This window comes from Ambystoma mexicanum, chromosome 3q, assembly GCF_040938575.1.
Source record: "Ambystoma mexicanum isolate Mex_15411 chromosome 3q, UKY_AmexF1_1, whole genome shotgun sequence".
In the NCBI taxonomy this organism is placed as follows: Eukaryota; Metazoa; Chordata; class Amphibia; order Caudata; family Ambystomatidae; genus Ambystoma; species Ambystoma mexicanum.
In genome coordinates, this window is record NC_090926.1 from 272,991,348 (window position 1) to 273,063,436 (window position 72,089).

Sequence of the window (72,089 nt, forward strand, 5' to 3'; positions counted from 1 at the left end):
GCATTTTAACCATATCCTCTTCCATACTCACATTATATAAACACTGCACCCTGTGGCTACACTGCACACCTTCTCACTGCACCATCTCTTGCTGCACACCAAATACTGTAGCATGTTGCCACCATCACCACAATCATGGAATGCACAATAAATGCTTTTCAACTCTCTTGTGCTGCTGTAGCATGTCTACAATCTGCTCCACACCCATTCTCCAAAGATCACCACCCTGTGCCTCATGCACTGTCAGACCTGCATTGCTGCAGTGGGTGTGCTCCTTGCAAACATTCCCTGCACCGTAATGCATGCATGCATGCTTGTCACCAACTACTACTGTGCACATACGCACCGCTGGCACCAGCACTCCTACCCAACCTCTGTACCGCAATGGAGCTATACAGCGTTAAATGCAGCAGTTACCATATTCTACAAAGATTACACTGTCTCTGGCACCCCTACTCCCTTTCATTCACATACTATGTCCTAACCCACTGCCACTCGGAAAGTATTGTGTGACTGCCAACCTAACCACAAACTGTTCACAACATTGCTCCTACTCCAAGAAATCTGCACACTGCGCACTATCCAAGCACATATAAGATACACTTCAACCATACCATCTTCCATACTGACATATTGCAAACACTGCATCCAGTGCCCCCACTGCGTGACATTTCACTGCACCGTCTCCAACCACATATGAAAAACTTAACCATGTTCTAACAGTGAACCCCGCCTGCAAGACCAAACGTACACGCATGGCAGCTCACTTCTGCTGCCCTATTGCATCTGAAATGTGCTCCACAACCATTCAGTACACCACCCTCTAACTGATGTAGTCACAAATACATCACTGCCATGGGTGTGCTAAAGCCCTAGGCTCTTGGGTGCATGGCCTTCGGCTATGCACCCAATTGTCTAGGCCTTAAACACACCTACCACAACATAATGCCACCATGCATGTCACCAAGTACAACAATCCACATTCACACCACTGCCACCAGTTCTCCTACCCAACCTGTGCACCACCATGGAGCTATGCAGCAAAAAAGTGGAACTGTTACCATAGTGCAGAAAGAAACCACTATCTCCTGCACCCGTGTACATTCATTCACATACTATGGCCTTACCCACTTCCATTCACAAAGTATTCTGTCACCGCCAACCTACCCACATACTGTTTGCAATATTGGCACTACTCCAACCTATCTGCACACACACCACACTATGGAAGCACCACCCTCTACCGAATGCAGAGTCTAGGCTCTTGCCTGCACTGCCTAGGGCATTGCACCCAATGTTCTAACCCTTCAACAGACCCACTGCAACTTCACACACCTGTGCATGCCACCATGTGCCCAACTACTGCAATCCATTCGCACAGCACAGCCACCCACGCTCCCACCCAACCTTTGTCACGGGCAAATCACTCCTTCTGACAATCACCTGCCACCACTCACCACGGAAAGAGGTTGGCGCAAAAGGGTTGTGGCACAAGCTATTGGCCGGTTACAACAGCTGCCTCCAATCACCACAAAGTAGTCGCCTGTCTAGATACCCGTGATTTGGTGCAATACGCACAAATACTGCAGCCACTCCTCCGTCTTCTTCCACCTATTCACATATCTCACCACTTCTCACTCCCCGCCCTTTCCCTCCCTTCTTGCCGCCAACACATGGCGTACGGTATATTTTCAAGACCCTTCTACCAGTGCCCTCTCCTCCGATACACTATGGTGGCATTTCTCAAAACCTTTGACGCACAGCACGCTTCCCTTCAGCCACCCACCGGCCGCGTTCAATGTTCGCAGACATCACAGTGTACCGCAGGCCAATGAGACTTCGGTCCGCGGAGCGAACATATTAAGTAACTCTGGGTCTCAACCTAAGTTACCAGGGGAATCTGGACGTGGACCCCTTGCTCACTGTTCTCAGAGAGGCACAGCTCCACCTCACTGATGATGCCCAACAAGGCTGAAACACACGTGTATGGGGTTGCTGTTGGTACTCTCATTCAGAGGAGAATTGCCTAGCATTTCGGTGCTGGACTGCCCCTGGGCAGGACAAAGACTGATATGCAGGTATATTTCTCCTCTGTGAAAGGGACAGTGAGCTAAAGCCTTGGTTGAGATTCTCCGGGGGCCATCCACCCAAGAACAGGTCAATGGGCTGCGTTCGTGCCGGTAGAGGGACTCCCAGAACCCCCTTTGTTTATATATATATATATATATATATATATATATATACATACATACATACATACATACATACACACACATACACACCTTATGCATTCCAATTCTAGGCCAAAAAACTGCCTCACACTATGTTTTTCTTTGGGTGTTGCCCTATTGAAGTATAGGGAAATCCGAGCCTGTCTGCACCTCGCCTAGGGTCATCTTTGAAAGATTACGTAAATCTTGTGGGAGCAGGCGCATTGATTACGTTGAAATGGAAGTAAAGATTTTCATATGTGGGCTATTTAAAATATTTTGTTGTTTTTTCACTGCACAGCTTGCCATTAATATTGTTAAATTTTGTGGCATGTGTTCACAAAACGAAACTCTCTTTGACACGCTATAAACACTGAATGAAGGGTCACATTGTTATGTGTCCTTGAATCCAGCAGACTAACAATTTGAAGGCCAAAATGTGTGAAATATCCACAAAGTAGATAAGATTCACTATATTGAAAGCTTACGTAGGAATATTACGTTTCTATTGCTGAGATCTGTCTTTCTAAGCGGTTGGTCAACGTCACAATGGGAGAATGGAAACACAAGCCAGTGTAAACAAAGTTTTTAATAATTTTTATGCAAGTGAGAATTGCAAGTGAGCAGTATGCGAGACAGCTTATCCCCATCTCCTCATGTACATATTCTCGAAGGTCTCTTCGAAATACTCGAGTATACCATATTTCTAGCTGTATATAATATCTAAATGTTTTTGACCTCCTTGCTGTTCTGAACTTGTTAACTCATCCTTTGTTGTATATAATTGTTGACTTTAGCCTTCTTGTGTATACATGTACAGCCCTGTAACAAACTGAAAATATTCTTGTCTCTTTCTGCGTGCTGATACCTTCAGGTCTGGCGCGCATTATAAATAATATAAACAGGATTCACGTTGTGACGGATGAATGTTCAAATTGACGCAAATAATAGACATTGTACGTGTTACTTGTAACTTAAATTGATAGAGCAAATATGTACTGTGTGTACATATACACAATGAAAAATTGGGCACCAAAATATATTTTTGCACCCTTCAGGGTTACTATTTACTGGTTGGTGGCTTCTTCAATGGCAATTGGACGGTAAACAACAACGCATCTGCGATAACCATTATCTGGGACGATCGCCAGAAACCAATCTGTCATTTTGCGGTTGCAGTGAGAAGGAGCAACGTGGCAGCCTATAGGTTCTGAAAACGTGCCAATGTGAAAAGTGTTGCATTTGAAATTCAAACCACCAATTTCTTCTCTTTAATGCAACGCCATGTTATGTGTCGATCAGAAATTGGTGATGGGAGATAACTTTGTGAAGAATGCAAAGACTGGGATTAATCGATCGATGAATGGAAGCAGCATTATAAGATCACTGTTCACAGTTAAACAAAAAATGAGAACAACGCGATGTTAGCTAGCTGTAACCTCTATTGGAAAAAGTTGCCCATGTTTTCAGGTTCAATCACCCCTTTTCATGCCTTATGTCAAAATTAAAAGTACTTGATATGCCCCCGACTATTGCCATTTTCTTCAAAATAAACTTTTTTATCATTTTTGTGAAAAGAAAAACGTTTTGCGTCTGTGGATATGCACGTTTATGTTCCTGGTTCTGCGTTAACGTTATGACGTTGGTGATGACAGGGTACGTTTGGCTACGCTGCCCACTAATGTCATTAAAATAGTTAGAGCTCATGGTGAGAGTCTAGTGATGTCAGCTCGAGGGGCAAGTGATCTGAATTAGTGCTGCGCAGGGACTTGAGCTTAGGACGATGGATCAACTGATACAACTAGCACAAGATGGTGATATCCGACCAGTCGATTTCGCATTTGTTAAAGTGAGAAAAACACGGGTAAATTGCACTGGAATTTTTTTCTACAATCGATGTATGCTCTAAAATACATGCGCGATCGATTGGGCCAATACAATTTGTGGCCAAACTATCCCTTTAATCCATAGAAAAACAGGAGTGAATGTGTGTATGCAGTTTGATGTGGCTAACAAAGTCTGTTAACAACATATGAACATATGTTGGGGAGAAGGGATTCATTAGACGGCAGCACAGTGATCTGTTTGCAGCCTACTCATCAGAAGCATAAAGTGATGCCATGGATGAACATATTTCAGAAATGATGATCACAAGCGAAGTAGGATCTTGTTTTCCAGGACCAATACAAACTGCAGTGCCTGCCATGGTTGTCTTGAGGGGTCGATGGGGTGGCAATCAGGAATACTCTTGTACAATATGGTTTCACGCTCGGTTACCCAGGGGTATCCAGACGTGGTGCCCTTGCTCACTGTGCTTAGAGAGGTAAAACTTCACCTCACTGATGAGGCCCGACTAGGCCGAAACACGTGTCTGGGGTTGCTGTTGGTACTCTTGCTCAGAGGAGAATTGCCTAGCATTTTGGTTCTGGACTGTTCAAGTGGGTGAGGCGAGACGGATATGCAAATGGTTATTTCTCCTCTGTGAAAGGTACAGTGAGCTAAAACGTGGAGACCCTCCCGAGTGGGCCCTTTCCCAAAGAACATGTTATTTGGCCATGTTCATTCTCAGTAGAGGGGCTCTCGGACCACTTTTTGTACAATATGGTTTCACGACTATGGGGAAAGCAATAAATAGATTTAAGAGAAAAAGTTTAAAAAAAGAAAGAAAAAAAAAATATAAAACGCCCAGCAGAGGCACCCAAACAACGTCCCATACAAAGGATTAAAAGACCACCCAAAATGCTTTCTGTACTGGGAGTTCCCTAACAGCGACGCAGAGCCTCTCGAGTTCATGCTTCTATAGACACTACTGACTGGATGGAGAACAGATCCGCATTGTAGCCAGGAAGTCATGTAGGACAGGCCTGGACCAGCCTGGGCTGTTCTTCTTTCAGCATTTGCTCCCAGCGACACTAAAATCTTACGAGACGAGGCTCTTATGCCATTGTTGAAGACATTCTTCCTTTATTAGACCATCTCAATGTTTTTTTGACCGCTTTTAAAACCACATACGTGTCTTTGTCAGGTACTGAAAAGAAAACCTTTACCTTTCTCATTGGAATATGCATCCAGATTGCTCTTTGTAAATGGTCTCTAGTTGCTTACTGACCTGTACCTTTACTGCTGTGTAGGTTGTAACCGGAACTGCTCTTCTCAATAAATGATCAGATTACCCGAGGAAGGGGCGTATGTGGATAAAAAGGTATCATGCCTGAATTATCACACCTTTACACTTATTTAGTTAAAATAAACACAAACTGTACTTGTTACGGACACCATTACCCAGGTGTCTGTAGTCGTGAAAGTCATTTAACCTCAGCATTTTAAAACATGGCAGCACTTAGAGTTCCAAAATCGAGGACTTCTGAATTCATCTTTGTGTAGCATTAAACTCAAGCTCTGCACAGAACCTTTAAAAAGGCGATATAGAAAGCAAAAGAGACCCCCCGACGATACAATGGAAAACTGACATTATCAACGCAGTTGGGATTCAAAAAGAAGACTCCTTGCTCACCCCACCTCCCCTCTGGCAAATGGGGGTGTCAGTATAGCAGAAAGAGACATCAAGAATAAGAGCAGATGTTTTATTCACACATTCATGAACAAAACATTCCAGTGTCAACGCCCCCCTCCCACCCCCAGACAAAACACATTCACAAATCTGCTTAGTAAAATGATGAACATACTTGCATTGCACCGTGTGAACATCTGACATGGGGAGAAGTGTGCGAGGGGACGGGCATGGAGGAATTCAAGGGCACAACAGTTAGCAAGAAACATCTCTCTGCCATTGCACACACCCTTATACCCGATGGCAACAGCTGCATGGGTGGTCCTTTTTTTAGCAAGTACACTGGTGCGGGTTGTTGGGCAAGTGATTTCCTGAAGGAAATTCAGGCAAAACAAATAACAGATTTGAAAAGCTTTGCATTGCCCTCATTTTTTTCAGGTCTGGCCCAACACAACCAAAGGAGCAGACAACTTCATGTACTTTTACCATAAATATCAAAGTTTCCTTTTATGTTGATTAAAATCTTACATCCTCTGAATGCAATCTGAAAACCATACTTTTGCCACAAAGCATTGCACGCCGTCAACTCTACCCTTCTGGGCCGACAAAACAGAAGTTGGAGATGGTCACTGCACTTATCCCACTTAGAAGGGACCATAGGTTAGAGGAGTTTGAATACAGTACACCCCACCTCATCCGCAAATGCAATATAGCCTCTGGCGACATCTGCCTTTTTTGTGAAACATGTGCTTACAAATATTCACGATAAATAAAATAAAACGTAAACACTATGGCCTCCAATCTTCTGCCACCCCCCTATTTATGGAGGGCAGAACTGGAATGAACAGTGGAATCTGCAAGAGCACAGCAGGGTTACTAATTATGGAAGCAGACCGCTAATAGAGCGAGCAGGAATAATGGGAAATGCAATCAAACATTGCAAAACTGTGGGAAGCGATTGTAGGCCCCATGGCAGCAGGATTTAGGATAATTCAAGAAGCAGAGGATTTTGGGAGTACACCTACAAGTGGAAAGCAGGATTGGCAGACGTGGGACTGTGGGGCTCAAGAGGCAGCAGCAGTGCCTTGCGGCGAGCACAAGGGGGCAAGGGAAGCAGAGGTTTATTTGTATGGGAATCACAGTGGCAGGTATATAGCCATGCAGAGTGACAGCCAAGATTTGTCAGACTACATTTGGATATAAATGTATGGCCTCTTATTGCTGCAACTTCACTCATCTTCAGGAAATTTAGCCTGTGGCTTTAGCGTCTCCCTTTACTCCCAAAAGCACCAATGTATCCAACATGCAAGATACCGAATAAGAAGCTACCTTAAGGTACACTTGTGCGCAGGGTATCAGCGCTGCATCTTCCTGAGAACCCCTTTGGTACCAGGAGATGCAATGGGATGGTTGCGCTATACCCTAGAAGCCACCCCAACCCCTGCCCTTCCATCCACAAGACCTGAAAGCATTAGACCGTCTTCATCCTTTGCAAGCAGCAATGCCAGTTCATGGTGGTTCTGGCCTCTCCAATCCTGCAAGACCCTTATTTGCCCCATCCTGAAATCCTGCTGTGAGGATCTTAGAGTCATAAAGAGGCCAGAGGAACACACAGGTGGAGAAAAGCTGACTAAAGAAGTAGCTGAATGTCCTTAGGGCAGTACCCCTATCGTTTGCTGGTCCTACGCGTCTCCTTGCCGTTGCTGAGGGGATTAGCAGATGAAGCAGTGCCAGTAGATGGATTGTTTGGTTGGCTACGCGTGATTCTGCCGCCTGGGGGGTTTGTTGCTTGTGTGGATCCGCCAGGGCCGGGAAGGGCTACACCGTTTCCGTTTTGGTTACTGGCCGCTGTGAAGAAACAGAGTTGTGATTAAGAAAAAGAACAGGATAAACAAGCTGCTTTCCTTCCGTTTAGCTGGCCAATTGAAACGGTAGCATAGACCCAGGAGAACATTGCTCACAATGGACTGCAAGTTACGCACACTAAAACCTAGTAAAACTCATCAACGCCTCAATCCCTCTTGGTCACATTTCCAACTAGGGACAGACAACCACTATTGACGCCTTAAAGGTTTTAGTGCTCACCCCATCCGTTTGGAATCTGCCTCCTGACCATCTCCACATAAAACAGTTTCCCTGTTGCAAGAATATCTTCTATTGTGGTCTTTCCCAGGCAGACATCTTGTTTTCGGCGCTAAGATTTGAGGAGCTCTAGGAGACAGGGCTGACGAGTAGTCGTTCTGGGCCAAGCAAGACAGGAGTCGGCTGTGTAACACCAGGTCGAGAATGCCCGACGCAAGAATGCTAGACGGTGGGATGGGTGGGCAAACTGCAATTAGCAGGGCTGCAAGATAAGCAGGTTGTCATCAGTGAATAGAGCATGGTTCTGTTCTTGTCTCAAGAGCAGATTAGGGCTTCCTCTCAAGAGGACTTGCTGAGGCAGTGTCCTGAGAGTGGGAAGCACCGAAAAAGTAGTGCCTGTCCCCCACCATCTATACAATGGGAGGTTTTTTGTAACCTGAATAGGCAACGGTATCTTTTAGTTGTGCCAATCAGAAGGGGACCTGTTAAAAGAGAAAAGGAGCTATTCTACAAAATGGTCGTGAAAGTGAGAGCCTGATCAGGAGACAAGGATACGGCATACAGAAGTCAGCTCATGTAGGCTTTGAATCAGAGGCAAGATGGTCCCTTCTTTCATTTCTGCTACATCCTGATATCCAGCAGTATTGCATTCCCACTTTGGATTCACTCTGCTTTTGATGGGGTGGGTGGGGCGAGGGAGGTGGGGGTCGTGTCGGGTGGAGGAAGGCGATTGAGTGGGTCCAATGATGTGGGGCATTTTCTGAAGTTCCCTTAAAAGAGGATATTCTGGAAGGATGGGATTTCATTCTGCAGCATTAAAAGGTCTATTCTTATCCCAAGCCTGAGACATTTGAAGGAGCAGTCCCAGCTGATGAGGCATTGAACCTTCTTAAGTCTGCTATAAAAAAATCATACTCATTGGGCACTGCTGTATGAAATCCATATTGCTCAGGACATCTCAGCCGTTTTTGTAGTTAGCCACTGTCAAAGTGCTCAGAATTTCGAGAAAGGACAGGAACAGGGCTATTGCATGTCCAACATGACCTTGCAGGCTCTCTGTTCCACAGCTTAAGCAACCAGAGCTTTTCTTGGAAATTCAGCGCCTGTCTTAAAACGTGGAGAACTGAGTCCATTTAGAAATGTGTATGGCTTCAGTGAGATGGAGAACTCAACCGACTGTTAATGGCCAAGCGGGAAATGTTTCAAGAAGCACAAATGCAGGAATTAGTTCCCAACAGATAGGCCCAGGGCAGCTTGCAGGGGCCCGCATCGGACATAACACACACCCCTCCTCCCCACACACACTGTAATGGGGAAATGAGCAGCAAGTGTCAGTCCTAGCGTTTCACCTGAGGCACTGCTTGGAGCCACTGTAGTTGCCGCAGGGAAGGTAACTGCTTCCCTCCTGTCAGCTGACGATGGCAGAGGGTAGGACAGGCAGCTGTGGAAAGAGCTCTGTACCTGGAGGCGCCGAGGAGCTGGCACTGGGTGTGTTGGCATTAGATGTTGACCCCTCATTCTGTAACAGAAAGAACAGGAAGGGATGAAATCTGGACAGTGAGCATTAGGAATTGTAAGGTCCCTTTCCAGTCCCATAAACGCTCATTTTTTTCCAGGGTACCCGCACACTCCCATTTTTGTGTATGCCCTAACTCTGAAAATTAAGGCACCCACCCCTCCCGCCCCCCCCGCAATTCATTGTTCCATTTACAAAATGCTCCTGCACCAGCACCCATTTGATTGTGCGGTCCCACTCATAAATGAAAACGCCTCACTTGTCAATAATGTACCTTCTAATCACTGTGTATTCCCACGCCTTCAAGTTATCATTCTCCAAATCCCACCCGATAGCTTTTCCAAATTCTATTTACCATTCCTGCACGTCCAGGTGTTGTTGCTAAATTCCTCCCCCTCTCCCTCCTACAACCACTCACCGGTTTGTTTGGATTTGGCTGACTGGCATATTCTGGGTTGGGCTCGCTGAAATTTGGCACCTCCGAGTAAATCATGCAGAACCTGCAAAGAAAAACCATTTCAATATGTGAGCGTTTGAGCCTGCAAACCGAAGAAAAAGAGTCAGTGATAGTAGCCGAGCCTTCACACCGAGGATGGCCACAGTCACAGGTCTATTATTCATGACATTTTCAAGTAGAGATTTCCAATTCACAGCAATGTGAAAGAGACGAATGAAAGTAGTGTCAATTTCCCAAGATCTCACAACCTTGATCTGAACCAATTGCCTTTTAAATTCCAATACCACTTCGAGTCAATCACTGGCCTCTCTTCAGAGAGGGTCCATTAGAATAATTCGACTATTCAGACAAAATAGGCGCCAGTACTAGATAGATGTGGCGTTAGCGGCTCTGGCGCCTGCTGCTTTTCTTTGGCCTTCCCACCACCCCCGAGGCCGGTCAGAGCAGCTAGATGCCGTCCAAAGTTGTGACGAGTGCACCGGTCCCCTACTGCTAGTGGCACAGGCGAAGGAGATGCCATCTGTCTACTGCAAGCAGAGCGCACAGACTCCGGAAACCTGACCAGCACTGGTCCAGCCGCAAAGTACACCTGGGCCTTGAAGCGAATGGGAGCTCCCAGCCAGCCTGGAATACAGGCGGTAAGAGAGCGCGAGGTTACAGCCACGTTGGCGCGGCGAGAGACAGAGATAGACAGAGAGACAGAGAGACAGAGAGACCCGGGGTCGGGTCACGCGCCACGTAACGCAAACAGGATCGTGGATCTCGGCGGCCCAGGAGTGACAGTGCAGTGGGTGGCAGCAGTGCCCCGATCGATGGAGAGAAAAATGGCCTTGATACAGCACAAGGGGCAGCCTGGTGCACAAGGTGAGGAAGGAGCATCAGGATGGACACTTTCTCCCCAGCTCCATGCGGGACATTTCACCAGGACACAGGGAGGTGTTGGCCCTGAAGGAGGCCTCATCACTGGACTTGACCTGTCCCCCCACCCCCAGCAACAGGGGAGGAGGGCATCAAGGAAGGAGGGGGTTCAGGTGATAATAACCTAGCTCTGTCTGTTGCAAGGAGTGGGGCTATCGCCTGACCAGTAACACCCCTCTCTGGTCCCCCGGCCACCCAGAGAAGGAAGGCAAGAAATCTGGCACGTGCAGGGCCTGCACTAAGATTGAGAAGGGCTGGATGTTAAGACCCTCCTCCCTGACAGAACACAAGCGGGAGAGGATAGATTGTCCCCACGTGAGGGGAAGAGAGGCTCCAATGGATTTGGGAGGGGGGGAAGGAAGCAGAGCCTGCCCTCAGTATCGTCATTGGTTTGTGGCTGGGGTGGAATCAGCAGAACGTTGCAGGCTCTCTCCAAATCCTTGAAGCAGACGCCAAGCTGCAGGGGATATGCTGGTACCCTCCCCACAGTATGGGGCCCAGGGGAGGGTGATGACAGAACCATGGGTACCTGTGGTGGTGCTGGCGGGGGAGCCTCTCTCGCCACAGGACCTGCATAATCACTTACTAGGCCTGCAATCCTCTTTAACAAGGCTTTCAGAAACAATTTCAGTTAAAGAGATCTGAGCTCCACACTTCAATGACGGCGATGAGGCAAGAATTGGGTCAGCTGGGGGAAAAGAACAGACCTCCTGCAGCGGGGCCTCCAGGAGGTGAAAACTGATACGAAGGAACATAGCGAAGCCATTGAACGGTTGAATTCGGCACGGCAAAACCTTGAGCTGCAAATGGAGGATCTGGAAAACAGGTCTTGAAGGATAAATATTTGCATAAGGAATCTACCGAAGAAGTGGCAGTCAAGTAGCAGGTCCAGAAGCTTTTTGTGGACATCATCTGAGAAATGCGACCCGAGGAGGTGGGCCTTGGCCGAGTCAATAGAACTGGTAGGATGACAAGAGGGTGCCAATGGCAGATCCACAGATGTCCTGGCGGCGTTCACATGGTACTCCCAGAAAGAGCAGCGATGGAACCAGTGTCTTTCCATGGTTCACAGGTCCATCTGTACCAGGACTTGGCAGGGAGCACCTTGCTCAAAAGGAGACCGGTGGGCCTGGTGGTCTACGAACTATCAAGAAGCATCCTCTACAAATGGACCTTCCTCTTTGGGTGGGCATTTGAATGGGAGGGTAACAAAAAGACTTAACTTCCATCCAGGAGACGGCTGCTCCGCTCCAACTTGAATTAGACCAGGATGCACAGGAAGGTACAGCTGCGTGAGACCCAAGCCCTGTGAGTGAGCTATAGCAGGGGGATCGTCACAGAAGCAGTGCTCACCCGCGTGGGCACCAAACGTCCGGGGGAGGTCAGAGGGGAAGCCCCACCAAATGAAAAACGCTGACGTTCGGTGGCATGATCATGGAATCATACTGGAGGAGTGGGTGAAATTGTGTACGAAACTGGGCTGGGGGGCACAGGAGATCATGTTTCCTGTGAGGGTGTTCACGCTTGTTGGGGGTGGGACGGAGATGAGTCACGTATAAGTGGGTCTCGAAGGGGGGGGGGGGTGTCGCAGAGTGTTCTGGGAGTCGGGGTCCGGATCGAGGAAGGGACAGGGGTTGGGGGGTATTCACAAAGTGTGGGGAATCTGGGGCCACAGGGTGAAGCTAGGCTAAGAGCAGAGGGAGGCAGCTGGTCTGGGTGAAACGTATGGGCATACACTACAATCTCGGCTACTTTCAAATAGGCAACCCATAATGTGAGGGGGTTAAACCCCTAACAACCCTCAAGAGGAAAAAACTAAAGCAATTTACCAAGACATTGGGCCTGGATGTTTTGGCTATCCAAGAGACCCATCTTTTGCAGAGGGATCAACTGAGACTTCACCATAGGGGTTTCTCCCGGATCTTCCATGCGTCGGGTCCCAATAAGACGTGTGGGGTAGCATTGGCCTTTCGAGATGGAGTGGACCGCCAAATAACAGATTTGAAGGCAACATCGGGGCATGGGGGGAGAACAGGATGGCTTACACAGTAGCCTCAGTCTACACTCCTAACATTGGCTTTCTTAAGGGACTTACTGGTCACGCTTGAAGGATTCATAAAGGGTCACATCATCTTATCGGAGAACTCAATCTGTCCTGGTGATGGGAGCTGGATAGGAGTTCGGGGGGGAAAGGGGTGGCTTCTAAAAATCTGCGAGACATATTTGATGCGTCTGGGATGTTTGGGGAGGTGGTAGAGTGGGAGATTCACCCTTTTCTCGAATGTTCATTGTTCTCAATCCCGAATGGACTAAAATCTGGATCTCGGCCCCCCTACTAGGAGAAGCCCAGGGAATTGAGGTGAGCCTGCAGGAGATAGCCGTCCATGCAGTGGCGACTGCTGACCTACGGATCTCTAGACGCAATCCCAGGGTATGGGGCTGGAAAACCCCGGGCGAGTTATTTCAGGACCTTGTCATTTTTTTTATAGCGCTCTTTAATCTAAAGTGCTTTACACAGCACATATTTACATACATCACTATTATTACCCAATCGAAATTGGTCCTCATTTATCAACCTCGGAAGGGCGAAAGGCCGAATGGCCTTGACGGTGTTTGGACCTGCAGATCAAAGCAACGAGCATTTAACCCACGGAGCCATTTTACCGGCAGTAGGAAGGAGCTGGATGACAAGATGACCCGCTTTTTTTAAAATTTAAATAGAGCGATGGATACTGGGGAGACCGTCCCATGGGACACTTAAGGATACTGTTAGGTGGGTGTGAGGTCAGTCCCGCTAAAGAAATGACAGCCAGACAATTGAGGCTCCTGGAATCTTAAATGAAGGCAGAGGTTGAAGACATAAGTAATAGTTCTCACTAGGAAGGAGCAGAGGGAATATAGGCATGCCGAAGGCCAACTAAATGTTCTCAGAACTAAGAAAGCAGACCAATCCCTATTGTTCGTTAGGCAATGTTATTATGCTAAAGCCAATAAGGTCGATAAGCTTGTGGCGTGACTCCTGAGGGGAACATCCGGCTCCAAACTCATCACTGCAGTGACAGACGAACAGGGGCCGAGACACCCTCATATGGAAGACATTCAGGAGTGCTTTGCACGATTCTATGCCGATCTCCATTAGTCCCAAGACCTTGTAGATCATTTACAGGGGGAATTCCTAAATAAAATCCATCTTCCGACGCTAGGGCCTGAAGATGAGAAGAGGGTATGGAAAGAAATAACAGAAGAGGAGATCTAGCAGTCAAACATTTTTTTTAAAAAAAGAAAAACACTTGCTGCCCCTTCACAAGTCCGCAGGGCCAAACGGGTTTATCATGATATTTTATAAAGACCTTCGCTAGGATCCTAATTCCGCATCTCACAGGACTCGTTAACGACTTCTGCAAGAACAGTCGTTTATCAGCGTCAAAGACCACCATTATACCCAAGCCCAATAAGGACCCCACGAAATACACTTTGTACAGGCCAATAGCCTTAAAATAATGTGGATGCTAAAATGTACACTAAAATTCACGCTAACAGGTTGGAGGGTCATCTCCCTGCCCTGATCCACCCCGACCAGTTAGGATCTATTCAAGGCCGACAGACATCTTATAATGATAGAAGAATGGCTCATCTAGTGGAAAAGGTGCACAAAACCCCCTGCTGTCCTCCTTTCCCTGGACGGTGAGAAAGTGATGGACAAAATGGGCCTGGGATGGGAATTCACCAAGATGGTTCACGCCAACTAGAAATTCCCATCGGCACGTATTCTTATCAACGGATCATGCTCCAGGGCTTCCCCCCCCCCCCCCCCCCGAGCAGGGGTACCAACAGGGATGTCTCCTTACCCCCTTGCTTACGCAATCTTCGTGGAGCCTTTGCTCGAGGCCCTACGGAGTCCCAGGAGATTCGTGGCATTTCTTTCGGAGGTCTTCAACTTAAGGTTGCAGCCTTTGCATACGACATGCTGCTTACGTTTACAAACCCAGGATTATCACTAGAGGGAAGCAGGAAAGTGCTGACCGATTTTGGGACAGTATCAGGGTTGAAGATCAATCTGACAAAAGCAAAATTGCTCAACTTGACGATGGGAGGGAGGGAGGGAGAGGAGGGAGGGAAGCAGCTGCCTTGAAGGCATCCTCGTCCTTCACCTGGAGCTCCAAGGGAATACAATACTTGGGAATATGCTTTTCTCTGACCCTGTCGAATTGGTATGCAGCAAACTTTCCCTCAATGTTGTCGTCCATTCAAAGCAACCTCCACAATTGAGAACACTCAAAATATCCAGGGTGGTTAGGCTTCCAGCAGTAAAATTGTCACTCGCCCTAGGCTCCTCCATCTGTTCCAGGCCATACCAGTATCTGTACCCCATAGCTTCTTTGGAGAGCTGCATAAGGTAACATTACCTGGGCAGGTAAGAGACCCTGTATCAGCCGTCATCTGTTGACAGCCCCGAAGAGGGGGGAGGGGGGTGGGGGGTGGGGGGTGGCGTTCAGTAACTTTCAACAGTATTTTGAGGCAACCCAAATTCAGATAATATGGGAATGGTTTACGGGACAAGAGGGGAAATTGTGGGTTGGGGATGGATAGACAGAGCGGTGGTGAGACATGAGCTGAAGGATGCTCTCTGGCATGTGCTGCCAGACAGACCCCCGGCATATTGGAACCAGAGTTGCATTGCGAAATTAGTGGCAGATACCTGGGACAGCTGAACAGGAAATATGGTATCAACTCCTTTCCGTCACCTTTCACACCCATTTTTCAAAATCCAAGGTTCTCACCGGGAATGGAGCTGGAGCCAGGGCTGTTCCACAAGTGCCACAGACTTAGGGACAAGTTTTAGGGGGTGGCAAGTCGGTCCTTTATGGAGTGCAAAAAGTGCTTTGGGGTGGATGAAGGAGAAAGGCTGCAGTACTTTCAGATCAGGTTGAGGCGGCACTACACCAGTTTACCCCCCCATTGAAAAGTCCCTCATCACATAAGATGCATCAAGGGCCTTATTTCAGTCCTATATAAAAACCTGGACGACTGTCCGATGGGTGACCCGGCCGAATATGGAGAAGTGGGAGAAATCGGCAGAGAGAGAAATTCTGAGGGACATTGGGGAAAAGCTGTTGACTAGTACCCAAGCTGGTTGAATCGTCGCAGCTGCAAGAAATATGGTACAAATTAATCTATAGATGGCACTATACCCCAGTCAGGCTTCATAAGTTATTTCCGGATTCCCTGCAAGCATGTTGGAAGGGGTGCGGGGGAAAGGGTTCGTGGTCACATGTTTGGTGGAGATGCCCTAAAATAGCGGAAGAATGGAGGGAAGTCCAGGATGCACATGTCGCAGCCTTTGGGGATGAAGCGGGACCTCCCCCAGAAGAAGTGTTAGGATTGGACCAGAGGGTCCCGGCTAGAGCCCAAAGGAAAGCTTGTATAGTGCTTGTTCTCTCTGCCATGTTGCTCAGAAGAACGCAACGATGGAATGGGGTAGAAATCACATCTCTTCAAGACTGGCTTTGTAAGGTTTGGGAATTTGTGGCTCTAGAATGGGCATCTTGCGCCACAAAACGAGGTTCCTCGTTTCGCAACGGAGTAGAGGTAAGTGCTCACATTCCGTAAGAAAGACTTCAGAGAACAGTGGTGCCCACATACAGAATAATAAAAAAAAATATGAAGAATCTGACATGCACTCCCTGGAGGAGATATGGTTCAATCACTTCAAACATCAACAATACTAAACACCCCAAACGGGGGGGAAACATACAATTATTTAATCACTTTGCATGCAACAACTACTGCAGCAGACTGCAGCTGCACACTACATTAACCTGCCCACCAAAAGAGAACTTACTCGCCAATCTTTTGCAAGTCCCCGCCTCGTCCTGTATACAATGTTAAGCAGCCCTTGAACACAGATGCGTACCTTAAAGAGAAGAAACGGAACGACTATTACAAGAAGCATGAAATGGCTCCCATGAGCTGTAGAACAGCTGTAGAACAGCATCAAGGAAGCAGTACAATAGAAAAAAAACATTACTACAAAGCCGTGCCCAGTTAGCCCAGAATACAAATAAGGGGTGGTGTAAACTAAACTTTACCCTAGATCCTGCCAAAGAAAGAACTAAAAAAAAAAAATCAAAAAATGTGTTCGGTAGAGTTACGACATCAACACATGGCGTTGGGGGCGGGGTGGGAAGAGGCTGGGGGGCGGGGGGGGGGGGGGGGGAGACTTGTAGCAGTGCAGGTTGAGGATGCACGCACGGGTTAACCGGCCTTGTCACAGCTGCTTAATTTGGCTCTCTGGGACTTTCTGGAACATGCTCCCCCTTCCACAAAATGTATTGATGCTCTGTTTGCAAACACACACCCACCTATACATTGTGAACTGCACAGCGGACTATGCAGTACCTTCTGCCAACAGAAACAAGGTAGGATTAATGACTTATGCCCAGCCCCGAAACTGGATGCAACATTCATTAACCCCTTCATTATAGTGCCTGCCATCTCCTTTGCCCCATCAATGTAGAGAGCCAAGTTTCAAGTGTGGTAAAACAATTCCTACGGTGCAACCCTTCTTCTTATTAGCCCCCTTTTGGTACAGAGCTGAAGGTATGTGCCCCTGACTGGAACAACATTATCATAGTGATGTCATAATAACTAGCAGGTGACCGCAGATAGTATAGGAACTACTCAACAATCTGCCTTGGTAGGCCAATTTTGTTTGATCAAGGATCAGGCAGCCAGCTACAAAAGAACCAATCCATGCCAGGAGCCAAGGACAAAACACCAGGTATAAGTTTATAAGCAAAGTCAGTATCACACCAATCATTTCCTACCCAATTTTCCCTGTGCACTGGCCACCTCTGCCCAAAATCTCCAGACGCCTCCTATCTGTACATAGTGCTACTGTGGCTGCTGCCAAGGAGTTTCCTAGAGAAAGAAACTTGGCGAAGCACTCAAAAGGCATTGAAAAGCCCATAAAGTCGTAGTCTAGCTTGCTACCTCCATTTACACTGGACCAAGTCACCTGGTCCAGACACATGGCTGGGCTTCTTCATTCAAAACAATTTAATTTAACTGGTACTGAAGAATAGCTCTTCAGCCCCGTTATCCAATTTGTTGAGGTTTCCTTTTTGCCATACGGTCAGTGGTCGAAGTGTATGAAAAGAAGCAGTGAAACTATGTTCTCTGCTGGCCTGCCCCCGCTCCCCACAAACCCCATCACCATGCCCCCACCCAAATGCATTCCAAACCCCCAAACAAATCCACCTGCTGTTTAAGGGAATGTGCAGTGCACTGAAAGTGCACGTTTCAACTTCTTCCTACACTTTTTAAAACTGAACCATTCTGAACTGTTGCTTTTTTATAATAAAATAAGTATAGGAACAATAAAACCTTTTTTTTTTTTAAAGTAGAGAAGCACTGCTTCGACCACTACATCCGGTTAGCTACGAAAATCTTCAGATGATTGCCCCCTGCCCCCACCATCAAACCTTTTTACACTTGGCAGCACATACCCAAAAACGGTTATGTTATCTATTGGACTTGTAGTATTGACCAGTTCCTCCTATAGTAAATATATATACACCAGGGCCCCGGAAACCATAATAACGGTCCTAATTGTGTTTTGTTGGTGGTTTACTATATTTGCGGGATTGATGCCAGCAGGACAGGTTCTTTTGGCTACCACTTAGAACATTTTAAAACCACGGTGCTCCTACAAAAGGTGCCTTAACACAATGACAAAATGTACACATTTTTGGAACAGTTGCATTAAAACGCAGGTCACAACTGGCTTGAACAATTTGCAGTGTAACAGTACACCAATGGATCGTGGTAAAAGTAGACCATAGTCAGTGCATCCCGATCTTGTTTAGAGACTGCTTTTTTATGCACCACCCAAAGGCCTTAATCTCCAATCTGACCTTCGATAGAATTAACCTAGAAGAGAAGGCCATCACCTATTGAAGGACTCACAGTTGTCCAAATCCAAAACACTTAATAAAAAAACAAGAAAAAAAAGTTAAAATACATTTGCTGGAAAACCTTCTGATAAAAGCAACTGGGTAGATAATGTTAATTCAAGAGCCTCCTACCTCTTGACGAACACAGTTCAACTCTTATTATAAAAGGTGGCTGTTGTAAAGTTAGAACTCTACCAGCTATTGTCGTTTTACCATTTCCCAGTACTTAGCTGGTTTACTTTCTCAATGGCTGTTGGGAACATTGGTCACAGGTTCTAGCATGCAACTGTTCTGTAAAGTCCTCTACAAAGGAGTTTGTAAAACACTTCTAGCTTCCAGAGTGCAGCTTCCCCCATGTATTCAGCTGTGGGTGTCTCGTCTGAAGGTACTCTGGGGTCTTGTACTCCTTAAGTTTCAGGATGCAGCATCTCTTTGCAATGTGTTTTTTTTTCTTCAAAGCCTCCAATCATAAGGCTCAGCTCTGGTTACTTCCACCCAGTCCTCTTGCCATTTCTGTCTCTGCATTGCCTGCGCCACGTCTCCCATTCTCCTTTCCCATTTGCATCAACGCATCAGGTATCTTGGCGGCTTTACTCACCCACTGCAGCTTGCATCTTTCACTCACTCTCCAATCTCACCTCGGTCACCCCAGTTCACTGGCAGGTATTCCAATTACATCCTCACTGCTGCCCATCAAATCTGTGAACACCCATGGGTCCCCTGCCAGTCAGCATTTATCCTGGGATTCTTCAACACACAATGTCACAACAGCTTTTCATACACAACTAACACACCACCTGTTGCTTAGGCCTTTTCATATGTCTGTGGTACGGCAGCATGGGAAGAACAACTCTGCATAGGTTGCTCTGCTGTCTATCTTGCAGGTACTTTATCACAACCATGTAATTGCCAGAATGCTCCAGGATGTGCCACATTGTACCCCAATGCTAGTCATGACCCCTACGTAGGATTTGCCGTGGCACAAGTTGTGCTTGCCCATGTTCAGTGCTCCCCAGTCCTACAAGCATGATCAAATAATACTTCTGCTGCACTAGCAGAGAGCCCCTCGTTAAACTAAACAGCATTTTCCTACTAAAGATTTTAAAGCAATACAATTTACGGTTGCTGACAGGCAAAGTTTATCCCTCTGGGAACACTACAAAACAATCACGACTACAGGTATAGGCAACCCAACCTTTGGTATAAGCTTGTACTACATAGTTTTGGTAGCGTGTTGAGCAGCCAGGCTTATCTCAAGAAGGGAAATGTGAGCTGTATTGGAGTTACACAAAGATTCACAGTTGCAGGTATTCAAATAAACTCTTACATTATTAATTGTTTATGCAAGAAACCTTGAGTGTATCAATCAGTTATAAAGCCTTCTTCAGAAGGGAGCAATATAATAGTAACGCACATATATACTCCATATAATGTACACTTTGAGTTTCTGAATCAGACAAGGCCCTTTTGAGATGGCCCACAGAGACAACCTACACCCACAGGTGACTTCAGTAACAATGATGCTGGGGACATTAATACCCTACTGTTGGCATTCAGAATACTCTTTAAACGTTGGTAAAAGGCAAAGGTTATTAGAATCCAAGAGACCACAAATATTCTTAAGCAGGGAAGAAACTTTCTGAGTTCACTAGAAGAGTCATTCAATTCAATTAGGCTACGCCAAAGTCAATGGGCAAAAGTCTTGGATAGAATAAAGCACTTCTGGTAAGTAATGGAAAAGTGCACTAGTTCTTAGGAGTCTTTGAAGAAAAGAAGAATCAAGTGTAGGGCCACAGGCTGATTAGACTTGTGAGTTGTGGAAGTTACAAGCACTTCTACAGTAAGAGGTACGTTCTCAGACTTGTTTTACAGTACCTTGGTAAAGAAGAAAAGATGCAGCTGATGACTTCTGTTCCTGTGCAGATCTCATTGTTCCTGGGCCTCAGTCGTGGGGACAAGAGGGAGGACGTCGGGGGGACTCCTGCACTACACCAGTTCTGTCAAAACTGGCAACCGGCAAACTTTACTTTCAGTGGCCGTTTCGCGTTTCAGCTCCTTGCGGTACAGCAAATAGCAATAAGCACGGTTCCTGGCTGTCAACGTGGACTTTCCTCACATCTAAGGTACTGCATTCGACTGAGGGGAGGGGAAGGGGGGGGGGGGGGTCAGGCTTGGTCAGTCCTGCTTCGTGGGAGTCCAGAGGATCTTCCAAAAGCTTTTGGCCAGCTTACAAGCAACACACACAATCTGGTGTCACTCTCCCTGGCTCTACAGTATCCTGCAGCAACTCTGAAGAAATTCAACCAGCTCCAAGATGGGTGTCCGGGTGGCTTACTTGGGCGTTGATTGGTCTCACCAACCCAAAGGGAGAAATCGTCCTTGCAGGGCTTCACTGTCGATGCAAATTTGGCTAATAGTCACTGCAGCAGGGCTTCACCGAGCAAACCAATGGCCCAGGAGTTGCACAAGGCGTCCTCTTCAAGCTCTTCTTTGGTTCATTCGTCCAGTGGTCGACTCTGCCTTCCAAGCCAAAAGGCTTGCCTTTTATTCAGTTCTCTCCCATTCATTCCAGCCTAGCTGTCACTCACCCAGCAGGGTGGCTGTCCTTGCCGGACAGTCAGCAAGCCAATCACCACAGAGTGCATTTGAATCTCCCAGGAAACTAAGCACATCGAGCACCTCCCTCACTTCCTGCCTACCCCAGACACTCGGCGCCAGAGGCGGTTTCTCTCAGAAACCCGGCCAAAGGCAAAATGAACAAATAGACCAAACCTGGTTTGGCGTACAGAGAAACTCTCTAGAAGCACCTTTCCACAAAGACCTGGTGAAAAAAGAAGACCGCATTAAGCAAGGATGGCTGGACGTCATTTTGAAAAAGATGGCTCCCACGGTTAACGTTAGCGGGTCCGCGGTAAATGCAAACCTAGGTAGTTCAAAACTAACCCACTGCCACCGGCCAATCAATTCAGGAAAGGGTAAAAAACATTTTTACATGAGCATTTAGACACAGAGGATATTAAGTAACCCCTCCAGCACTCTATTGTAAGATAGCATTATACTTGCTAGACCAAGCACACTCCAAGTAAAGCCAATTTCACTTTACTGCTCTGGGAAACGATAGTTGATCCCAGAAAATGCATTTAAACCTTGGGAAATCTGGAAGACTTACCTGTCGCACTGCACTGTAGGTGCTTTGTGACACAATTGTAAAAGATGATGCCTATGGAGTTGGTTAGACTCCATAACCAAAAAGAAACAGTGTATAAAAATCACATTAAAATACATGAGAGTGTGGAAAAAAGGGTCCCAATCTCTCCGGGTAAAAAAAAATCAAGTCCTCAAAATCCAGCAAAGTTGCTGGGGGTCTCTAAGGTGGAGGGAATTCAGTTGCATACAATAAATTGTATAGAACAGGCACAGGTTGAATCATACTGTTGGCTCTCCAATGTCCTTTACATACTCTGACACATAACTAACCAAGGTAACATTTTTGACAATCGCAAGCATTGAGTTTTCAGGTCTCCACAATATTTTTTTCACTGTCAGAGGTTGAGAATGGGTTGAAAAGTCCAACCATTCAAATGCAATGGTTTATAGTGACGATGCCACAGAATTTCTTTAAAACTTTGCACAGAAGTTATCGAGGCTGCAATGCATCCTCCAGCCCTGGTTTTAATAGAAATTAGTATCGAAATATAACATTTTATCTCTCCTATTGTGAATGCCTAGCACATTTTTATCCCCAGACAACAGCATTTTTGGTTCATCCCCTTTAGACCCAGTTTTGTCTAAATAGTCAACATAGGAGTTGCAGGTTTGTGGAGAAGAGATCTGGAATGCAAGCGTCCTGGATTTTGGTGCTCTGTGGACCCCCCCCATTGTTATTCCCTATTCTTATTACACTACTCTTAGGAACAGTCCTTGAACGAGTCTTTCTAACCAAAAAGTCATCATAAAACCTACAGTAAAGAGTAAAACAATGCGTTTCCTCAGTCTAACAAATTTCCAGAACAAGGATTGCTTCACGAGCTTTCCAAATGCAATGGTCTCCTGCCTTGAAAAAAAAAATTGCAGTCAGTATTTGTTGGCTCTGTCCTGGCCTTTCTGGGGGCAAAGCGGATATGCAATTGGCAAATACCTCTGACAATGCCACCATCCCGGATATTTTATAGGTGGGAAGAAGAGCGGTATTCAATTAAAACTGGAGACAATAAGGAAAGGGCAGAATAAAACAAGGGGCACAGCATGACCTGTGTGATGAAAGGACTACTGCCATGAGTAGCAGCTTTGAAACTCCTACTCAGCCCCACACCACACTAGAACAGCAGTGATCTCAATCATAAAGGGGAAACAGGTAGAACACGAACAGTATACCTCATTATCCTGTGCAAGTTAGCATGGGCTGAGGGCAGGCTATGCTTTTCAAGAGGGCGAGGCATCCATAACAATAGTTTAGGTACCAGAATAAAAAAAACGTCCAATTAAGTTTCTATAAAAATAGGACGTTAATTAAACTAAAATAAACTATTAAAAAACGCCAACCCAGAATGTAAACTTGGGGAGGAATACAAAATAAAAATAAAAGACTGGTTATTGAAGAACATGGGGTATGCAAGCGAGTAGTCTGATAGAAAAGTAAAACGTTTCAGAAAATGTCTGTCACTATGGACCATACAACAAGGAAAAGGGGCGGGGACAAAACCACACATATACACATACTTAATACTCTTGATATCTCGTCAGCAGCGTGCTGTGTTTCTGGGCATTTTTGCAGTGCCTCCAGTTGGCTCAAAAAGTTGACACTGGTGCAGTACGACAAGCAGCAATGAATCATGAGAAGAGAAACGGTTTCAGCAGCGATCGAGCTAGCTCCACTGGATCAGAAACAGTGCGGCTCAACATGCGGCAAGAGCTTGTGTTGTGGCTCGAAGAAGCTTGGAACAGGCAGCAATGTTCAGGTTAGCATAGCTTAAAGGCACTTGAAGCGTTTCAAAGTTGAGAGTATGTCAAAGGCAGCTCGGTTAAATCAGTGACAGAAAGGCAACATACTTTTGATCCTTGGTGGGCTGTGGGCCCCTAAACCAGATTCCTGGTGAAAGGCAAGTGCATCTTATGCCCTCCCAGACAGGAAGGCTGCCAGGGGCACTTGCAGCACTTGCCACTTCAGCAGGTAGAGTCTTGGGTACCAGTTTCCAGCTGCAGTCTGCCCACCTCCCCCGAAAGGTACATCAAATGTTCCTCTGAAGCGTTTAGGGAGAGAATCTGCACCCACCTAGGAAATCCTTGGCCCTCCAGTCAAATCTTCAAGATAGTACTGCCAGATGAATAAATTAAAGGGGTGGTCGGGTCTCAAACCCTGTGGTCTAAGCTTCATAGGGCATTTGCCTGTAGGACAAAGGGGCCTGGCAAATCCAAGATGGATGGCAGCTTCCCCAATGTGAAGCTCATCTCTAGATACGCTGTCCTGCCCCCGAGTCCCTGCCTGCCTTTCTATCAGGGACTGCAGCAATTCTCTCTCTCCCTGGTGCGACTTCCTCGTTGTATTGCAGAGGCCCCACTGAACCTGCTAGTCCTCACTCCAACCCTGGAGATTACTTCCTGTACTCCCGAGGAAAGGCTTCCCATTAAAAGACAGAGCATGGCCTGAAACCAAGCGGAAATAAAATTACATCAGGTTTGGTTTAGGGTATTTGAACAGTATTTCCCCCCCCCTCAGACTTTACACCAAAACAAGTATAGCTTTACAAGCATATTTAACCAAAGCTCTGCCACAAGACAAATGAGGTTGGGGTTATGAAGCTAATTTCGATTACAGGTATTTGTATTCATATAGCGCTTTAATCCAAAGCGCTTTACATGAGGAACAAGCAATACATGACATTGAATCAAACCAGAAAACAGTACAAGGAACTATTTACATTATTGATGAGGTTAAGCGCATTTGGAGAGGGACCAAAGTGAGAGAGGGGGGTAGGAGGTGAAGGAGGAAGAGGAGGAGGAGGGGGATTCCGTGGTGAGGGAGGAAGCGGAAAGATGCTAGTGGGTGAATGGAAGAGATAGGATTTTAGAGAAGTGCGAAATGAGGGCTAGCAGGTAATAGAGCGGAAAGGGCAGCTCACAGCTGATGGAATCAAGTGGATTCCAGCAGGCTGTTTGTGAAGGCACGAATTACTATGTAGCTACCATGTTGCCAAATCAAATAGCAGCTGTTGGTGCGTCAATAGACAGAGCAGTGTGTAGACGGAGCACAAAGTACACATGCAAAGTATACTTTTTTTAAATGATCATCTAAACATAGTTTGAATACAAAACCGTGTGTTTCTCCATCAATATCCCAGGAGTCCACATAAAAAATGAAGATAAAACAATGTTAGACATTCCTTTACAAGTCCTTAAAAGAGATAAGTCCACACCTCATCAGAGTTGAAAGTTTGCGATGTTCCCATGTTGGAAAATTGGGAAGAACACTAGGAATACAAGAGTCTGAGTGATGAAATAGGTCAGACTGCGTCCTCCAAAAATCAGCCTCACTGCTTGGCCCGCCCTTTCTAGGATTACGCCTTTGTCCTAGATTATTCTGGAGTCCTTACAGAGGAATTTTCATGTCCCAGGGAGGTCTCTGAATTTCTTCTTGAAGATTCCCTCTAGCAATATTACCAGACATCTGTTTGTGGACTGGTTAATGCCCCCATACAAGTACTCACACCATAATTCTGCAACAGTACCTTCTATGTTCTTCTATTTTTCATTTAGTATTAATGTTCTCGCTACTCGTAGCTCTGGGCAGTATAGGATCAAATGTTGTAGTGTTCCCCCCCCTGGTAATTGCATAATCTGCAGCTTTTGTCCTTCACCCTTCCTCCATAGCGATACAGCACAGATTTTGTGTGGAGGACTTAAATCTTAAAAACATGTCTCAATTGCCAGAGTTCAGAGATTTTCTTAAATATAGTGGCACAATATTAGGAAGGTTGGTCACGGTTTTTGAGAGATTATGATATTTTGAGGCCGATCTTTTTGCCTGTTTCTGACCTGTTGCCCGAGCACCCACAGCGCTCTTGGCCGGTAGTGGATTTTCGCATAGGATTTTTAGGGACAGACCCAATAGTGTCAAAATGTCCAGACAGTTTGCGCTCCATTCATTCAGGGTCCATTCAAATGAGCCTTCTGCCCTCTTCTTGATGATGTCGTACAGCGTGGGGCAGTTCCTGGAGTTCAGTCTGCCAAATACTGAGAGATTGCCAGAGGATTCTTCCATGCATAGGTATAAGACCCAGTTCGTGCCTTATGCATTGCCAAAGGGATCGTGTTTGGCAATCTTAGCAATCGTTTCCAAAATGTACTCCCCAGCTTTTCCCAGGTTTCCCATGCTAGGCCCAGACCTGCTTCACCACCACGGGTCATAGCTGGCACCACCTTTTGGTTGTAGAATTGGACCACCAGCAATATTGAAAATGTGCCATATTTTTGGGCAATCACAAGAGCCTGTGCTGTCAACGGATCGGTTTTCAGAATTAGATTTGCGATCCAGGCCATCTCTGTTCTGCTGGCACTTATCATGATTCCCCAAGTATTTGATATAATTTGTTGGGAATATTGTACTGTTTCCCAGCCTCCATCGGAAAGGTCTTCTCTTCCTTCCACCTGGATTTTGTATTAGGAGGATCCGTTTTCCCCATGTTTATCGTTTGGTTTTTCAAAATAACTTAGACCTGCAAGGCACTCAACTTTTTTTGAAGTCCGAGATGGGTCCTGTCCAGCAGGACCAGATCGTCCGCATAAGGAACCATCCGGCGGACCTGGTGCTGATTTTGTCATGTCACTGATGAAGTTGCACAGGATGGGTGCCAGAAGGCACCTTTGCTTCAGGCCCTTGGTAGTTTGAATTTCTTTTGTAAGGCACCCATCTTTGTTCAGCCTAATCTGTATTGCTGTTCCCGAATAAAGATCTTATATTGCGGCCACAAGATCTGCAACAAGACACTGGTATAAGACCCCCCCACCCCCCAATTTAGTGTGCCTTTGGTGCCGAGCACAGCAGAGGATTGATGTTCCTGCCAGTAGATGTTCCTCCCATCCGGGAGTGGGTTGTGAAGTTGTTCACTGCCCTTCACATGGGCGGCATTAGACTCACTCTAGGTTTTAAGTCCCTGAGAAAGAAAAGTCTGTTGAACCTGAAAAAAAAAACTCACTTTTCCGAGAATGAGAAACAGTCAAGGAAGAATTAGAAGCCATCTCGTTGAAACTGTGAATTTCATCTCTCCTTTCTCCTTCATCTCTCCTTTCTCCTTCAGGTAATGGCATCAGTATTCCCACCATGATGAAAACGAAAACCACTGAGTGCACATCACCTAAACCCAAAAAAAAACATGTACCATTCCTCACCAACTTCTACCCTCTAGCAACAATAGGAAACGTTCTAACAGCGGATGCTTGAAACTTTTGCAAAAGCCCAGTCGTTCTCCACCTCAGTACCAGTAGTGGAGTCGGGGCTCAAAGAATCTTTAGAGGTCTGAAAAAGCTTCTCATTATGCAACGACCACACGCCGGCAGGAGTGGTCCCTCTTCAGACAGCAAAGAAGGTCCCTCTGTGCCAATTTTCCATAGGAAATTACTTGATGCCACAATAGCCGGTTAGGATTCAAGCAAAGTGGTTTGGCAGCCAAACACCACCATCCACAAAACCATGACCAAGGGGGTAGGGTACTGGGGGATGCCTGCCCCTTCCAGGTCCAGGACAGTATGAATTGACAGACATTTTACCTCAACGCCCCCCTAAAGAGTCCCTCATCAGGTATAGTTATGGCACACTGGCAAAAATCAAATTCTACGACAGACGGTCAATGTTACCTAAGCCCAGGCAAAATATATGCGCACATTATGGAGCATTATTCCGAGGGCTGCTGCCAAATATGCCTCCAGGGGAGGTGAGGGGAGTGTACTGCTCTGTTCGAAGATAGGAAAGAAGCTCCAAAACATTATTTGCAGAATGCCCGGACACAGCAGCAGGGTTTGCTCCGGACGCACAAACAAGATTATTTACGATATGTCTTTTGGCAGCCACAATTTCCCTTACAGGGTACTTTCAATAATACACTAAGTGTGTGAAAATACAGACGATAGATTGCCAAGGATTGAAAAGAGCACTTGTCAAAGATGGATGCAAAATTGATATACAAAAGGGTTTATCGACCCAACTTTTGTAAATATGAAAAGACAAAAGAGAAGTAGTGAAGTAGTAAGGAAGAGAAAGCAGCAAGTGACTTTGGTCTCAAACCAATTTAGATCATACATTTCCATGAACCGATTGTATGAAACTAGTTATAAATACACAAGTAGACATCAAAAGAATGCAACTTTTGTTTAGATTTTTGTGAAGTATACTTGTAACACAGTAATAATATCACACATATTCTATGATGAGATAAGCCTAACGGCTGGACACGTGTCAGAAATTGTTGAAATAGATTCTAATAAATTAGCTTATTAGTAGATGAGAACCAATAAAGGCTCATCGCGTCAAATATACAAGCAGGTTCGATGGTTAATGTAGAATTTATTTCTCAAAAGCTGATGAATCGGCAAAACTGAGGACATAGAGTCACAACCATATCTGTGGGGTTGGCTGTTGAACAGCCTCAGCCTTTCCTGCAACCTTCAAGGGACATTCCTTTCATCACTGCACCTCCTTTAGCTACTAGGCCAGTCAAGCATCAGCAGAAGTACTACGACCCTTAGAACAGGGGTAGAGGGAGTCAGAGAAATCAGTTTGCAGCTGATGCGCTGTGATCGCAACACAAACCAGGAATCCCCCTCCCACCCCCTTCAGCGAGGACTTAACTCATTCCTCCCATGGGGGAAGTAAAAAAAGGACCTTTCCTGCACTCCAAGGAGTGGCAGCACACCAATTACGCTTTGGTATTGTAGGTTATGCTGCAGTGATGTGGACTTCCTTTCTTGCAACCGTCTCCAGAATTGCTCCACCCTGCATGGACCTTGCCCTCACCAGATTCTCTTCCCTTGGAAGATGTGTGAATAGATTGTACACTATCGAACCACTACCTCCGACGCCTTTGACTCATGGCTCAACACCTCACTAATTCCGCTCACCCGCTCCTGCAAGCCATCAGCTCGCCATGGCCTTTTTCCTAGATGGTTCACACCATAACTGAAGATAACTAAACAGCTATATAAATCCCTAGAGCGCAAATGGCAGAAAGACAAAACTGCCCTGAGCAGATCCTCCTTGTCCCGGCACCATCGCCTCTACAAGGCTGAAATTCGGAAAGCTAAAAAAAGCCCAATACAACTCCCGAATCATAAACTGTAAAAACCCCAGCAAACAACTTTACAAAATCATCGCCGAGTTCACCAATCCATGTACCACCAGCCTCCCCACCCACTCGCAACCACTGTGCGACTCACTCTCTCTACACTCCTAACCACAGCTCTCGAAAGAACAAACTCTCTAACCAACAAACTAGCTCTCCTACACCAACCACACAATCCACCCACCCTACCTGCCATCCCACCGCCTGCGACCGCTACCCAACCAACCTTCAACTCATTCACTCCAATATCAACTGACCAATTTCTCAAACTTCTCTCTGCCCGCAAACCATCCGGCTCCCCGCTCGACCCCTGCCCAGCCACAACCCTCAAAGAAATGTTTGCATCCACCTGCGCAGGAGAACACGCGAGAACCATCATAAACAACTCCCTGTCCTCAGGAATTTTTCCCGACGCATTCAAAACTGCTCATGTCAAGCCTCCCCTAAAAAAAAAAAAAAAAAAAATTTTTAAAAAAAAACACCAAAAACAAAAACTTCCCAACCCTCTCGAGCCCAAAAACGACCTCCCCATCTCAAACACCAGGTTCCTTGCCAAACTCATTGACCGAACCGCCTACTGTCAACTAAATGCCTTTGTCGAAGCCAACAATCTCCTTGACCCCGCTCAATAAGGTTTCAGAGCCCGACACGGAACCAAAACCACCCTAACCTCAATCTGGGATGACCTTAAAAACACTGCCGATTCTGCCGGATGCTCCGCACTAATCCTTCTCAACCTATCAGCCGCCTTCGACACAATCAACCACTCAATCCTCCTTGACCGCCTCCACTGCCTGGGAATACGTGTAAACGCTCTCAAATGAATAGCATCCTTCCATGACAAAAGGAACCAAATAACCCTACTCTCCACCTTTGCTTCCCACGCCCGACCAGTCAACACTGGAGTTCCACAAGGAGCATGGCTATTAGCCCTCCTGTTTAACCTCTATATGTCCACACTCCCACGAATAATCCGCTCACACAATATCCTGTGTTATAACTACGCCAATGACACAAAACTAATCCTAAAACTCCTGAATTCAAAACCCAACTGCCAACCCGACCTCGCTCCCTGCCTCCTTGACGTAGATCACTGGATGACCACAAACCACCTCTTGCTAAACCCCTCCAAAACTGAAATCATGGTATGTGGCAACACCAAACTTCTTCTACACCCACTACCCTGGCCATCTGCCATGGGCAATTCCCCGACACCCTCAAATTCAGTAAAAAGCCTTGGATGCACCCTAGACTCAGACCTAACCCTCTCGCTCCAAGTCAACAACGTCTCCAAGTCCTGCCACTACCACCTTAAAACTCTTAGGCACATTTTTCCATACCTCTCCTTGCCCAACAGACTCTCCGCAGTCCAATCGATTGTTATGTCAAGACTGGACTATGCTAACCCCCTCTACCTCTGAGTCCACGCGTACCAACTGACTAAACTACAAAGAGCACAAAACACCACAGCCAAACTGCTACTAGCTCTTGGCCCAAGAGACCACACTTCCCCAGCCCTCAAAACTCTGCACTGGCTTCCGGTTGCCCTAAGGGTGGCCTTCAAAACCTTATGCATATCCCACGGAGCAATGCATAAAACCGGACCTCAATATCTTCAAGACAAACTAAAACCCTACCGTCCTCCATGCACTCTAAGATCAAGCTCTGCCAGCCTCCCGATCATACCTAAAACCAACAGTCAGGTTAGGGGGATCATCATTCTCAGCCCTGGCCCCCACTCTGTGGAACGCACTTCCATCCCACACCCGATTTACTGAGGACCGCATGTCTTTCCGCAAATTACTGAAAACATGGCTCTTCCCCTAAAATCAACTACTAACTCAAACTGGATAACAACAATGACCTTAGCCCAAAGCTGCCTTATCATAAAGAACAGTCCAGCATCATGATCCGAGCGAGAAATCGAAAACTAATAACCACCAAGCACCAATGTAAATTGAAACGGATGAACTGAATAGCACAAATAAAGTGGCGAAATTATTTAAGTGGATGAAGGAATAAACTCAATGAAAGCAGTGATGTGGATGAAATAAAGGAAATGGATATCAATGAAATAGAAGAGAGGATCGAAGTGGACGAGAGGAATAAAGTGGACGTGAGGATGGAAAGGATGAGTACATAATACAGATGGTATGCACGGAATAGATAAGAGTGCATGGAACCGATAGATGGCATGGAATGACAGAGTGCCTGGAATGAACGGAACGAATGGAATAGATAAATCAAGTGCATGACATGGATGGGGTGCATGGGACGGATTACGTGGGTAGAACGAATGAAGTGGGTGGAACGGCTAAAGTTGTGGAGCGGATAAGGAGTTGTGGAGTGGATTGCGTGCGACGGATGACGTGGGTAGAACAAATGAAATCGGTGGAACGGGTGAACTGGGTGGAGCAGATAAGGAGCTGTAGAGCGGATAAAGGGTGTGGAGAGGATGAAGAGGGTGGAGCGGAGGGAGAGTGTGGAGCGGATGAAATGCATGGATCCGACTGAACAGATGGAGTGCATAGAACTGAGGGAGTACATGCGACGAATGGAATGCTTGGAACAGTTAGGGGGCACGGAATGGATATTGTACGGAATGGATATTGTACAAGAACGATTGGAGTGCATGGAACGGTTGGAGAGCATGGAACTGCTGGAGTGCACGGAATGCATGGAGCAGAGCATGAAGACGCTCGATCTCAAGCACCTACTGAAAACCACCATATCACATCACCACGCTTACTCTCTTCTATACACCACCACTCAACTAGAACACAGCGATACTATGACACATTCGGTATAGCTCTTCTCATACCAACACCTGCCACATACTGCCCATCATCCTAACTAAACACAGCGGGCTGCACACCCGCCAGCTTGTGCGTTCTCTTCAGGCCTAACGCAGCCAGAATCAGTCTACTATCACCCTGCCAGAATGAACACATACTCGATCTCCCAACCACCACACCTACCACCAAGAAGCAGTTATCATACGAATGCCACACCTGCTGCACACTTATCCGGTGCACACACGCACCTTTTGGCTCTCTCTCTCGCTCTACTGACTCGAACTACAGTCCCGAGGGTGTTCAACCTACCAGCGCCTTGAGATCATACCAAATGGTACATAAGGCGGGATATAAATGCAAAGTAACATAACTCCCTCCCGAGAAAAATACGAAACATGAAGGACCATCTAAAATTCAGAAAACGCCTAAAACCCTGTCTCTTGAAAGCAAATGAGGAACACCCACAACCCTCAGAATGAACACACAACTAATGGCAAGACGGAGGACTAGACAGAACCACGACAAAGTGGAGAGGGAGAGACAAAGGTGGAACCATAGACAGAGAGCAGTATAGTGGAAGGGGAAAGCGAGGCAACCTAACAGATAGACCACAGGGACCAGTGAGATCAAGGGCACAGGGAAGAGGCATTCCCCCTTCAAGGGACCCAGGTAGTTGTGGGTGGCTCCACACCATGAAACGCCAAGAGAGTCTATAGGAGGGAGACCCCCCACCCCAGCACACTGCAATGCACAAAAACACAAAAATGGCAGGGACAAAAGGTGACCAAAGTGGAGAGGGGGGGGGGGAACGGGACGATATAGCGCAACCCCTAACCAAACAACTAAAAAAAAAAAATTCATCCCTCTGCTTACACATCTTAAACTCTAAACAAAACACACCCATACCCACACAGCACAACAAATCCTGAACAAGATTACCTATAACCAAATTTTTCTGGATTCCGACCCCAACACGGTACAGAGACTGCCCTCATTTATTTGAAGGCACAAATAGATGATCTAAGAGATAAAGGAACAATGGCTCTCCTTTTACTGTTGGACCTCTCGGCAGCATTTGACCTTGTGGACCACAGGGTACTTTGTAGCCACTTAGATTCAGCCGCACACTTCCCTAGAGAAGCTATAACCTGGATTGAATCCTTTTTCAGCGACAGGACCATGAGGGTGTTCTCACCATCGGCAGGGGCTGACCCGATTCCCATCTTGTGTGGAGTCCCTAAGGGCTCCTGTGTCTCCCCTACTCTATACAACATATTTACCAAGTCCCTTTTCGACGATCTGGACCTTCTTGGTATCACCTACACCAACTATGCAGATGATACCCAGATTCTCCTCCCACTTTCTGGGGATTATCTTAAGGATTTGGCCTTGGTGAATAGGGTGCATAGCATCATCCAGGCATGGATGGCAACCCACGGTCTATGCCTGAATGATGATAAAACAGAGCTCATCATCCGAGGGACTCATTCTAACCTCAAAAAGTTAAGCCAGGACTACACCTCATTTGAGATTGATGGCAATAGCATCAAGGTGTCCAAGGAAGTGAAGACACTTGGCTTCTATCTGGATGCCACCCTCTCTTTTGACAAACAGTTGAAGTCTCTGGCATCTGTCACCACTTACACATGTAAGCTCATCAGAGCAGGCAAACACTTTCAGACAATAACTGCCTTATTTTAGCGAGAGCCTTAATCCTCTAGGCTCGACTATTGTAATGCCTTCTACATTGGAGCCAATAAAGCTAATCACCCATCAAATTCAAATCTTACTAAATAACGCCCTGCGAGCTGTCCTTGGTGTGTCCAAAAGATCGCACATTTCAAAGATTAGGCGCCAAAACAACTGGCTACCCACCCAAAATAAAATCCACTAAAAGTGGCATCCATTGTTCACAAAGCCTTGAACAATGCCGCACCGAGCTATCTCGCAGACGAATTCATAAAAAGAAGCTCTGCACGTCCAGCTAGAACCTCTAATGCGAAACGCCTCATTATACCAAGATTTAGGCAAACTAAGGCAGGGGGAGGCAGCTTCCAGGTTCGAGCGGCCCAATTATGGAACTCACTGCCTCACCCTCTACGCGAGGAGCAGCCCTTCCCGAAATTCAGATCCAATTACATTAATCTGTTGAAGTCTGCCTATGATTAGCCCTCTAGCTCAGACTCCTCTTCACAAGACCCCTTCTGTTGACACGCTACTGGCCTGCCCATTTGTTGCTCTTGTGGACATTTACTCTGCCCATCTAGCCGATAAGTTAATGTCCACTCAGTGCCTATGCTCAGCAAATGGTATAAACCAAACTACCAACAGCACATCACAGCTCTCTTGAGCGTTCACCGCTCAGTCCCACTAACAAACCCCACCCTCTTGCTTTTCAGATCCGCCGGAGTGCCTGGGGATAAATATCCTATAACATAACTTGTACGTTCTGCATTATCTTTGCCGCAGAGAAGGCAGGGGAAAAAAAGCCGATGTCACCCGGCTCCATATATACTGCCCATGACAGTGTGCCCAGAGTCAGACTCCAGCCACCCACGCCGGGGCAGAGCCACATTGCTCTCCATGCTGGATGACAATATGTCTGAAGATCAGCTAAGGAACCTGGGAGGAAGGACTAATCCATCAGAAAGAACACTACAAAAGGTAAGAAATGTATTCCTTGCTATGACTTTAGGCATACACCCCCTCCCCTTTCCCCCAAAGTAGAAAACCGTAAGAGGAAAGTCCAGTAAAGCTTGTTAGGTTATGACCGTATTGTGTAACAAACGCAGTATAAACTCAGTTGTCTGTAAACGGGTTACCAGTGCACCCTGGAATTAAAAAGAGGACTAACTGCCTCGGAGGGCAAACGGGCTAATCTCTGGGCTTGGACCAGCACTGCTCAGATGGAGCTGTGGAGGGTGGATGGTAGTGTTTCGATCTTACTCAGCTCTTAAGCTATGCCAAAGTAGTTTGCGCTGGTTCCGTGTTGTGCATAAAAAGCAGCTACATGTACAGTAAATACACACACCAAAACAGGTACCTGGAGAGATTTTGTGATAAATACTGTTCTTTCAATTGTGGATTAATGATGGACATTATCGCAGCTATGGAAACGCATGGTTAGCAGAACTCTGCTGAATACCTTACCCTTTGGTGAGTCGTATGATGTCTCCTGGCTGAATGAGGTTTCCCACGTCGTCCCACACAGAGATGTTGATGCTACCTGTTTTGTCGGCTACCTTGCAGGTCCGCACTTCATGGCCATCCTTAGTTTTGGTCACTCTGCCTAATACAAAACACACAACAAAGTCAAAACAAAAGATCCCCCACCACGGATATGAAGAGGTAAAATCATAAAAGATTAATGTTACATAGATGTGTGCAATATTAGTTATTACTACTAGTAATCAAAGTTGATTATCCGGCCTGTCGTCTGCTCCAAAGGCAATACCGTTTCTCCAACCACTCCAAGAAACAAGCCCGGAGCTGTTAACACAGCTGAACTTTTCAAAAATCTGCAAGGAACTTGCCAATCCATCCGCAGTCTCCACTTTACTTTCTTCCCAGGCTCTCTGCACCGCTCTGGCCACCTACTTCTCATCTAAAACTCTGGACATCCTTTCCTCACACTCTCCACCACTCCATCCTCCAATCCCAGTCCAGCCCCCCTGCACTGTCCTCCCTCCTACCCATAACACATAATGAAGTCTCTAAAGTTGTCCATCCTAAAATGGTCTCATCACAATAGGTGCACCCCCGCTCTTCTAGAACCATTAAGGACAACATCTCCTCTCCCGCCCGGATCATGGCAATTCCTGCAACCACTTCCAGGCCACTGGCTCCTTCCCCTCAAGCACTCCCCTCAGGCTGTCTGCTGAACCCCCCTGCCCTTCTAACTATCGCCCTATCTCCCATTACGCCCTTCCTGGGCAAACTTTTGGAGAAGTTGGACCTCCCCCAACTGAACCTTCAGACTGAACATTGGGACACCTTCCCCCGTTTCCCCCCCCCCCCCGGCCGCCCTCCTTGGGCCCTCTACCCTCTGCATCCCGTGTGGCCAAAAACATTGGGGTCATCTTTGACTCCTCTCTCTCCTTCACCCCTCACATCTTGGACCTTGCCAAGAAGGCCCACTTTCAGCTTCACCTCCTTAGAGGCATTCTCCCTTTCTTCACCTTTCCCCATAAGTTCAACGTCTCCAGAGCTCTGGTCCTCTTTAGCCTGGACTACTGCAACAGCCTCTTCCTCACTATCCCCCTTTCCGCTCTATGCCATATTAATCTAATTCAGAATTGGGTTGCATGACTTGGCCTCAAGCTAAGGGACCATATCTCTCCAGCCCTAAAATCTCTCCACTGGCTCCTGGTGGCAGCAAGGATCAAATTCAAGGCCCTCTGCATCATCCACAAGGCTTTCTGGGGCCTGGGACCACGCCATTTCCAATTGCCCCACCCTCTGTTCCTCTTAACTCCAAATCCAACTCCTTGCTTGTCAAACGCTTCTCCAGCAGAGAGTGGGATCAGGTCTCTCTCCTCCGCTGATGCCTCTCTTTGCAACAGCCGCCCTGCCTCTCAGACTAGAGCCGGACCTTCTTAACTTCCAGAAACTTCGCCAAACTCTGCTTTTCTCTACCTCTTTCCCAGCTAATCACCCAACTGTGTGGAGGCTGGCGGCCTGGTCCTTCATGAACCTCATAGGTTACCAGGCCCTCAACCCAGTCGACACCAGCACCCCTCCACCTTCCCACAGCACTGCCCTTACAGGCCCCATGCATGGCGGCTGTGCATCTAACCAATGGGATTCCTCCACTCTAGCACCTAACCAGGGGCCTCCTCCCTAGCTCCCCTCCCCATCTCCCACGATTCACTCCACTGCACCTGCAAATGGCACAAGGCCTAGCAGGACCACAATTGTATATTTACTGTTCTTGTGACTGTTATTTACTCCCTTGTTCCCTCCCCATTCAGCCTTGTGGAGCCGTTAAACAACATTTTGTTGTATAGGCACCCATCAAATGCTCAGTAAATAAAATGATCTCCTGTGTATAGTCGGAAAAAAAAAAATTGATCAGGGTGACCAAAGAGAATTAACACACTCTGGTGTTGATCAAGTCATAAAGTTTTTTAAGTCATTGTTATTAGTTAGCCAAATCAATTTTAGTTTTTTTTTTAATTTGTCTTTTATTCGTTTTTGAAATAAAAAAAAAAAAAAAAAAAAAGAAGGATATCACATCGATAGTAATACAGTGTAAAACGTTTAGGATCTGAAGCACATTGCATAAACTTTGAATAGGTTCATCAAACCCAAAAACCCCTAGCTACTCCCCTCACCCCTTGCACATAGTACCGCCTGAAGGGCTGGAAGAGACCAGTATCTATCTCCGAACCAATATTAACTACCTGACATCAGGTACATAGACATATTAGAACTTGCAAGTTTAACATAGCAGCGAGATTCAGCCATCAACTAAAATGTCTCCAAACATAGAAACGCTTTGCACACATTTTTTATGTCACATATTTAGCCCGAAATTCCGACCATGCGTTCTCAACTGAAGTGCGATCTCCATGCAGGACCGCTGTAAGGTTGTCCATTCTATATATATATATATATATATATATATATATATATATATATATTTTTTTTTTTTTCAAGGCAACACTCAGCCATTCGGTTTTATTAGGGAGCCTTGCTCTCTTCCACACCATGGTGACGCATGCTCGGGCGGCCAGCAGTAAACCCAGAATCATTTTGGGCGCCTTTTCAATTGTGTCTTCCGTTTCAACCAAGCCGAACAAGATCAGAAGTGGGTGCATCTCCTTGATCAAGCTGAGGACCTCTGTCCAGTAAGCTTGGACCGCCTCACATCCCCACCACATATGCCAGTAATCGGCCCTCTTTCCACAGCCCCTCCAGCAATGTGGGCTTATTCCTCAATACATTTTGGCCAGCCGGACCGGGTCATATTGCCACCTGTACAACAACTTGACGGCATGCAATTTATATTGGCAGGATATGCTGTCCTTCTACAAAATTTAGAGCCATAACTTTTGCGGACTCTGCCTTCCCATGTCCGATTCCCACCTGTTCCTCAATGCGTGTGATGGCATAATATCAACCTCAATCAGCGCCGAGTACATTGCGCTTATCAAGCCCTTTAAACTCGTACACGTGTTGAGAATGCTTTCGAAAGGGGTGAGCTCCCTTTGTAATTGTTCTTTCCATATCGCCCTTGTCACCACCCCCTTGAGTATGAGATATAGGAAGACCGAGAGCGGGCCCATGTCGAGCGCCTCCTGTAAATCCTGAATTGTAATAAAGGCACCATCTCTCCAGAGTTGACCAGCCCCCTCTAATCCCGCATCGTACCATGTCTCGAAGCTCCCTGGGTCTGGGATAGCATCCCGGATCCCCGGTGACCATAGGTGTCCAAGGGGAGATGGCCAGGTTATAACTCCCACCATTTTCTTACCTGGTGTCCAGATTGCCCTTTTTTTCTAATAATAGGGTGGTTTTTAACACCATGTCGCAATTGGGGCCCCGGAACCCATAGCCATTCGCCTAATATGAAGGGTCGGAGATGATAGTTGTCTAGGGCTATCCACTGTGGCTCTGACTTTTGCCTGACGTGCGGGACAATGACACGTAGTTGGGCTGCCCTGTAGTATGCTTCTATATCCGGGAGGCCCACTCCCGCGTTGTCCTTCCGGAGCTGTAGCAAGGATCTGGGGACTCTCGGCTTCTGGCCCTGCCACAGGAAGGCTAAGAGGGTTTTTCTCATGCTCGTAAAGTATTCTTGGGGCATTTTATTGGGGAGCATTTGAAACAGGTAAAGTATTGCAGGGAGAATCACCATTTTTATTGCATTTAATCGGCCCGGCCAGGAGATGGTCCACCTTTGGATGTCCTTTTGAAGGGAGAGCGATAGTGGGGGAAAGTTAGCCTCATAAAGGGAGTCAAGGTCTCGGGTCACATTAATACCCAGATATCGAAGCGTGGTGAGGCTGACCTTTACTCCTAAGGGAGCAAATCGGTCTGCCTCAGAGTCTCCACTTTTGTCAAGTGGAAGGAATCAATTTTAGTTTTAACCAAGCAGGTACATTTGTAGCAAGCCACATACAAACAGTGGTGAAAAAAGAAGTGCCTGTATATGATGGAGTGACATTTCACTCCATACATTTTGAACTAGATATAACTTAGCCCCAAGTAAAATTTGGAGTGCTGTTTGTTGTTTAAAAAAAATAATTAAAAAAAAAAAATACTTAGTCCCAAGTAGAACTCCTGGGTCAAACGATCTGGTTTCTATAAAATAGTATTGGTATTTAACACTGGGTGGGATGTCGACACTGAAGTGTTTCGACCAAGTGGTAGTTGATCTATTATGCTGGAGAGTGAATGGCCTTCATCAGGACGGAAGGAAGACTTGCAGAGGCAAAGTCCTGTTTCTCTCGTGTTCACCTAATTGTACACAGTATTTCTCAAAATAATCCACTTGTGATAACTCGTGGGTAGAAGATGGAGTAGGTTTAGCCTTCTTGGTTCCAGAGTCTCATATGTTCCCAACTTCGAGAGCAATTGTACATGGTATTCATCAGATAGTCCACTTGTGAAATTGGTGGATAGATGGCTGTATAGTTTTTGTAACTTCGAGTCTCAAGTATTCAATGTATCGGAGTCATTGCATTGATATATCAATGTTGGTGAGGAAACATGGTTTCTCTTGGCACTATCGATGAGTGCACGGACTGCAGCTGACGGAGAACAACTGTCAAGACCACCCTGCAAGTAGGAGCTGCCTTTGGAGAACATCAAACTAATTCTCTGTTCATATACGCACTAAGTACAGTTAAGATACCATATTAAAATATATAATAGATGAAGGGGCATTATTGTTGAAGGACCAAACAAAACTCCAGTATTTCAACACTTAATTTCCAAAAGCAACCATAACTCTGTATCTGCAAGAACTAGAACTGTATTTTTTAATGCCAAAACTGGACATGGGCTGTGGGCACACCCAGTTCGCCATTTGCCTGGGTCATGGCCTAAAAGCTACCCATTTTGTATACAGAGTATGGCATTCGGACATGTTCTGAGCTCCTGGCCTCCAAGAAACCCAATGCGCACAGGGAGCCCTTTGCTCTCAGGCATTTGAAGAGCCCCAACTTGCAGGATGGTTATGATATGATACGTCATTTATAACACGCCTATACAAAAGTATTTCAAGGTGCGACATGGCAAGGGAAACAGAGGGAGGACAAAAAACAACCACCTTACTAGGCCTAGTCACATTGAGATATTATCAGAGCGGCCACTGTGCCCCCAAGAACCGAACACCCAATGAATGAGGCGAAGGCAGGATGAGTTGTCACGGTTTCCAGAAGGGGAAGAAAATCCCAGCTTGAAAGATGATTAATGGTTGCTAGCCAGCAGGGACTTAGCCACCCCTACTTAACTTCATATTTAATAAAATGCCCACATGCCTTTTAAATGCATCTGACGAATTCCCCCCCAAGGGCATTCAGCTGCAGAGCTTTGAGACTATAATGGGAAACTGTGCTATACAAATGTCAATTACATTGCATTGCATGTACATGGATCATGCATTTACATGGATCCTCTGGGCACTCTCCTCAAAGATCCCAATATAGCCATTCATCAATACACAGACGATACTCAGTGCTACACACGAGAGTAGATAAAGCACAGGACATAATTTGGCTCCATGATACTTAGCCATCATCCAGTCCTAGATGTTGACTTACCCAACAAAATCCTGAGGCTTCACCATTGTCAGCAGCCTGTCCTTCCAGAAACAAATACCCAAGAAGGCCCAACAGCCTGGTTTCGACTGTTCCCTTCCAAGAATAAAACCCTTCATCCGGGGCGCAGGACGCCTGGACTTTAGTGCAGGAACTTGTGATCTTGTGCATCAATGGGGGAAATGACCCCCTGACGGGGCCCGAGCTGCTCACTTGGCTCCCCTGAAAGCAGCCCAGCACACCTTATTACAGGTGCACAGAAATTTGACGGAATCACCCCCGCCGTACATCGGCTTCCTCTCCAGGCTACCATAGTTCTCAAGACTGTATGTATCACCTACAAAGCAGTCGTAAGTAGTACAGCAGTGTACCGGGACGATAAGCTCCATATGTCTGTTGGTAAATGCTTCTCGTGCAGCAAATCGACCAATCTGCTTGAATCACAACATCAGAGGGGACCAGCAAACAGGCCTTCTCTCGTCACGCACCCACCCTCTGGAACTCAATCCCAGTGCCAGCGTAGAATCCCTCAACACATGGCTTTTTCAAAGGACTGATTCCAACTGACGCACGTACCAACATGTTGACCTCAACTCACAGTACTGTTAAAAGATGCCAGCCATAATATTGGCTACACACGCTCCGTACAGCTCTTGAGCTAGGTCTGCACTTCAATAAAATAAATCATATCTCAGTTGATTGATAGGCATTCACAGCTGGCACTTGCGTAAACAAAAACATTGTATAGATGTCTAAGAAAGGGGAGTTATTACGACAAAGTTGTAAACCGGTGGTGCTCGAGTTATAAACATGTTAGACACAGTATCTCTGCGCATGTTGGGAGCCTAACACACGCTCACCCCTATCTCAGTGGATTGATAAGGCGTTCACAATGAGAGCACTTTTGTACATAAAACCATTGGACCCCAGTAAAGGGATGCTATGTTCATCAATGAACCCTGAATTAAACACCAACTATTGGAAAGCACACGTGCACAAGGCTAGAGAAAATGTCTAGTCCGATCTTTCCATTTTAAATAGTTGGCACGAATATTCCCCAGTACACATGGAAATTTGTTATTTTTACCTGTTTTAATATACATTACCAGGGTTCAAAATGTTCACTAGCCTTTGGCTAGTGATGTTTGACTATGCACACTGGTCACCCTCTGAACTTGGGCCCAGACTCCTGCATGTCCAGTTGCCCTCGCACTGCCTCCGGGCTCCCCGGCACTTAAGGGTCTGTATCTGCAACCCTACAGTCCCTTCTCTCTGCACTTATGAGCCACCCACTGGCTGCACTTGTGAGTAAACTGCACTTCACCTCCCCCTAGCACTAGCGTGATCTGAATTTCACATGGCCTAGTAAGATCATTATTTTGTCCTCTCTTTGTTTCCCCTCCTTGTCTTGTTGCGCCTAGAAACACTCGTGTAGAGGAGCGTTATAAATGCCACATTATATATGTGGCTAGTTGCCTAGCCTTTCACATAATTACAAAATGTTGATCGGTACAATATAAATCCTTTATAAAATTACACGTATATATTAATTCATCGTACAATATAGACAATGCAATACCCAACTTTTAAAACAGATATTTATATTTACTACCACAAAGCAATTAAAAGAAGTTACACACCATTAGTAAAAATACAAAACTCACTACCCTCATAAGCATAGTAAATCCATATAAGCTTTTCCCATTGCATCCATATTAGCTTTTCCCATTGCTTCCATATTTCTTAATTCTTCATGGGTACCACCATTTCCCCCCGCCCCCCAAACATGATAAGCCGCGGCTATTATCAGAAACTCTGCAGCATAAAGAGTCAACCAAAATGTCTGTCTGATACCCTGACACAGAGAGCAAAACCCTTCCTAGCCTTGATCGACATATACTGTGAAACCTTCACAGCCTGTCGACATGTGCCTACAGACTCTGCGTGACAAAGGTATGATTGACCAGGTTCCAGCCATTTCAAGAACCGAAAGCAGATTTAATTGGAGTTGCAAAGAAAAGCGCTGTAAAGCCGGGCTGCACATTTTTTTCTAATGGCTACGGTGTATATACCTGGTTCAAAACTGTCGGACAAAACCTTGGTATCGCAGTTTCACAGACAAATCAATAGAAGCCCGCCGGTCCCATGCCATGGACTTTACTAATTTCTGCAAGAAACAACCTGGATTTTCTAATTCCTTTGCAAATATACCAATAGCCTCCAAATGCTCCATTACAGTTTTTACCAATTCATTTCCAAGTGTGCTACATTATCCAATTTCACCCAGGCACGGTGTCCATATTGTATCAGGGGGAGCGTGGCCTGTATCTAGGATTTGCATTAACCACTTACAATGCGCTTAGCTTTCACAACGTAAGGAGCGAGGTGCCTCCCAGTTCAAGTGTAAGTGCTGCATCATGAGATGTTATAACATAAAAGCCACAAAGCGACTGCACAGTTGACATCCGAAATATATTTTTGCCACTATTCGTTTCCTTTATTAAAAAATATATAAATATATTTTACACAATAAGTTAAAAAACCATCCCCCACCCCCACCGGGCCCATCATTTTCGGTCAACAGAGGAAGGCAGATAAATGGGTCAAGGAGCTAACTTCTCGCAAAGGTTTGCGTGAATGTGTCGCGGATAAGACCGAAAGCTACACTAGGCGATTTTGTCTGGGAAACAACTGTTGGGCCCCTCTGCAGCTTTACCCAGCCACGCGGACGGAATGGCACAAAACCAACCTACAACTAGCAGCCAAACAGCTCCCACTTATTTCAGTCCCTACAACAGCTGAGCTAGACGATTTAGACTCACTCAGTAGCTAACCACCACACACTGCCTCCCCCTGTAGCCTACGATTACTCAACAGCCATAGGAGTGTCCCCATGTTGTACCTAGCTAGCATCATGATTCGAAGGCATGCTACGTTTTAAAATAGTCTTCCAGTGGGTACTGCAATGCACGAATGAACAGTCATTCGTGGAGGTGGCAGAATCCGGCTGCAGCCAGTCACCAATCGCGAGAAGGGCTGAACGTTACCAGCACACTCACCAGTTTCAAGGACAATGAAAAGGACGTTGAGGTTCTTGAGCCCAGGCTTTACATCTTTCACAAATGTTTCCGTGGCCATCCGAAGGACCTCCATCTTTCCCGCGCGCCCCTGCAAGAAAAAAAAAAAAAAAAACATTTTACACACCCGTCCAAATGCCGAGAAATGCATGGATGGTTGAGCTGGAAAATAAAAAGGTCCAACATCCCCACAAACTCGCCCACCCTGAGCCGCCGACGGGTCACAACACTAAAGTAGACAGGCACCCTTCTATAGCTGCCTTGCACTTCCTAAAACTGTAATTGTTTTTATATTTTGGCTTGGCTAACTTTTTCCTATTCTTTGTATAATATTGATTATTGTTATATGCACATTAGGGGAAAGAAAGTGCGTTTTCTTTTTGCTGGAGTTTTTTTTTGGAAACCGTACCACAATTAATTTAAAAAATGATGGGGCCTGGATAGGATTTACCTTGAGATTCATCCACCTATCTTTGCTCATCCTTCCAATGATCCCCTCGTACCTCCCCCCACCCCCGTTTCTACTCTTACCATCGTCTTCCCTCTATTACTAAATCCTTTTGTTATATACGTTTTATATACGTCTGTGAATACTTGATTGATTATTGAAAAGTGAACATTCTTTAAATAAAAAAAATAAAAATCTAGTGCCAGATCGAAAACGGAAAGCAAGTGACTGAAACGGAAGCGAGACGTCCAGTAAGAGTAACCGCACTTGGGAGCCGGTAACACCGTGGAAAGAACCCATAGTCGGACCCTGGTCCAGAACTTACTTGCAGTACCTAATTCGAGACCCGGCAACCGATCCCAAATTTCTCGCACAATCACTACACGATCTACAACATATCACGTACGTTTAATGTATGCACAGCACACCGCAACATCAACAAAGAACACACGGCGGAAGCTTAGCTAGCGCCAAACAACACACGGCGGGAACCTAGCTAGCCCCACTTTAAACCATGTCGAGAAACCCGTTGACGGCTATTAAATAAAACCAGTCCAGGTTTTCAAAATCCACATTAAGTACCAGATGCAGAAGCGGACACCGTGGTCCACACGCAGATCGTAACCGTACCTCCAGCTTGGCTGAGTTTGTCTGCTCCGGCGCCTGCCTCTGAGATCCGCTTCACTATCTTGTCCCTGGGCGTCCCTCCAACGCACCCGTTCTCTGTCTCTCCGCTCCCTTTGGATGCTCTCGAGTCTTGGAGCCTGGGAATGTAATATTTTTCTCAGAACAGTGTTTTATCTATTACACAACTGAGCGCAGCTCGGTACTTTGCTGCTCTGGTCTGTGACTGCTCGAAGAGGGTCTGGGGCGGTGCTCAGCCTCACAGGGCGGTGCTCAGGCTAATGCAGCCAATCAGCAGTCAAACGGTGGCCCAAGACCGCCAAGTAAAGGGGGGGAGGCGGGGAAACTGGGACTGGATGAGATACCGGATACCAGGCCTGCAATGCCAGTGAGATAATCTTTTGGCCTCAAGAAGCATATCATAACGCGACTACGCATTCAAACAGTGACATTGGAGTAATGAGGCACATCCTCGGTGTCCAACAACCCACACTGACAGATCAAAACTTTCAGCAAGACAAAGTTATCTCGACGATGAGCTACTCTTGCTTCACCCACCTCCCGCCCCAAAATGTGAGCTGAGGGGCGGGGCTTCCATATTTACATTTTTGTTCGTCAAAGTCAGAGGGGAAAGAAGCCTTTCCTGAAACCAGCGTTTTTAAAGTGTTATTGTGTTCACCCTCACTTGTGCCAGCGTACATCTATAACAAACAATGTTATATGTTCTTTCACATCCAGGGGAAGGGCCTGATGTGCACACTTGCTCTTTGTTAGACAGAGATACAAGGGTATCCTTTTCTGAAACTAGCAGTGTTAAAGGGAGTTGCATGTTAGCTTATGTATGTCTGCAAGGAGTGTGTATGTAATGTATGATATATGGGGTTTGGATGCACATGTAAATGAGCGAGTGAATGGTGAACGCAATGTTGAAATTAGTGAATGTGTAATTGCGTGTGCTTATGTGTAATGCTGGGCTGCTACCATTTGATACTTGGACCCCACGCCAGACAACCCCTGGGGTAGAACATAGGGGGCAGGGTCTCCATGTTTGCTCTGCCCAGTTTCTGAAGTGGACCCTCACCAGTTAGCACCCACCAAAATGTAGGTTTCATTGCGCCCCTGCTGAATATTACATAACACCAGTTTTTGCAAATATTTGCAGGGAGGGCTAGGAAAGAGGACTATTTGTCTGTGGAGCTCATACCCAAGGATTCTGGCAGAACAATTGCAAGCACCTGGAAGCAGCCCAGCGTAAAGCCTCTGCGCGGGTGTGTGTACAATCACCCCACTCATGACTTGCCTCATCTCCCTGCTCATCTCTCACTCCAAGTGATCTGAGGTGCCAGTCCCCTCATAGATGTAAATTTGTCGGGTGCACCCGGGCCGCTACGGATAGCGGGGTGTAACTTATAGGACACGCTAAAGTTAATTTCTTGGCAGGGGACCTCCCCTTTCAGTCCCGAAGACAATGAGAGAGATGGGCAGTATTAGCATTTTATGTTTAGGTCTGTGGTGATGTCTAGATGAGGCCGGCCACCCCTGTCAAGAACTCACACAGACACCAGCTTAGCTGCTTGAGGTCCCTGTGCACACTGGACCACCTTGCCGTGGACTGCCCTCCTTTATTAACTCGGCCTCGTGACTCGATACGTCACAGTGCTCTTAAAGGAACACACCACACTCCACCTTTTTCATGACCAAATAATACAGACATGGCATTCTCACAACAGGTGAAACCAAATGGTCCATGAAAGAACTACAGTCACAATAACCAATGTCATTAGACGAACCAAGATCTATCTGAAGGGAGGTTCTCCTTAAAGTCCTTCAGATATGCCGAGTGCCGGTGGTGCTCTCTCTCCGGATATCATCTTTCACATCAGGGATCTTCCTCTCTAAGACTCCCACCTCTTCCCCCTGGTCTATTGCCTGCTCTTCGCCATTGCTGGATTCCGGTTCCCCTAGATCGGACTCCTCACTCTCTAGGCCTGGCCATCGTGGGGGACCCACTCTCCTTTGACTAATAGGACTGTCACTGCATCCATCATCTGTTGGCTCTGCAATTTTCCGGAAGAAGCTGGAGTTTCTTGTCACTGTTGCTCGGCCGTGAGAGGCAGTAATCTTGGTACCTTAGGTCATTATCACTTCCATGGGTGTAGATTCATGGGCTAGGGAGATTTTCCCTTTGGGGTGTCTGGACCATATCAGCACCCTGTCCCCTACCTCCACCTCCTGGTTTCGTGATCACCTCCTGATATTTTCTCTCTCATTTGCTCTTCTCCTGCGGTCGAGTACCATGTCCTCATCAATCACTCCCTGACTACGGATTGAATGATTCAGCAACAGTCCTCTTGGGCATCACTGGAAAAGGGCCTCTGCTGGCAGTACCCCAGTTCTAGCAGTGCAGAGTGGTACGATAGACTGACAAAAACTGGTATAGGGCTCGCTACTCACACTCTGCTTCTCCGTGTGCAATGTGGAATATTTTATTAGGGGTCCTCATCATCCTCTCTGCCTCACTGTTTTAACCTGGGCCAAGCCGCCGTTATCTTACGATGTCGTACTCCTAGGTTTTGGAGATATTCTGAGAATCCTCCGCTTTGAAAGGGCGGGCCATTGTCTGTGCAAATTTCATCGAGGAGTCCATGGGTGGCGAATATCTTCTCGAGACCAGGCATCACATCTTCAAGTGAGGTGGATTCTATGAACTCCACCTCTGGGTATCTTGACCACTGGTCTACGAGGACCATGACATGGGTGTCCCGGGAGGTGAATCCAAAATCCATGTGTACTGTTCCCCAGCTGGGGCAGGATCAGGATCATTGTGACAATACAATGAAAATATCACAGTAGCACTGCCACTCGCCTGGAAATGTTCAAAATAATATTTAAAAAATGGTGCAATTTCTTTCATGTGGCTCCTTTCCAAACTCCACACTGTACATTTCCAGTTTAAATCACTTCCATGACACAGGTACACCCACTTTTAGTACATTAAGCGATCCATAGACACGCTGTACAGTAGAAGCCTACCAGGGCAGCTCAGTAGGTTGACAGACTGATGCTGAGATGTTATATATTTACAATTACAGGTTGTTAATCGTATGACTTTTTGCAATGTCTTATAAAAAAAGTGCTATATAATGTGTTTGGCCAGGGTATGGGTTGGGCTTGTTGCTTGCTTATATTCAGGGCAGAAGTGGGGATATTTCTGCCCCTGCAGTGAAAATTAAAAGTTGGCATCCATGAACCCACAGTTTAATTTCCTAAAAACTGCTGTCAGCATAAGAGAAGCATTTATTTGTGATTAACCAGTTTGACAAGCATATAACATCTTTATAAATATAACTTGTGCTAAAACACAGAGGGGCACAAAAATAACAGAGTATGGGTGGTGTCTGACAAAAAAAAACATTTAAAAGAAAACTCGTGAATGCAAGCAGCATTTTTCAATTTGGTAATTACTTTTGTTTTTGTTATGGAAGTGTGAAATGCACATTTGGGAAACAATAGTGTCCCTAGCATGTAGAAAGCCTGCATAAAATGCAAAGGAAGAGGCACAAAAATTACAGGATATTTGTGTGGTAGTCCAACAAATATCTGTCTTTTTGAGACAGCTACTAATAAATACAAATGTAACAAGAGGTTTTTGAAGTTCTTAATATAATCGTGATGGCATATGTTATTCCATCTGTTTATAGAGGGGAAATAATCGGGCCCAAAAAATATTGGTAAAAATTCAGAGGTTTATAAATATCTCCACCCCGATATCGCCCACTAGTAGCTCTCCACTGTTGGCCTCCACTACAAGTAGCTCTAGCTAACGTAAAGGTTGGAGACCCCTGGTGTATAGCCTCTGCTGTGGTGCACCCTACTAGTGTGACTTTTCTCACCTTGGTGACAAAGAATCTTGCTCTGATGGGTCGTGTCCTCATATCGAACTGGTGCAACAAAAACACCCTCTAGCAGCATTGGGACCTTCACCCCAAACATATATATACCTACTTGTGTCTTCCTTAGGTGTGGAGCATCTGTCAATCTGCGGTAATGTTCATACCCCATGATGCTTACAGACGCCCCAGTGTCAATCATCACAGGAACTTGGGAGTTGCAAATGTGAACTGTGCATTTAGGTTGGCGTCGTTTTGAGGCTTTCAACTCAGTCATGCTGGAAATAAAAAACACAGCTTCATCTGTCTCTTCCTCTACCGGTTGTTCTTCGTCTGGGGGTGGTTGTTGGATTAGTGCAACCTTTTGTGTCTGCCTCTGAGATTGCTGTCTTGAGCCCGCTTGTCCTGGCAGATGCGTCGATGGTGCTGGCGCATGGCAGACTCGGGTGAAATGGTTGGTTACTCCACATCTCCAGCAGGTATGACCTTTTGCTGGGCAGTCGCTAGAGTGGGGTAGGTCGTAGCCACAGTTGGGACATAGGGTGATCTCATTTCCTCGTCTTTTCCTCTTGTTCCATGGCAGACATTTGTCTGCTTTTCAGAACTGCTGTTGACCTATGGTGCAGGCTTCTTTCAGCTTGGTTGACTTCATGGCGGCACACATGTTGTCAGCCCTGACTTCTGCCAGTTTGTGGGAGCGTCCAAGTTCTGGAATGCGGACCCAGGTTATACCTGGCTCTCGCAGTAGTTGTCATCTCAGCTTAACAGATGAACATCCTTGAGTTATTTGTTGACGCATCTTGTGTTCTTCATCTGGCCATGCACGTGTCTTGGCCACTCGCTGACCCTGCAATGATAAGTGTCAAGGGATTCCCCTCTTTCTGCAGAGCATTTCTCATAAGGGATCTCTCGTAGTCAAGATTCGCCATGGCCACGCAATATTCTTGAAGTGCAGTCTTGGTAGCATTGAGTGACCTGTCGGCAGGCCGTAGAGTCTCAAAAATGTTCCTGACGGCGGAGCCAGCCAAATAAAGAATCACTGACCTCTTTGTATCATCGTCGTCCTCCCCTGTTGCTGCTAAGAACAGTTCCAGGCGCTTCACCCGGGCGGACCACCTGGGGCATAGGGCTGACGGGGCCCCAGAGACATTGAACTCTTGTAGGGGTGCAAGGGTCCTCGACATGCGCGGCATCCTGGCACCTGCAGGGGCCCCTTCGTCTTCATGTGCCATTTTCTCCTATGCATGTTATGCAGGCGTGTGCCAATTATCGCTTCCACCGTGGGGGAAGGAATGCCCTTGTTCCCCCCACCGCCCCTTAGCTGCCGAGTGCACAACGTCCAGCTCCCTTGGCGGGGACTAGGCGCGTGCTAGGAGCAGGATCAGGGCACACAAGCACTCCTGGTAGGAGGTGCAACCCAGTCAGGGACGGTGTAATGGATTATTCAATGTCTAGTGACACATTTAGCTAGGCTCCACCTAAGAGGGGTTTTGTGAAACAAAAAAAAAACGCTCAGCGTGTTTAAATTCGAGCCTGGGACTCACTGGGAGAGGTTTTGTTTGTTTGTTTGCAAATATCACCCAACACATAATGCGTACACGGCCGTGTGGGCGGCAATGCAGGCAAGTACTTGAGCGTGCCTGAAATACTGCTGGTGGTCCCGGGAGCCTTGTGTGAGGAACTTTCAAGAGCGGCCGCTACTGCGCCCGGTGCAGGCCCGCTATTAATGTTCAGCAGCAGAGGGACGCTGCCGGAACACACTGAGCCACAGGCGCGATAGCTGGTTCACAGCCACACAGGTGACAACCCAATGTGCTAACTGCCTTGTCACCAATGTTGTGGGGTGAAAGCCGGGTCTAGATGAGGCCGGCCACCCCTGTCAAGAACTCACACAGACACCAGTTTAGTTGCTTAAGGTCTCCATGCACACTGGATCCCGTGCCACGGGCTGCCATCCTTTATTAACTCGGCCTTGTGACTGGACACGTCACGAGTGTAGAGATATCGCGAGAGCCCGCGCTCTCGCGAGATCTCGCGGCGGACCCAAGCTCCGCCCCCGTGCGCTTCGCGCGCACTACGGGACAAGCGGAGGACGCAATAAGGTGCGTCCTGCTGAGCCCTCCTGTTACGGGGCCCGCTCCTCATTAATCTTGGACACGGACTTTAAGGCCACATCCTCCCAGCCATCCTAGGCCCGTTGGCCCTGTTATCGCGGCAAGCGTGTAGCGTGCATTCTGCATGAAACCTATGGGAGAATAAATGCAACGTTACAAGCCCAGAGACTCCTGTCTTCATTATAAGCATTTTACTATATAAATTGGCGACGAGGATCACCACCAGAACTCACAGAGGAGCATGCAAGGAGCAACGCCACCGCCACCCTTTCTCCAAACTCCAGGTAGGCCTGCCATCCCATGGCCACAATGGCAGCCCCTATTCACAACATATGTGGAGGCCCTAGGTGGGGCAGGGTTCTCAGCGGCAAGGCGCAGGGCCATGCTACTAAATGCCCTGGGAGTGGAAGGACAAAGAATATTCGAGAGTCTCACCCCGATACCGGTGGCTGGCGACAATGACGATGTTTTCAAGGAGGCGGTCAGGAGAATCATAAAAAGGTTTGCCAGTAAAGAGAACACAGTGCTCCACAGGATACAGTTTTACACGGGAAGGCAAGAAATGTCAGAACCAGTTGACGATTACGTCACCAAGCTGAGGGAGTTAGCAGCGCTGTGTAATTTTGGCAACAATGCGGAGAGCCTCATATGCGACATGTTGGTCGTCCACACTAACAGTCGGAAAGTCCAAGATAAGTTTATTGTTGAAAAAGAACTGCAGTTGGAGAAAGCGATTGAGATCGCCAGAGCAGTCGAGGAAACGGCGGGAAGACGAAAGGAGCTTACTGGGGCCCAGAGTTCTGCAGAAATACAAGCAGTGGGTTTCCATGCAAAAAAAGAAAGACCGGCAACCGACACGAGAGAAGGGAGAGGGAACAGGAAAGAACCCCTAAAATGTCACAGGTGCACCAGCACGAAACACCTGGCGTTTGACAGGGAGTGCCCAGCCAGAGACAAGGAGTGCTCCATTTGTAAACGCATTGGCCATTTCTCTATTGTGTGTCGGTGGAGGAACAAGAAAGTCTCCAGCCTTAATGCAGATCGCAATATGGAGAAAGAATCATCCTCAGAAGATGAAGGAAGACCCACAGTCATCATGGTGAACAGCACAAGAGCAAGGAGAGAGAAACCTCACTGCATGATCAAGATCGATGGCATGGAAACAAGGGTCATGGCAGATTCAGGTTTGGATCTAACGATCATTCCCCTTCGCGCGTATAAGGACATGGTGGGAAAAGAAAAGGTGCAAGTGCTTATGACGAAGCACAAACCCACGGTTTTTGGAGGGGCGTCAGTCGAACTGTTAGGATACATCAAAGCCGAAGTAGAATTCAAAGGAAGGGAAACCACAACCAGGGTCTATTTCAGTCACAAAGGCCCAGCAGTGCTAGGGTGGGACGACCAAGACAAGATGAAAATCAGACTGGATCCCAGCACCGAAGTTCAAGTCCTGTCGGTCAGGGTGACGAGCGGACCTGTCATTAAAAGCGACTACCCAACACTTTTCTCGGAGGAGCCGGGGCACGTCAAGGGTTTTCTGCACAAAATAGTGCTCAAAAGGAATGCGGTCCCTGTAAAGCACCGAGTGAGGCCAGTACCAGCCACGGCAAGGGACATCCTTAGAAGTCAGTTGGAAAAGATGAAAATGGAGGGTGTCATAGAAGAAATCGAAGCATCTGAATGGCTGAGCCCCGTCGTGCTTATAAAGAAACCCCAATCACAGGAACTCAGAGTATGCATAGATCTACGCAGTTTAAACTTGGAAGTCATCACAGATAACTACCCTCTTCCAAGCATAAATGAACTCATTCTGTTAATGAAAGAAGCCAGAATATTTTCAAAACTGGACATGAGGAATGCATACCACCAAACACAGCTACATGAAGAGTCGAAACCCCTCACGGCATTCATCACTCCATTTGGAACATACCAATTCACTAAAATGCCATTCGGGTTGTCATCAGCAGCGTCGGCTTTCCAACGCATGATGGATGTCTTGCTAAAGAAAGTTAAAAACGTGGTGTACTTCCAGGATGACATCCTCGTGTATGCGGAGGATGAACAAACGCATGACGCCACGTTAAGAATTGTCCTAAACAAGCTACAAGAAGCAGGGGTGCGGTTACGATATGAAAAATGCCTGTTCAGAGTGAAAGAAGTTGAATACTTAGGGTGTAAGATTTCAGAAAAAGGTATCAGTCCCAAACAGAATCTCATGCAAGCAATCATTAAAGCACCGGAACCAAACAGCAAAGAGGAAGTAAGGTCATTTCTGGGGCTGGCTGAGTACTATGCGAAGTTCATACCGAAGTTTTCCGAGACCACGGCACCCCTTTGCGATGTACTCAAGAAGGGCTCGGAATTTGTATGGCAAGAACCCCAAAAGACGGCGATGGTGAATATAAAACAGCATATCGTAGATGCACCATGCCTGCAACCTTTTAATCCGGCGTGGGTAACAGTCGTCACAACCGACGCCAGTGCTTATGGACTGGGAGCAGTGCTAACACAAAGGAAAGGTGACACTGAACATGTTATGGCCTTTGCATCGAAGGCATTATCGGAGGCGGAACAGAACTATTCACCATTGAAAAAGAAATGTTGGCCTGCGCATGGGCGGTGGAACATTTCAGGACGTATGTATGGGGCACCAAATTCAAGTTGGTGACTGATCATAAGCCCCTTATCCATATGCTCAGCCCGGGAGGCACAAAAGTATCCACACCCAGATTGGCACGCATTGCGGCCAAGCTGCAAGAGTACACGTTTGAGATCCAGCATATCTCAGGCTGGAAAAATTCACAAGCTGACTGCATGTCGAGACTGCCGGAGGGTAAGGATAAAGCCACCACGTTCCTTCATGGAGAATGCATAGTTGCATCCATCATGGACTTGAGAGCGCCAGATTACCTGGAACTCAGTGAGAGACACTGGGAAGAGGAAGATGGGAAAGACCCCACCATGGCCATGATTCGCAAATGGACCAAGGAAGGTTGGCCAAGTGAAAAGGCGTTGCCCGAGGGCATGAGACCCTACTGGAAGGTGTCGGACTATCTGAAACGGAGGGGATAATTATGAAGTCCGATCAGATTATTCCTCCCACAGGAATGAGAAGTATCATCCTATGTAGAGCCCACGCAGGCCACTTGGGAAACACCATGACCCGTCGCAGAGTGAGAGAGGCCTACTGGTGGCCATCCATGGACCAGGAAATTCGATCCATGATAGAACGTTGCCATGAATGTCTCAACAGTGACAAGAGACTTAGGTCCGCCAAGCACCCCTAATACCCACGGAAATTCCAGAAGCCGTGTGGTGAAAGGTTGGCATTGACTTCATAGGGCCTTTGGAAGCAATGGCACCTGAACACCGGTACGGTATAGTACTGGTTGATTACCTATCCAAGTGGGTGGAGGCCGCGTTCGTCCCGAACATAACCACGGCAACCGTTATAGAAGTACTTACAGAAATTTTTCAGAGGGAAGGCCTCCCCAAGGAAGTAGTCACCGACAACGGGGTGCAACTAGTCTCAAAAGACATTGAGGAATTCTTAAAAAGGAATCACATAAAACAAAAGAAAGCGGCCCTATATCACCCCCAAGCCAATGGGCTTGTAGAGAGGGCCAACAGGTTCATAAAAGGCGCCATCCAATTGGCAACGGCTTCGGGCATGGACCCGCTCAAAACCACCAAGGAGGCCATAGAGGCCCACAGACTCACACCAAATGGGATCACCCAAATATCCCCATTCAAAATGTTGAGAGGGAGGAGTGCGGCATCCACGCTGATTCCACCATGGTTGTCGAAAATACGAGAGGATGAAGCGGTGGACATGGCAGAAGTAGTCTGGAGAATCGAAAGCAATAAGACACGCATGAAATCATGGAGTGATCGGGGAAGAAGAACCAAGCAAACGTCCGACATAAGAAAAGGAGACTTGGTTAAAATCCAGTTACCGAAGAAAGATCAGGTCACAGGGTCTCGGTTTAGCCGACCTATCAAAGTGATTCACAAAGGAGCAAATCATGTTCGCACGGAAGACGGGCGAGCGTGGAATCTTGAAAGAGTGGCACAATACCAGAAGACTCGAGGTAGAGCGAAGACCCCGGAGAGATCATGAACGGAAACCGAAAGAGACTACGGAGCAGGTGAAGAAAGAGAACCAGAAGGAGACGACAGAGAGAGGGTGGAAACCGAGGTCGAACCGGAAGCACTGGGTGCAGATCCCGATCAGGAGCCAAAGGAGAATTGCACCAGAACTGATGATCGGCCCAGAAGAGTACACAGAAGACCGGTGAGATACAATGACTATGTTTTACAGTGATTTCGCTGTGCATTGAAAAAGGGAGATGTGTAGAGATATCGCGAGAGCCCGCGCTCTCGCGAGATCTCGCGGCGGACCCAAGCTCCGCCCCCGCGCGCTTTGCGCGCACTACGGGACGAGCGGAGGACGCGATAAGGTGCGTCCTGCTGAGCCCTCCTGTTACGGGGCCCGCTCCTCATTAATCTTGGACACGGACTTTAAGGCCACATCCTCCCAGCCATCCTAGGCCCGTTGGCCCTGTTATCGCGGCACGCGTGTTGCGTGCATTCTGCATGAAACCTATGGGAGAATAAATGCAACGTTACAAGCCCAGAGACTCCTGTCTTCATTATAAGCATTTTACTACAACGAGGCTCTTACAGGAACACACCACAACTTCCAGTGAGGTACATAATGCATTTCTTCAAATGTGTTGATTTCAGCTGTTAGCTGTTCAAAACTCCTCACAGCACCGTCCTCCATGTTGTCAAAACAGTGGAATAGTAAATAAGCAGCCTACCCACTTTACTGACTAACCCCTTCCTCATCTACTGCATGTGTGGGGGGGTAGCAGCTAGGGAGCACCAGCACAGACCCGCAACCTGAATTCGGAAAGTGATACCCCACAGCACTTACCTGCAGAGGCTCTTCTCAGGTTAAATGTTTGACTTTGACCGCCACTGTCTCCTAAACTCAAGTCAAGGATCAGGGTCGATAGTTAAGATGTTCTTGCAACACTCCCTAAAAGGAAGCAGGGATGGAGTACTTAGCAGGCAAGGCTGCTCTGAGGTGAAAGGTCTACCGGGCCCACCCTACATGGGCAGAGGTTCAGAAGGCCAGCCTAGTTTCTTGGAACAGGGTAACTAACCTTCTGGACAAGCCAGACCAATCAAGGTAGCATTGGCGGCGGTCAAGACTAGATTGCAGGAGAGGCGAGGGCTACCCCAACAAAGGAGAGTGGCCCTCAGGGGACACTTGTGCGTAAAAGTCTATGGATGCACTAGGGGCCACCAGCAAGTAATGCAAGTACTCATCGACCCTTTGCGCACTACGAACCAAACTTTGCCAGTCACGTCCAGTTCCTTCGCAGGCTCGAATCCTGCAGTTGCGCGTCCCTCCGGCTTTCAGGGGCTGCGTTCCGGGACCTCCGTCTGTGGTGGAACAGTGGTGATTTCTCAGTTTCTGGTGAAGGCATCGGGCCAGTTCCACTGCAGCTCACCTCAGGGCACAGGGGGCCCAGCAGCAAGGCGCCCACGAAGATCGTCACCAAAGCGGGGCGACACAGGAACCGCGTATGCTCGGGTTCAGGCAGACTCTCCTAATTCCAGACCTAGGAATGCTAGATGTACGAAACTCAGTGGGAGAGTGCCTTCTACCAAGAGTTTATGGTGCCCAAAGGCTCAGGTCAAAACTTGAGATGACAGCGGTTCCAGAGCACAAGCTGGTCAGTTCACGTTAGTACGACTACTCCAACGGGTCGAAGCGCCCTTGCAGGCCTTGTGTGATCGATGAGAAACAGGGGCTCTGACGGGACAACAGCAGGGGCAGGGTGCCAAACCATCAAGCGGGTCACCAGCGGTTCAATGGATCTGCTTCTTCGGTTCAGGATACTTGGCTCCTTTACTAAGTTTGGTGTGAACTCAGAAAATCGACCTGGAATGGGTGTAAGGTGCCTTCTCTTATCCAAAATCTCCCTCGAGCCAAAACAAAGAGAAACCAATAATGACCTGCTTACATTCAACCTTCCCAGATGTGGACCAATCACAGAGCACAGTGGCCTCAGTCATCCCAGAACATCAGACATCCTGGCACCCAGGATGTGTATTGGAACTAGACAGCTCCAGCCTGCATCCTAGGCGCTCACACACAAGGCATGCAGAAGCCCGCAAAAAGTTTGTTTTTTTGCGGGGGTGTACATGACCAAATAACGAGATTCCCGGGTCAGCTCGACCTGGGGAAGGCAAAGAGACAAAATGGCCAAAGGATAGAACAAAGGACCTTGTGGCATGACCATTTTAGGCACTGGCCACTGTCCTGGGCCATACGCAGTAAACACGGTTTGAACTATAGAAAAGATACACAAATGCTTTAAAAGTAACTGCGGCCACCAGCTCTGTCCTGGACACATTTGTACATTAACCAAAACTCTTTCGAGGGTGTGTAGGGCGTTAAAAATGAAAAAGGGACCGCATCTCACTGTACTGGAAGGTACATTGTGCGCTGATGAAATGTTGCGAAGGAATAGCAACAAAGTGAAAGACCAAGGGAAACAAAGTCTCCCAGTACTGACAGTCTGAAGGGCATGTCAGTTTCCCCATAACAAAATGAGCAAAAACCCAGCGGAGTGCAGCAGAAAGCTGGGCTCCACTGGTAAAAGTTGGGCGAGGATGGTCAGACAACAACAAAAAGTTGGGGGGTTCACAACTGGAGGGAAAATTGCCCATACATGGAAATCTTTTCTAACAGAGGTAGGGTAGATATCTTATCCTAAATAGCTTTATTTGCCCAGGTGCTCGTGAGTGAACTTGTTAGTCTCTGCATTGTATCTATAATAATGCTTCCTCCTACCTCAGTTGCCGTATATCCACAAAACCTTTTGTACACACTCTACGTTCATCCTGTGTACCCTTCCCCATAGAGGGTCAGACGGGAAAAAGGGGAGAGGGATGGGTCCGACTTAATTGAACCACAGATAGAGGGCCTTATGAAAAGAAGGGGGAGAGAGAGGTGTCCCAATCCTGGAACCGATGGACCAAAGGGCAAAGGCAACTCATCCTCCCTGGATCAACCTGTGGGAGTGGTAATTGCTGTACACCACAGTGTGCTAAGGGGAGGATGTGAGTGGCACTTGGTCTGAACAATGGGGGCAGAAACGGTACTGCCACTGAATAACCCTGGTGAGGAACCACACTTCTGCACACAACATAGGAGTGGAACTTGTAGCCCACCAGAATCTACAACATCGGGTATGGGCCACAGCCAGTCAAAGCAGAGAGCGTACGACAGGTTACTGCCGCTAACCAAACCTACTAAACGACTCATCCTTCTGCATACATCTCTTCAACTTTGAACCAAACACAACCATACCTTTACAGCACAACACACTGCATGCACTTCACTACACCACAACAACAAAACAAATTGCACAAAGCCACGCCCAACAGCACATGGCGGCTACCAACCGAAAAACACACCTACGCTGAGCAAACTTTGTAACCCGAACTGAAGCTGCCAACAGCACATAACAGCTATCTCGCTCTTTTCTCCCGCTCAGTCTTACTAACTTAACCCCCTGCGCCCCTTGCTTTACAGATCCGCCAGAGTGCCAAGAAACCACGCTGGTGGCAACAGTGCGCAGTCTAAAACTTTTAACATAACATAACATCCTCTAGCCTCACTCTGCAAACACTCAGATTAAAAAGCAACCGAGCAGAAGGCACCAGCTTTTGCATCATATGCCCTCCCTTTGGAACTCACTCCCTCCTACCATCAAAAATGTACCTTCCTATCGATGTTCAGAAAACTTGTGAAAACCTGGTTGTTTGACAATACTATTAACTTGCCTCCTGCTGTCTTCACATGCACCTTCATTTAATCCTATTATATACCTACTCCTGTAGAAGCGCCGTAATACCCACATGTCTGGGTGCTACACACATGTAATAAATAAGTAAAATAAATAAACAGAGGCAACCCTCTAAGGCCAAGCTAACACGTCGAGGCCAGGGACAGTAGGGCAATACAGTCCTCATTCAGTGCTAATTCTGGTATGGTCCCTGATTTCTCGGAGATCGAACTTGCGGCTGTGCCGTTATCCAGCCACTGCCACACACACCTCATTGTGACATGTTGCCTCATTGGCATTGCTCACCGACCAAACTGAATTTCTCCAGTGCATCAACCGTAGAATATGCATAGCCGCAACACACCACACTAGGCCCCAGTCCCTGCATTGACATGCCTAATTTCCACTTCCACTTGGCTTTCCTGCATATACCTCCACACATGTCACCCACACCGCCCACCCCCTGAAATAACACACTGACTCAGATTGTGGGTGTACATGCCGCAGTTGCTTTATTAAGCAGGAGGTAGCTTACAGGTGTTCCATTTACTTGATAATGCAGCATCAGGATTCTGCTCTGAGCTGAAAACCCTTAGATTTCCCCACTTGATGGCGGGCAGCATCCGTTGTGCGTAGCTCATGCCCTTACACTTTATTAACTAACAAACGTCAAACACTCCCCATTTCCGTCAACGGCTTTCCATTGCAGCCGCTTCCACTTTACTGATTTCCCCATGTGCAGGATCGTTAAACAGCTTTTTTACCCCCGTCGCCTGCCCCACACCATGTTCCCTGCAGGCCAGGTGTTCAGTCCTCTAACCTTCTCATTCACCCAACCCCTTGTTACACCGGCCCCTAGTTTCCAGGTCCCTATCTTATTCCATGCCCCAGGGTCCTGTAACTCTCTTGCCTCCTCACCCCTCCCCCACAGACCTAACCTCCGCCTCTTCTACCCGGTCTCTAGGCCTTCTACTTGCTCCCCATTGCTTGTGTGACTTACCCTCTTACATGCCCCCATTTGGTTTCCTGTTCGTCATTCCCCGTTGCACTTGCCCCCTTCTCTTACCTCCGTTGACTATTCCTCATTTCCCTGAGGGTTGGATGCTGGCTTCACCCCCACCGATGATGTAGCTTCCTGCCCCTTGAGCCAATTGTCCTCTCCTATGTTTCCTTGCGTTTCCGAGTCTCTGGACCTCTTCCCTGTCCCTTGAGTTCCTTCGATTCTGTCTACTCGTGTCTCCCTTGGTTTCCCAGCTCCCCCCAACTCTCGTCCCCCTTTACTCCCCCATGGTAACCGACCACTAGTCCTCTACCAACTCCTCAAGTTGCTGTGCCACTTTTCTGTACCTTTGGACCCTTACCCCTTTTCCCGACTAACTGGATTCCCCTGTGCCCTGTTACCTTATGCCTTCCAGCCCCTACCGCCAGTTGTCTTGTCCACCGCTATTCTTGATCCTTGCACCTTTCCACCTCCCCTTCCATCCTTCCCACCCTCCCATTCCTCCCCCACTTTCCCCATGGCCTGCTGAGTTATCTACTCTGCGCAACAATCTCGGACACTGCCAGTCCCTTGTGGATTCCGGCAGGCCTACTAGCCTGGATGCACCATGTACCTCCACTGCGACTGTTCTGCTGTTAAATTAGAAATCATGACAAATTAAACATTTCACATTATGCATTACAATTTCTGGGTGGATGGGCGGGTAAACCTTTCTGCCCTCAACTGATCAGGAAACAAGGCTGTTTGCTTAAACTCTGGTGCTTATAAGCACCCTCGTAGGGGATGGACTACCTTCTCCACCCCCATCCCACCGTCTTTGCACCTTGGGTTCCCTCCCCCACACCCACTACCTAAAGCTGGCGTCGGTTAGTCTGGGAGAGGTACCCTAGCTGGTCCCTGCCGTAGAGGATGGGGAGACGTGGGCCCAGGGAGGCCTTCTGGGCGATGCAGCTATGGCAGCGTCCTCCCAGGCCTCCCTCTGCTCGGCATGTCCCCTGGCTTAGCCGCAACACCCCACACTAGGCCCTGGGCCCTGCATTGACATGCCTAATTTCCACTTCCACTTGGTTTTCCTACGTATACCTCCACACATGTCCCCCATTGCCATGCCCTCCACCCAACCCCCCCCCCCTGAAATAACACACTGACTCAGATTGTGGGTGGACAGGCCGCAGTTGCTTTTTTAAGCAGGAGGTAGCTTAAAGGTGTTCCGTTTACTTGAAAATGCAGCATCAGGATTCTGCTCTGAGCTGAAAACCCTTACACTTCCCCACTTGATGGCGGGCAGCATCCGTCGTGCGGAGCTGACGCCCTTACACTTTATTAACTAACAAATGCCAAACACTCCCCATTTCAGTCAACGGCTTTCCATTGCAGCTGCTTCGACTTTATTACTTTTCACAGGTGCAGGATCATTAAACAGCTTTTTACCCCTGTCGCCTGCCTCCTCCCCCCATGTTCCCTGTTGGCCAGGTGTTCAGTGCTCTAACATTTTCATTCACCCAACCCCTTGTTACATCGGCCTCCAGTTTCCAGGTCCCTATCTTATTCAATGCCCCCGGGGTCCTGTAACTCTCTCACCTCCTCACCCCTCCTCTCCTCTGGACCTAACCTCTGCCTCTTCTACCCGGTCTCTAGGCCTTCTACTCGCTCTCGCTTGCTCTTGTGTGACTTACCCTCTTACATGCCCCCATTTGGTTTCCTGTTCTCCTTCATTCCCCGTTGCACTTGCCCCCTTCCCATACCCCCATTGACTATTCCTCGTTCCCCTGAGGGTTGGTTGCTGGCTTCCCCCCACCCCCTGATGATGTAGTTTCCTCCCCCTTGTTCCCGGGCCAGTTGTCCTCTCCTATGTTTCCTTGCATTCCCGGGTCTCTGGATCTCTCCCCGTCCCTTGGGTTCCTTCCATTCTGTATACTCATGTCTCCCTTGGTTTCCCGGCTCCCCCCCACTCTCCTACCCCTTTGCTACCCCATGGTAACCGACCACTAGTCCTCTACCAACTCCCCAAGTTGCTGTGCTGCTTTTCCGTACCTTTGGCCCCTGGCCCCTTTTCCTGACTAACTGGATTCCCATGTGCCCTGTTACCTTGTGCCTGCCAGCCCCTACCGCCAGTTGCCTTGTCCCCCGCCACGACTCTTCAACGGCTCACGCCGCCGGAGAGTTCCCCCACCTGCCTTTTCTTCTAGCTAGGTACCAGCTCCACCCTGGTCCATCCTAGTCTTGCAGTGCGCTTGTGACGCCCCATCCAGATGGTGCCCTTACATTTCAGTTTCTTTGACCCCCCCCCAGGCATTATCCTCACCCCCATTGCTTGACGCCCCATGTTGACAACCATGTAGCGGCGTTGACTTAGTTCAAATCACTCCTGTATGTTCATACCTTCGAAGTTGGATAGCAGCCAGCTTCCATCACCTTTCATTGCCCCTGTGGCTGTTTCCCACCCCCTCCCTATTCCCCTTGCCGGCTATCATAGCGGCGTCCACCCACTCCAGACTTGACCTCTTACACAGTACCCAGGTCCTAGACCACTTACTCTTTCCCAGGTCTCTTGGCATCCTACACATTCCCCCAGGTCTCTTGACCGCTTACACAATTCCAAAGGTCTCTTCAGACTCGCATTGTTCTCCGTTTCCTAGATTCTTCTCCCTGTTGCACCGTTCTCCAATTCCCCCGGTGTAGAGGAGGTCCCAGATATGGCCTGCACTCCAGTCGCCCATTTTGAAGTACCAGGAACCGTCACACTGAGATATGTGACGTATGAGGAGCAAATACACCAACAGAGAGCAGCGCTAGGGCTCTGCCCAGTGCCCATCGGAAGAGCAATACATGTTGAAGTGCCAATAACCAGACAATCATGGGCAGCACGGTACCCATTGAGACAACCGTACCAACAGCTGACACGACATGAAGACTACTTTCAAACTATCCCAGAAGAGACCCAAAGGGCCTTAGTTGAAGGCGAATGGTGACGACACAAGGGCCCGGACAGACGTACAGATAAACGAAACAACAACCAAAAAGATGACACACTAAGAGCAAACACCACGGATAAAGATATCACACACATAGAAGAAGAGACGGTGTCGAAATATAAAGAAACGTAACTGTAAAGCAGGATGAAAGTATGCAACCAGCTAACGCCTGTATATAGGCTTGTAACGCAAGAAGCTAAGAAAACAGTGTGGCTTGCTATGCTTAGTAGAAGAATAGAGCGGCAAGCGCCAACTATATATATCTACCTCAATGAAGCACATTATATAAGTGCGGTCCACTCTACATGAAAGCAGAATTAAGCCCAGGATGGTAGGGGTCAAACAGGCCAGGATTCATATACCAGCACAAAGCCAGATGAAAGAGCGTAATCGAAATTTAGCAAGAAGCAGCTCATGACTGGGAATTCGAGGTCAACCTAAGGAAGCGAGGAGAGCGGCAACTTTGAAGAATCGAAACTTCAGAGCACAGCAGCCTGCCCGTGAAGTTCGAGATAAGGAGGCCCAGGCAGGTGGCGAGGCCGAAGGGAGAATCAAATACGCAAATAGATGGAAAATGAAGCAGATTCACTGTGTACTGACACGTGACCAGCCAAGCGCGAGGATGCCATAACTTTTCCTGATAAGAAGCTACAGTTTCGAGGCCATCCTCGGCCAACTAATTGACACATAGCTGGTGGAAGGGAGGCAGGGTGAATCTTGGGGCATACCTCATCTGGGTGAACATTCTGCATACTGCTACTTAAAGTGGAGATTTATGCTTGGTGATGTAACTGACTCAATCACAATGGCCCAAATAATCTAGGGTCCTATAGTTAGTAGAACCAATGAGACGCCGTACTTTAGTGACGCCTGAGACGAGTGATGTAGAGAGATGTGCGTAGACGCCCACCCGATAAGGGTTATCCAATCCTCACACTCCGTTACCATATACAGATATAGTACCTATACTTAAGTTATCTTTTCCAACCAATAGACTTGCATGACAAACTTTTGAGTGTTACACGTCAATGATGATGAATTTTGCCTATAAAATTGCTGTTTGAATGAAGATTTTGGAAGTTGAAGCGAGACGGGCGATTGCATCACTGATGATTTCCTAATTTCCTAATTTTTCCCCATTTTTTGTACTTGTCACTAAACGGACTTCCCTTTGACAAACCATTGAGTTGGCTTTATTGATTGGTGTTGGAGTAAGAGAATCCTGCACCCCATCCACCTCAAGGTGCAGCTATCTTGTCTTAAAGTACTCGAGGGTGAGCTCTGATCCCATGGGCCCGTCAGATGTCGCTCCGCCCTCCTGTACACCGGGTACCATGACCTATTACTTCTTACATCAAGTCCCTGGCTCTAACTTCCTACCTCCAGTCCTTCTCCCCGGTGGTTTGAACCCCTTACTTGTTCCCCTGTTACGCACTCTTTTAGTTCCTTGTTTGCCCCAAGCCGACCACCCCCATGATACCGTTCATACCGTACCTTGTGTTACCAGGCCCTGGAGTTCATAATCCAATGTATTACCCGTGTGTTCGGTGTCCCATACAGTCTTCCCTTTACACCTTAACTTTACACTGTATATTACATTTCAATTTACTCTCACTTTTCACCTTTCTTTTACTTTACCCTTTACTTTTTTATTCCTTCTCCCAATACCCTCCGCATGCCCCGTGACGCATCAGAGGTTCTGCACCTGCTGCTATCATATTGTCTCTTGACCTCTTACTCTTTTCCCAGGTCTCATGACCTCTTACACCCCCCTCCAGCCAAGCTTTGCTGTTTTTGCACCGAGCCACCCACCCTTGTGATGGCGTCCCTTCCAATCCTTTGTTTTCTTACCATCTGGAGTCCCTCTTTGCCCATTTGTTACCCTGATTTTCCCATTTGTGACATACTTCTAATATTCTGCTCTTAGGGAGGGGTGAGGAGACGAGCGAGTTACAGGACCCCGGGGACAAAGAATAAGATAGGGACATGGAAACTGGGGGGCGGTGTAAGAAGGGGTTGGGTGAATGAAAAGGTTAGAGCACTAAACACCTAGCCAGCACGGGGAATGGGGGTGGGGACAGACGACGGGGGTAAAAAGCTGTTTAACGATCCTGCACCTGGGAAAAGTAGTAAAGTGGAAGCAGCTGCAATGGAATGCTGTTGACCGAAATGGGGAATGTTTGGCGTTTGTTAGTTAATAAAGTGTAAGGGCATCAGCTCCGCACAATGGATGCTCCCCGCCATCAAAAGGGGACGTGTAAGGGTTTTCAGCTCAGATCAGAATCCTGATGCTGCATTACCAAGTAAACGGAACACCTGTACTCATTTTACGGCCATAAGTATTGACCGGCTGGGATTCGTGCTTTGTTGGTTACATTCAACAGATGAATTAACCCCCTGATCTATCTTACCCAATCAGTGAACACCTGCTGGGACCGCTTTGGGGTGGTGGGGAGAGTGGGAGTGGCTGGATAGTGGCAGTCCTGAGTTCGAACCCCGTATAAGCAAGGACCATACCATTTATTTACCTCCTTCAAAGGGGCTGTTTATTGTTGGGTTGCCGGGGGACTGGTGTTGTATGCTATCCTGCATCCCATGGTAGCTTGTGGGAGGCAAGTGTTCAGCAATCTTCGGAGCCATGCTCACTTGGATGCCCCGCCCACCCACAGATGGCTACAGTCATACAAACAGCTTAAAAAAGAAAAATGAGAAAATACAGCCTGATATCCCGCCCTCCAACCGCTCCATTCCTGGGATTGGCCAGTGATGTCTTTGTAGCTCCGCCCCTGCCCATTCCTGTCATCTGTGGGGATGCAGAATATCATAAAAAGAGCAGGCATGCAACGAAATGTTAGCTGCTAACAAAAGGATTAGAAACATGGGACGCATTTTGTTTCTTCACAGTGTCACAGCCCCTCCGAGACACACAGTCTGTGTAATAAACCCAACAACACGTTTATTTTTTACCATTTATTTTTCTTTTGTCATCGGCAGCTGAGGCTTGCTTGTTAGTAATAGTGACTTTCTAAAAGACCACCAGTCACCTTGCAAATCTGTTACAGTTATAGTGAGCAACACAATACAGCACCCTTTTAAAATGTGTTCACACCCATAACATCTAATTGCTTGATATCCTAAAACGTAAAGTATGCTTTCATGTCCTCAGGTGAATGTTCTTAAAACCATGCATAACACCACGCTGGAGGTTTGTGACAAATCTCCAAACCAAAGTGAGTTTTTTAGCCTCTTTTATTGTGTGTCTTAAAGCACTGAAAATAAAGTGAGTACATAGATATTTTGCCTTTTGCATCTTATAGGTTTCCATTCCGGATGTGGAAAATAAAGGTACACCAACATTATCTTGGTTCAACATGCTGCTATAAGTATTTAGATGTTGTCATGATGCTTTACTATGCAATTTGTGGATTTTGCCAGTAAACTTTATAGGACAGTATTATTGTAGGTCTTGACACCCAAAACTTAAATATTTGTTCCAAGTAAAGCGTGGAAGAAGATGGCTGTGCCCAAATTGCAGAGTGGGTTAAAATCCCTGCTTCGCTGTTTAGCGTAAGTGTGTGATCCTGGGCAAATAATGTAATCTCACAATGGGCCTCATTACAAGTCCAGCGGTAACCCTGCCGGTGCTACCGGCGGGTTGCCACCGGACTTACAGTATTTAGTGGCACCTGGCTTGCCGGAAACACCGGGGGATTACAACCCCAGTGTTCCGGGAAGTCAGGCACCGGTAAATGGTAAATGCCCATTCCCACTTGAGTCCAGTATGACTCAATGGGAATGGGGAATGGGGATGACGGAAGCACCAGCACCGTTAATAACGGTGTTGGTGCTTCCGTGAAAGTCTGCGGGCGGGTGCCGTTCCGCCCGCCAGGTCTGACCCTGGTGGGCGGGACGGCACCTGCCCGCAGACTCGTAGTGTGCCGGTATGGTAACAATAGGCCCGATTCATAGATTCCAGCGCAGAAGAAGCGCTGCGCGCCGAAAGGATGCATGCGCCAGCTGGGGCACAAAGCAGCATCTGCGCGCCATGCGTATTCATGGATTTCCCGAACCATTACCAGCCGTGGTGCAGTGAACATCCATCTGTGCCAGTAACATCCCCAAAACCACCCCTTGAGCAGGAAAAAGCAAGGGAAATGGCCAATACGGCGCAAGGCACCGCGCCATCCGTGGGCCAGCACACAGCCACCCTCCATTGTAATCGCGTGAAAAATCAGAGCGTACCAGCCAAATCGCGTGAAAAGGCCCTCGTGTACACCTGTGAAATTGCGTACCCTGCTCGCGCCAACCAAAACATGTGAAAAGACCCTCACGTACCCCCTTGAAATCGCCTACCCCGCTCGCACAAGCCAAATCGTGTGAAAAGGCCATCGTCTACCCCTGCGAAATTGCGTACCCCGCTCGCGCCAGCCAAAACGTGTGAAAAGGCCCCCACGTACCCCCTTGAAATCGCCTACTCCGCTCACACAAGCCAAATCGTGTGAAAAGGCCATCGTCTACCCCTGTGAAATTGCCTACAACGCTCGCGCCAGCCAAATCGCGTGAAAAGGCCCTCACGTACATACGCGAAATTGGGTACCCTGTTCGCACCAGCCAAATCGCATGGAAAGGCCTGCACGTGCTGCCATCATCTGAGAACACACCCCGTAGGCTACCCACACCACAAGGGACCCCACCATCACCCTGACCATAACGGCAGGCAGCCCACACCACAAGGGACCCCCATCACCCATGACCATACCCGCAGGCAGCCCACACCACATGGGATCCCCCATCACCCGTGACCATACCCCGCAGGCAGCCCACACCACAAGGGACCCCCATCACCTGAGACCGTACATACAGGCAGCCCACACCACATGGGACCCCCCATCACCTGTGACCATACCCTGCAGGCTGCCAACACCACAAGGGACCCCACATCACCCCTGACCATACCCGCAGGCAGCCCACACCAAAAGGGACGCTCCCCCATCACCCGTGACTATACTCGCAGGCAGCCCACACCACAAGGGACCCCACCATCACCCCTGACCATACCCGCATGCAGCCCACACCGCACGTGACCCCCCCATCACCCGTGACCATACCCCACAGGCAGCCCACCCGTGACCATACCCCCAGGTGGCCCACACCACAAGGGACCCCACCATCACCCCTGACCATACCTGCAGGCCACAAGGGACCCCCATCACCCATGACCATACCCGCAGGCAGCCCACACCATATGGGATCCCCCCATCACCTGAGACCATACCCGCAGGCAGCCCACACCATATGGGATCCCCCATCACCCCTGACCATACCCGCACGCAGCCCACACCACAAGGCACCCCCCATCACCCGTGAACATACCCCGCAGGCAGCCCACCCGTGACCATACCCCGCAGGCAGCCCACATCACAAGGTACCCCGCCATCACCTGAGACCATACCCGCACACAGCCCACACCATATTTGACCCCCATCACCTGTGACCATACCCCGCAGGCATCCCACCCATGACCATACCCACGCAGGCAGCCTGCACCACAAGGGATCCCCCCATCACCCATGACCATACCCGCAGGCAAGCCACACCACAAGGGACCCCACCATCACCCCTGACCATACCCACAGGCAGCCCACACCATAAGGGACCCTCCCATCACCCATGACCATACCTGTAAGCAGCCCACACCACAAGGGACCCCACCATCACCTGTGACCATACCCACAGGCAGTGCACACCACAAGGGACCCCACCATCCGCCCTGACCATACCTGCAGGCAGCCCACACCACAAGGGTTCCCACCATCACCCCTGACCATACCCGCAGGCAGCCCACACCACAGTGGACCCCCATCACCCGTGACCATACCCGCAGGCAGCACACACCACAAGGGACCCCACCATCACCTGTGACCATAACCGCAGGCAGCCTACACCACAAGGGACCCCCATCACCCGTGACAATACCCGCAGGCAGCCCATACCCCATGGGACCCCCCATCACCCGGGACCATACCCCATAGGCAGCCCACACCACAAGGGACCCCCATCACCGTGACCATACTCCGCAGGCAGCCCACCCATGACCATACCCGCAGGTGGCCCACACCACAAGTGACCCCACCATCACCCCTGACCACACCCGCAGGCAACCCACACCACAAGGGACCCCACCATCACCCGTGATCAGCCCACACCACATGGAACCCCCATCACCCGTGAACATACCCGCAGGCAGCCCACACCACAAGGTACCCCACCGACACCCATTACCATAACTGCAGGCAGCCCACTCCACAAGGTACCCCACCATCACCCATTACCATACCCGCAGGCAGCCCACACCACAAGGGACCCCACAATCACCCCTGACCATAAACGCAGGCAGCCCACACCACAAGGGATCCCCCATCACCTGTGACCATACTCGCAGGCAGCCTACACTTCAAGGGACCCCCCCATCACCCGTGACCATACCCGCAGGCAGCCCACACCACATCGGACCCTCCCATCACCCGTGATCATACCCCGTAGGCAGCTCACACCACAAGGGACACCCCCATCACCCCTGACCCTTACATACACCCATGAAATTGCGTAACCCGCTCGCGCCAGCTAAATCACGTGAAAAGGGCTGTGCGTGCTGTCATCAGCCGAGAACACACCCCGCAGGCAGCCCACACCACAAGGGACCCCCCCATCACCCGTGACCATACCTGCAGGCAGCCCACACTACATGTGACCCCCCATCACCTGTGACCATACCCTGCAGGCAGGCCCCTGGCTCATGTCCCCCCACCCCTACCAGTAACTGCAACCTGCAGGCAGGCCCCGACTCATGTCCCCCCACCCCCTCCAGTGAGGGCAACCTGCAGGCAGGCCCCGACTCATGTCTCCCCAGCCCCACCAATGACGGCAACCTGCAGGCAGGCCCCGACTCATGTCCCCCTACGCCCACTAGTGACAGCAACCTGCAGGCAGGCCCCGACTCATGCCCCCCACATCTGTACACCATACAATCATGTAGCAAATGTCCACCAAAATGCCACCACACGCTGCCCCTCCAACTCCCACAGTGCAACTCAACACCCATCCATTGATCCTACTCCCCAGTACATGCCCCATGTTATGTGAATCACAAATACACACATGCATGTTTGCAAACAGATGACCAACATTGCTCAACAGCAGGGACACGTAACAGAGCCAATGAAGAGTGACACATGCACCATACCATTGAGAGCAGACACCACTTTGATTGTAAGGAATAAACATTTATTAAGTACCAAAAATCACACCAACTGAAAGCTAACCATGAACATGATAATGAATCGAATGCAAATGAAAATTAAATTTGAAACAAAAAGAAATGTGTTATTAAAAAAGTTGAAACTCCAAAAAGTGGTCCATGTCCAATGATTGTCTTTCAATTGCAATTAAAACATGTCCAACTATGTACAAGACTGAAGGGTCCATGATCCCTAAATCCAAATATACATCCTAAAAAACCCTAATAAAAAACTATTCCCAAGATGTGGCACAAAGTCCATGAACTCCAAATCATTAAAAAAATAAAGGAAACCTACCACTAAATAACTATTTACAAAGGCAGCGGGCTAGTCCTATGACTCACCATTTCCCCAAGTGTTCCGGCAAGGGCATCATCGAACTCTGCATCTATTTCCGAGAGGTGGGCCTGTGCTCTACCCTCGAGGGCCCGCAGGGACTCCTCCGTGCTCCGCTCAAACTCCCTGCGAGTCTCCTCGAGGAACTCCACCCGCCTATCTGCCCGACGCAGGGTGTTCACTGCCGTGGCCCTGGTGAGTCATGCCCCCACTGCCGCTCCACCCCGATTTGCTGGCCAATTTGCTGCAACACGGAAGGCATCCTTGTTCCAAGGTCCATGTTACCCTCCTGCCCGATGGCTGATAACTTCCCCTGTGATGTTGAGGGCCCGAGTCCTGTCACCTTCTACATCGAGCCTGCTACCCCCGATAAGCCCTGTGCCTGCGCCTCCGAGACTGCCTCTGGGATAAAGACAACCCCCGGAGCAGTAGTGCATGTGCCCTGCTGCAAGGTGCCTGCACTCCCTCCATTGCCGCTGGTCCTGTTGCTGGGGTGACCACCTCTGCTGATCCTCCGACTGCCGACTGTGGCAGGGATGTGGTCTCCACCAGACTGGCTGCCGTGGTTGGGACAGGTCCACAGGGGGCCTGGGTGTTAGGGGGTCCTGGTGACATCTGAGCCGGAAGACGGCAGGCAGTACGACTGGCGCACAGTGGAGGAAGAGGAGTAGGGGGGGGTCCCATGAGTGGCCAGCACACGTAGTAAACTCGCGACAACGAACTGAAATAGCCAGTTCATAAGGCTACAGACCTCTTTGTGATCACGTGCAACCCCCCAATTGGAAGCCTGCATGTCACCACGAATTGGGCATGTCGGCTTCACGATCCTGGCTAGCATGGGCTCCACCGTGTCACGAATTGCCTCATCCAAAGGTAGTGGAAGATCAGTTGACGTGGATACATCCGCTACCTGCGGACGGGTCTGGCCTGAGGCATCCCCGCAGGTGCATACTGATGCAGGCGCAGTTTCAGGGACAAGATTAGGCACAGGCCCCTCCACGGTGACCTGAACTGCCTCCTGCCCCTGACTGCATCAGTTGCACCTACCTCATCACCCCTGCCAGGCCCCATGTGCTGGGCTGATGTGGCCTCCTCCTCCTCGTCCACCACCAACCTGGCTGACTCCCCACCGTCTTCCGCATTGGATTGTCCCAGTGGGGGCTCACCTGTCCCTCCCGCTGCCGAGGAGCCCACAACCAACTTCACCTTCTTGGGCCTCCCCTCAGCAGCTGCAGCCGATTACTCTGATGCAGCACCAGCGTCCTCACTCCTGGTCTTGCATTGGTCCCTGGTGGAGGCATCCCTGCCGCGGGGCTCCACAGCGCCTCCTCCGCCCTCTTCCTCTGTTGTCACTATGGATAGGGAGACATTGAACACATGCATCAGTGTACCAAACAAATGTCTGCTTGGAACACAGCAAATGCACATGAGTGGCACTGTCAAACGTCACCACCATCACCCCCCCAACACACAGGTCAGTGCAAGCAACATACATGCACAATCATGCATGCCATGTGCAAAAAACATTCACATCTATGTAGAAGGCACTGCGAGCACATCAGAGGAGGGGCTGAACCTCACATGCATCATGATAAATACACATCACTAACACACACATCACCTGACAGTCATGCATCAGGCCATGTAGACCTCCCGTCACAGTGCACTTGGGGACAACTGGGCCACATGAGTCAATCACGCATTAAGATGCTCATGTGTCATGCATCCATGGGCTTGGCCAGTCACACACTCAATACTCAGACACACGCACATATACACCATGCATGTCTATGATGGTGACATTAGCAACCATGTGTCACACCTTTTGCATGCCCCAGTCCAGACACAGGTATGCAAACATGTGAACCTTGTTACATGCCGGTGCGCATCACGCATTAAAACACAAACACCATTGAAGT

The 72,089-nt window shown here is 48.0% G+C and overlaps 1 protein-coding gene across 1 annotated transcript; it reads right to left on the bottom strand.

Moving 5' to 3' along the window:
• Window positions 1-5,780: 5,780 nt before the first annotated feature.
• Window positions 5,781-44,932, bottom strand: NABP2 (nucleic acid binding protein 2). Its single transcript, XM_069653749.1, has 7 exons — window positions 44,696-44,932; window positions 43,600-43,708; window positions 34,926-35,064; window positions 16,537-16,608; window positions 9,738-9,819; window positions 9,265-9,322; window positions 5,781-7,569 (listed from the first exon to the last, which is right to left on the bottom strand). Exons 2-7 carry the CDS (start codon window positions 43,691-43,693, stop codon window positions 7,388-7,390), a joined length of 627 nt encoding a protein of 208 aa, XP_069509850.1. The 5' UTR covers window positions 43,694-43,708; window positions 44,696-44,932; the 3' UTR covers window positions 5,781-7,387.
• Between the last annotated feature and the right edge of the window lie 27,157 nt (window positions 44,933-72,089).

What these genes read in the sequence shown, in the direction of transcription:
- NABP2 (XM_069653749.1), bottom strand. Translation starts at nt 43,693, where the DNA reads ATGGAGGTCCTTCGGATGGCCACGGAAACATTTGTGAAAGATGTAAAG. An exon ending in ATCATACGACTCACCAAAGG is followed by an intron (nt 16,609 to 34,925) that starts GTAAGGTATTCA and finishes CTTCTCTTTAAG; the next exon opens with GTACGCATCTGTGTTCAAGG. An exon ending in CAGCTCCTCGGCGCCTCCAG is followed by an intron (nt 7,570 to 9,264) that starts GTACAGAGCTCT and finishes GTTTCTTCACAG; the next exon opens with CGGCCAGTAACCAAAACGGA.